The 60,948-nt window shown below is 41.9% G+C and overlaps 5 protein-coding genes across 7 annotated transcripts; 2 read left to right on the top strand and 3 right to left on the bottom strand.

Moving 5' to 3' along the window:
• The first annotated feature begins 6,960 nt into the window (after window positions 1-6,960).
• On the top strand, window positions 6,961-28,147 carry iffo1b (intermediate filament family orphan 1b). The gene is made up of 9 exons (XM_084053650.1): window positions 6,961-8,432; window positions 12,425-12,485; window positions 14,381-14,476; window positions 15,145-15,285; window positions 16,745-16,926; window positions 17,363-17,483; window positions 20,188-20,280; window positions 20,592-20,722; window positions 23,277-28,147. Exons 1-9 carry the CDS (start codon window positions 7,336-7,338, stop codon window positions 23,380-23,382), a joined length of 2,028 nt encoding a protein of 675 aa, XP_083909776.1. The 5' UTR covers window positions 6,961-7,335; the 3' UTR covers window positions 23,383-28,147.
• Window positions 28,148-29,524: 1,377 nt separating this feature from the next.
• Window positions 29,525-37,949, top strand: LOC311042772 (uncharacterized protein). Of its 2 annotated transcripts, XM_084053768.1 has the most exons (11): window positions 29,525-29,645; window positions 29,764-29,859; window positions 30,412-30,454; window positions 32,032-32,148; window positions 32,617-32,769; window positions 33,976-34,063; window positions 34,251-34,306; window positions 34,549-34,665; window positions 35,319-35,341; window positions 35,429-35,516; window positions 35,852-37,949. In XM_084053768.1, the coding sequence occupies exons 2-11, from the start codon at window positions 29,788-29,790 to the stop codon at window positions 36,121-36,123; spliced, it is 1,029 nt and encodes a 342-aa protein (XP_083909894.1). In that variant the 5' UTR covers window positions 29,525-29,645; window positions 29,764-29,787; the 3' UTR covers window positions 36,124-37,949. The 2 variants fall into 2 exon arrangements, with proteins under 2 accessions (XP_083909894.1, XP_083909895.1); XM_084053769.1 differs by lacking the exons at window positions 29,764-29,859; window positions 30,412-30,454 and having other exon boundaries at window positions 29,592-29,645.
• A 309-nt stretch (window positions 37,950-38,258) lies between these two features.
• LOC311040833 (uncharacterized protein) lies at window positions 38,259-42,348 on the bottom strand. Of its 2 annotated transcripts, none has more exons than XM_084051195.1 (7): window positions 42,220-42,348; window positions 41,804-41,883; window positions 41,372-41,506; window positions 39,747-39,884; window positions 39,175-39,300; window positions 38,845-38,952; window positions 38,259-38,658 (listed from the first exon to the last, which is right to left on the bottom strand). In XM_084051195.1, exons 3-7 carry the CDS (start codon window positions 41,376-41,378, stop codon window positions 38,525-38,527), a joined length of 513 nt encoding a protein of 170 aa, XP_083907321.1. In that variant the 5' UTR covers window positions 41,379-41,506; window positions 41,804-41,883; window positions 42,220-42,348; the 3' UTR covers window positions 38,259-38,524. The 2 variants fall into 2 exon arrangements, with proteins under 2 accessions (XP_083907321.1, XP_083907320.1); XM_084051194.1 differs by having other exon boundaries at window positions 41,804-41,948.
• A 5,079-nt stretch (window positions 42,349-47,427) lies between these two features.
• LOC311040504 (ubiquitin-like modifier-activating enzyme 1) lies at window positions 47,428-50,487 on the bottom strand (the record flags this gene model as incomplete). Its single annotated transcript, XM_084050830.1, has 1 exon — window positions 47,428-50,487. One exon carries the CDS (start codon window positions 50,485-50,487, stop codon window positions 47,428-47,430), a length of 3,060 nt encoding a protein of 1,019 aa, XP_083906956.1.
• Window positions 50,488-56,605: 6,118 nt separating this feature from the next.
• On the bottom strand, window positions 56,606-60,173 carry LOC311041732 (tumor necrosis factor receptor superfamily member 1A-like; the record flags this gene model as incomplete). The annotated part of the gene is made up of 6 exons (XM_084052216.1): window positions 60,102-60,173; window positions 59,777-59,891; window positions 59,164-59,289; window positions 58,915-59,040; window positions 57,404-57,596; window positions 56,606-56,633 (listed from the first exon to the last, which is right to left on the bottom strand). Exons 1-6 carry the CDS (start codon window positions 60,168-60,170, stop codon window positions 56,606-56,608), a joined length of 657 nt encoding a protein of 218 aa, XP_083908342.1. The 5' UTR covers window positions 60,171-60,173.
• Between the last annotated feature and the right edge of the window lie 775 nt (window positions 60,174-60,948).

The raw sequence follows: 60,948 nt of genomic DNA on the forward strand, positions 1-60,948 counted from the left end.
CAGAACGCGCACACGGTATGTCGTTGTTTATTTTGTTGGTCTGTTAAGTCATTGTTATTGTTGTGTGTGTTTATGCAACTAAAGATGGACATTTCATTGTTATTGTGGACATTTCATGGACATTTAAAACGAAGACAGCATGACTGTCAACAAGGACATTCATAATTCATGTTTAATTCATTGTGGTTAAAACATTGTATTTGTTTTATGTCATTTCATTTACAGTTTTTCACGTTGTCTACATTGGGTTAAAATAAAAAGCCCTCGTGAACATCAGTTGGAGCGTGGTTTACTCTGCCTCAGAGAAAGACAGTTTAGGAGCAGTTATATACATAGTGGTGTCAAACAAATCTATGAAGGCATCAAAGCTACAAATCACTTCAATGCTGCTTATCAGAATTGGAATCAAATTTATTGTCACATTACAGGTGAACAGTGGGTGAAAATCCTTTTTCTGCAAGCTCCATTGTTATTCCCATGAGAGGGCAGAAGGGGGGACAAACAAATTATCTACATATCAGCTAAAGATGGTGAGCTAGCTATTAAGCCTCTTAAGACGTTGCATGGTAGGCCTTCTTAAAAGAAGGGGGGGAAAGCACTAACATGCAACACACTTTCACTCAATATTCAGTAGTTGGGGTTCCTCCTTCGTCTCTCTGCTGGTGAAGACCTCTGCAGCATTGGTCCTACCAGTGGTGGAAAAAGTACTCCATTTTTTTTACTTGAGTAAAAGTATCAATACTGCAATGTAGAAATACCCTGTAACAAGTAAAAGTCCGGAAATAAATTTACTTGAGTAAAAGTACAAAAGTGTTGGCATCAAAATATACTTTAAGTACCAAAAGTTAAAGTACTATAATGTTTGAAAATAGAAGATCTAAAAGCTCACAATGCATAGCCATGCGTTGTGAGCTTGTAGAATGACTATTTTCAATTAGCCTATGTTTAAAATAGGGATAAAGTGGTTAATGTATGTTTTATAATATAATAATTTGTATCTGCAAAGTACACCAGTAACTAAAGTTTTCAAAAAATTGTAGTGGAGTAAAAGTGCAATATTTGCCTCTGAGATGTAGTGGAGTAGAAGTAAAAGTACTGAAAATTGGAAATACTCCAGTAAAGTAAAAAAATTGTACTGAAGTACACTACTTGAGTAAATGTACTGTTACTTTCCATCACTGCCTACTGGGCTTTCTTTGCCGCAGTGCCACGGTGTGTAGTTTCTGATTCGGATGGTCATAATTCACTGTTTGGCTGAATAAATGTTATTTTCTATTGTCTCCCCCTTCTTGTGTGATTTTATTGATTGGACATTTGGACAATAAATACATTTAAATGTAATAGCAATCTTTTTCAAAAGGATTTGGTGCCCTCATCCGGAGCCTGGATGTATTACTATTCTCTAATATATTTTGCTGCGATATATCATACAAATCATGCAGATTTGGACAATAGTTTAGTCCGTGAAAAAAGTAGCCCAAATGAACTGTCATCAATCGGAGATAATTGTGTCTGTGAAGGCTATTTTTTTTTAGGCTTACACGCTTTATATATTAAACAAGACTTTGGGAATTCGCTCACTCTCCTCGCGTCCTCCACTCGCGCCTAGTGAGTTCTCTCTATCACTCTGCCAGGCGCGCGGCTCTGCTCATAGACCGAAAATTCCACTGCCGTACGAGGTCTCCGTCTTAAAGGACAACTTTGGTTTTTTACAACCAAGGTTTATGTTTTAGATTGTAATTAAAGTAAATAAAAGATGAGTGTTAAAACATTTTTTTTTACTGCTTTCTATAGTTTTAGCAATTTTCACAATCTTTTTTACAGTGTTTTCACAGTGGGCGGGGGCATTCTGTCCGGTGGCTAAATATGTATTTTTTTAACACATTAACCCGGCGTTTTCTTTATTATTATTTACAGTAGCTCTTCTAGCCCCCAATAACTCACATTTGGCCATCTCAGACAGCCGGACCTTTTTTATTGTGTAAAAAAGGCATATTTAGCCACCGGACAGAATGCCCCCGCCCACTGTAAAAAATATCGCAAAAAATGCTAAAACTATAGAAAGCAGTAAATGAAAAAAAAATTACACTCATCATTTATTTACTTTAATTACAAGCTAAAATATAAACCTTGGTTGTAAAAAACCAAAGTTGTCCTTTAAGTAAAAAATAAACAAAACTCCTTCACTACTCACGGAAACAAAGTTTTGTGTTGTTGAAAAAACTGTCTATTCTCCAGGGTGGGAAGCCTCTCAGGACCCCACCTTCTCTGTATAATACACTTTTGGGGCAGAAAATAAAATGTATTTATTCCACTGCGCCCTCTACAGATCTGTTCAATGGTAATGTATATTGACCAGATCTATAGAGGGCGCAGTGGAGTAAATACAATAATTTCCATCTGGCGGACATATTTTATTTTCTGCCCAAAAAGTGTATTATACAGAGAAGGTGGGGTCCTGAGAGGCTTCCCACCCTGGAGAATAGACTTTCAACAACACAAAACAGCCTTTGTTTCGGTGAGTAGCAAAATAGTTTTGTTTATTATTTACTAAAGACGGAGACCTCGCACGGCAATGGAATTTTCCGTCTATGAGCAAAGCAGCGTGTTTAGCAGAGCGTTAGAGAGAAGTCACTAACGCTCTGGACCAGCGCTAAGCAGCCAATGAACACCAACCTGATTATACCACATTGCATTACCCATGATGCTCTCTGTCTCTGCTGTGCTGGCCAAAAATGTTTGCATTTCTGACGCGACACACATTAAACTAATTAAATCTTAATATGCCCTGTGTTTTATTTTTCTACACGTGTATATTGAAGAGGAACCGTTCAGCAGTTCTGTATTGTATATGACACGCTTTTGACAACCATGACTGAGATGTATGGTCACTATGGCCTTAGCAAGGAACTACCGATTGACCGTTAAAAAGGGCTTCTGCTTTGTTTGGCACAGAGAGGGTGGTGAATAACTATCCTTTTTGCGGAATCGACATCAAGAGATTTCGGAAGCAAAATTTTTATACACAGGGAATGCTAGTGATCGTTTATCCTGGCGTCCCAACTTAACAATGTTCAAAAATATATCACCATAAATCACCTCAGTTATCACATGGTTCGGAAAGCGTGCGTTAATCTAGCTTTAATTGAACAGCAGTGGGGGTTTCTAATTATTAGAAACCTGCTTGAAAAATACGTCAGAGGGAATTACTATCGAAACAACTAGTTCAATAACAATGTCAATTATCAAACTATAGATCATTTTAATGGTGTTGCATAACTCTGACCTATACAATGCGCGTTAGACACTAAAACTACGCACAAAAGTAAAACAATAACTATAGAAAAGCGATTACATAAAATATAAGATTGTATCTACTGGGAAGTGGGAATCAATTTTATAATAAGATAGACCGAAGTGCATGCTGGTATATAAACCAAAGTGCATGCTGGTTATGCTAAATAGTACTGCTTCTCCAATCGAAGTACACCGGTGGACGAGGAGGAGGGGACAATGTTGTCAATATGTCGGCACAGTGACTATATCTTATGTGACCAGCAGATGGCAATCCAGAGTAGAGTAGGAAACAATTAAGACAACCACAAAATCAAAGGTGAAATAAATAGCATTCATAGACCACTGAAAAAAATAAAGATCTATTTTTCATGCATTTTTTTATAGGCCTAAATATAGCCTACCAAATTGTTACAAACATCTTATTTTCTCTGGAGAGAACAATAGAGTTAAAAATAAGGAGAGAACATCTTATTTACTCTCCTTCTTCTGCTTCTTCTCCTGCTTTTTCTTTATTAAGATTTGCTCAAACAGGAAAAACACAAAAAATATGTGTTTATTTTTTGTTATGATTTGGCTGATTTCATAGCAAAACTGTAGTCACAAAATTCCATGACAGAGACAGAAGGGGAGCTTGTGGCATCCGGGCAATAAATAAAACAAAAAAACAGAGAACAAAAAACAGGTCAGAAACTTGAAGCAATAAGACAGGAATAGTGTTATTTAGACATATCTTCATAACTGGCAACAGGGTTCTTGAGCAATGACTCCAATCAGCACAGTTAACAGAGTTTGCTATTCCTTCTGATCTGCTTGAAATTGTGTAGGTCGACCAAATTAATCTCAAGGCACATTTATTGATTGCTTAGGTAATACGACCAGGTCAAATAAATCAACTGATTCTGCAAGGAAAGAAAAGGAAGTAGGGAATCTTTGTTAAAGGGCATGAGTAGAGCATGTGTTATGACCCTCGCGAGAACTGCAGGCTCAGCATGAATATTTGATGTAACACTTAAGTGGTTACATCATACATGTTGCTTTTGTTTTTTAAGGCCAATGGACTCAGATTGCTATTGCTCATGTGTCTCTGGACATACTGTAGGGCTAGTGTGGGCCTCCCTGCGCCTGCCTTCGACTTTGGGAGCTATGGACCATATGGCACTAGCTGCACTATCAAATGGATTGCCCTGGTCACATAGCACATTGTTAATACATTAAAACTGACCTGCCTTATGGGGTGTACCAGTTAGGGGACCGAATGATGCTTTGATCAAATACTATAATTGCAATGTCCCCTGTTCGATTCAGGACCTGTTAGGTATGTTTTCCCACCTCTCTAACCACAGCTCTCTTTCTCTGTATCCAAATAAAGTATAAAAATAAAGTAACTTTGGGGAAAAGGACCTGCCCCCCCATAACAAAATACAAAAGATAAAATTGGGTAATGGGTACCCAATAAATACAAAGAGTTGAGATATTCATATTAGTGTAAGGAAAAGGTATGCCCTTATAATGGGATAATGACCAAAATATAACAATATACATGTGTAAACATTGCTGATACAGCATATATTTGTGTTCAACCAGTCTGTTTCTGAGTCAGCGTTCAGTGCGTCTAATGTAACCACCACACTCACACTCATTGAAGCCAAGAGGACTCGTTGGAGGGAGTGGGGGGGTAGGTATCTAGGTAACAAAAAAAAGGCTGGGTTTCCGAGGCTAGTATCTAGGTAGGTAAGTACGTCCTCAGTCAGGAAAACCACATTCTTCCTTTTAATTAGCTGGTTATCGTAACCATCTCTCTCTCTTTCTCTCACACACACACACACACACACACACACACACACACACACACACACACACACACACACACAAACACGCAGCATATTTACACACATAAATAAATACAAATATTTCAGACGTACTTAGTATATTCCACACTCAATCTAAGATTGTCATTGGTTGAGTTGAAATCGAGAAGCTGATTGATTGATTGATGTACTTTATTTAGTAAGACATGAGAACAACAGTACATGGAAGTACAAAATCACAATACAAGGTCTACTAAACTGGCAGACTCATTAAGCACTGAGCTTGTTTAAGATGAGATCCCCATGCACACAAATCATGATGACATATACTGTAAGAGACAGACAGATATACACACTAGGGGGGGGGGGGGGGGTAAGTTAAGACTTAGACAGGGGCCATTTTCGAATTGCAGCCTCCTGAAGGTGTATCTTTAGGGCAATTTCGGCTTTGTTTGGCACAGAGAGGGTAATAATAACTGTCCTCTTTGCCGAATCGATATCAAGAGATTTCGGAAGCATGATTTTGTAATAACGGGAATGCAATTTGCGATCGTTGATCCTGGTGTCCCAACTTAAGATTGTATAAAAGTAGGCTATAATTTCAGATAAATATGATCATCACATAAAACAGTCAAGCCAAACATTTGTCATTGCTCTTGCTGTCAAATGTCCCTCATGCCAAGTATCAGGCCTGCATGCATGGTAGCCTACCGATTAGAGATGTAAGTTTCAACACCTGGCCCTGAGAGAAAATGTTAGTGAGGAAAGTGAATGAGAGATTTCTCCTACACTTGAGCAAGGCACTTACACAATTGCTTCAGCGGAGCTCATCCCAGTTGTGAGTCCGTGTTAAGTGTTGAATATGGAGCTGTTTTTCTTTTGCTGTATAAAAGAGAATACACAAAATGCCAGAGTGTAACAGGGCAATTTTTACACTCTCATAGTTGAAGTGACACTGAGTTAAAGTCTGCAGTGTATGTACTGCTCAGTCAACATCCAGTGGATTCTCTCTCTCTCTCTCTCTCTCTCTCTCTCTCTCTCTCTCTCTCTCTCTCTCTCTCTCATTTTTGCTAGGCACACAAAGGGAGCATCAGCCTCTCCCATAGTCAGAGCTGGAGGCTCCTCTGTGGTGAACTTTGGGAAGAAAAGGAAGAATAATGTAGGGAGGGAGAAGTAACGAAGGAAGGAGATGGTGCTCCTGCTGCCCAATGGAGAGAAGGGGAGGCTGAAAATGTCCACCGCAAGGAACAGAAGTCTAATCACTGTTTTAGGTGTGAGTGGGAGACAACAGACCAACAGAGGCATGATGGACTTGACCTGAGACATATGAAGATGCCACCCATGTGCCACCCACCACCACCTGGACACATCACAGATGGAGAGAGAGAATGACATATAGACAGAAACTGAGAGAAGGAAGAAATAACAATACGAACAATAGCCTACAATAATAGGTATTCAACATAATATCAAATGTTTCCTAAAATAAGTATATGGCCTATGCAACTGCAGAAAGAGACATACATCAAATAGGCTATTCTGTACTACTGTGTCAACTATAAGATTTAATTGAGTCTTTCTTGCTTTTTCCAAAATGCCAACATAACATAACAAACCAACTATCACCAATAAATATATATATATATATATATATATATATATATATATATATATATATATATATATATATATATATGTTATTGATTTAGTTTTTTCTTTGTTTTCTTTCAACCAATGGAAGGAGAAAAGTGAATGGAGCGCAGCTCCTCTAGTAGAGTATTTACGGTAACCCTCTCCTTATCCAAATCCCGCAGCACTTGCTGCGGTCACATCATCTTATTGCTGGAAAGGGAACTTGACTGATCCCACTTTTATTCATTAGAGCTCCGCACCCGCTTGTCTTTAAACTAATTACATTTATTTGACGAAACGTTTTTTTTCGCGCTAAGATATATCGGATTTGTCCTTTTGACGTATTTATTATTTAGTTTAGTACGTTTTCCTATGTTTTGTTGTCGCTGGAACCGCTAAGTCGAGGGCGAGAGGACTGATCCAGCCTATGTTTAGACCGGACAGCTTTAAGATTCTCAATTAGAAACGCTTACATCATCGGACAATCGCAGACCTTGCGCGCACAGTCTATCTCGGTAGGCTTTTTTGAGCTAAATATCATTCAACCCAGTCACTGTATATTCAACTGTAACAAGCCAGTTAATCCCCGTCCGTGTTCATGCCAGATCTGCAGCGCTTTAGTTTTCCATACCATAGCATGAATCCTTTGTTGGGAGGCAACGCGCTTCTCCATCATCAGCAGCATCAGCATCAAAACACAGCATCATCCAGCCACCCGGACTCTCCGTCCGGCCTCCTGCCAGACGTCGTCTTCGGTGGACCGGCGGACCACGCGTCCTTTCTGCTGGGCGACCACCAGCAGGGACAGGTGGGCCTTCTGGGCCACGATCTGCCTGCGCTCGAGTTCACCGCGCCCTCCTCACAACAACAAGCATCATCTCCTTACCTCCATCACAACATCTACGGCCACCACCTCCACCTGCACCGCGCGCTGCCACCACCCCCACCCCCTGCGGCGATGGCCCTCAGAAACGACCTGGGGTCCAACATCAGCGTCCTCAAGACGCTCAACCTGAGGTTCCGATGCTTCCTGGCCAAGGTGCACGAGCTGGAGCGGAGGAATAAGATCCTGGAGAAACAGCTGCAACAGGCGCTCGACGCCAATAAAGGCTGTGAAGGGAGATGTGGTGAAAGCAAGAACACGCAGGAAACAGGTGTGCAGACCGGGTTCGTGGGCACGATCCCGCTCAGGCCTGGTTCCCTGCCGTTCCACAACACAAACAACTCTGCCAGGAGGCCCACCACGCTCTTCACGCCTCCGCTCACATCAACACATGTACTCTCTCCCGGAATCAGGAATGAAAATCCTGCTTCGAACCCAACCGAACCGAACCCCAGAGCGAACCCAACAATCACCATCAGCCTGTCGACTCCTAATGTGGATTCCCCCAGTGGCTCCAAAACCTTCTCCAGCACCGGTTCTGGCCCAGGAACATCAAACAATCCTCCCCCACGGTTCCTTCCAGGCCCAGGAACATCAACCAATCCTCCCCCGCGGTTCCTTCCAGGTACCATTTGGTCCTACAACCACACCCGCAAGTTTGGTACCGGCGTGGAGCACGTGACCAGCCCCGGTGTGTCCTGGCAGCATCCGGACGGAGTTGGGGTCCAGATTGACACCATTACTCCAGAGATCAGAGCCTTGTACAACGTCCTGGCTAAAGTGAAGCGGGAAAGAGATGAGTATAAACGCAGGTAAATAACATGTATTATTATACAGCCATCTCTGCTGTAGAAATTACATTTCATGCCTTTATCTTGCAAAATATGTCCTTCATTAATACTGCAGACAACATGAACATTTAAAAGTTAATAATGCAACACAAAACTAACATCACACAACTCAGTGTCACAATAACTGTCTTGAGCTGACTTGCAGTGTTGCTAGAAAATGAAACTTATTGGCAACAATTTCTCTTGATGAATTGTTAAAGTGGAACTTTAACGGTACGTCGGTACTACTGTACATCTGCACACCAGCTACAGGCATGTCTGTGCATAAAGATGAACAAAGCCTGACCATACGTTCCATAAGTTATGGTCAAGGCAGCTGAATAGGCCTATACGTAAAACCCAAAGTGGTTGCATTATCCTCCACTTTGGAGGAGTGAGTGAGGCCATAAACCTGTGATGAGAGCAGCTGTCTCCTATAGAAGTAGAGTCAGCAGAAAGCTCCTTCATCCATCACCGCCAACTCTGACCCTGTCCGCTGCATTCACGTCAGGGTCGTCTGACCACAGCGACAGATGGCATTGCTGGACATGTATCAAACATGATCACTCCCTGTGTGCTAAATATAAAAGGAGAATAAAGGTCAACACATTAGGGATATTTTAAGACCAGCCCTCCTGGGTCAACCAAGAGAATGGAATAGAATGGAGTGTAAAACACAACTACTGTCGTACAGTATTTGTAAGTTCACTGTGGTAGAATTAAAAGCAGCCATGATGCTTGAAGAAAACAGTCAAGATGCAAGGACAGAGCATTCATGTTTACCAAAAGAAGCACAACATTAATCCTGGTGGAGACTGTAGTAGAGAATAATTCTGGTTTGGAATTCAGGTTGATACCATATGGGGCAAAGGACCTCATCACAGTTCATGATACGGCATACAGGGGGTTTCCTTACATGAAATCGCTAACAGCCTACAAACAGGTATTGTCTTGTAAAGTGTGTCAAGAATCTGATGGAATTAAAGTTCCTCCCACAAGTATTATTCATGGCCTGAAATAATCGCTGGCCCTTCTGCCCCACGGCACAGAGTGGCCATCATTGAATTCCTCTCTATTATGTGTAATTGAGCGAGCATGCATTGGTCAGAGCAGTGTTCCTGACAACAGGACAGTGGGCCCTTTATGAAGAAGGGAACAGGGTGAAAACGTGGAATAGCCTGCCTCTTCATGTAGACAGACTGAAATCTATTACATGCTATGGGGGTGGGGGGTCATCAGGTCATGATGTTTATTGATTGATTGATTGAATACTTTATTAGACAGAAATGTAAACAGCACGAGGTACAGTCAGACATTTGGGCTAAAAGGATAATACAAGAAAGTCCTGGGGACTTGTTGTTTCCATTGTGTTCCTAAATCAATCAATCAATAATCAATGCATAATCAATCGGTTGCTACTAGAGGATCCATTCTGTAAAAGACTTTGATACAATAATTTACAGAGACAGACTGTGAATGGCTGACCAATTAACTGTGATTAGGAATTTCAATTGTGTTTTTTAGAACAAGGGGCTCTATGAGTAAGTAAGCAGCTTATCAGTTATTTTAGAGCGATGAACTCTGTATGTATGTATGTATGTATGTATGTATGTATGTATGTGTATGTATGTATGTTTTATTACATACATACATTTTAATTATATATTTTATTACATACAACACATGTATATATAACATATGACAAACAATGAATTCAAACTGGGTAGGGAGGCAGTACAGCAACAATAATAGACAACAATAATAAACATCAGTACAACAACAGATATGCAAAATGCACATTTCATTTTAGTTAGGTGAGATAATGTTTCACAAAATCTGCTAATCTGTTTATGTCTTGCTCAACAGAATGCTTTAATTTATAGTTCATTTGATGGTGACGTGAGCATCTACAAACTCACAACGCCACATCGCGACACGTTGTGAGTTTGTAGATTGGGTATCTTTGGTGTGCACGACACCATTGTACAACAGAGTATAAATAAGGCCTGAATGAAGCTGCGCTTGCCATTGTTTCCAGGTTGTCCATCTTTACATAATGAGCCTGTCTCAGGACTGTGAGCAGGAACATTACGAAACAGGAAAACTGTCATTTCCCATTAGAAATGAATAGGGCTGGTGTCCTGTCAGAAAAACAATGGTGGAATTTGTGCAGGTCACACAAAACCTCAAGGAGCTTGTAAAACGTTTTGCCCCAAAAACTAAATCAAAAAGTTATCTCCTGAGTTAAGGCTATCCCACCTGAACTAGGTCAATGCTAAACTCCACTATACATCTGTATATCTGATGGTCTTCTCAGTCAAAAATGTCTCTCAATTGCCAGTTTAAACACATTCTTTATACTTATTTGACCCCAGGGGTCTATATTAGATCCCCTCCTTTTCTCCTCTACACTAAATCTCTTTGCCAAAAATAGCCGATCTACAAGCGACGCGTTGTGAGCTTGTATATCTGCTAATGTTCACCCCAGCATAGGGATGCTAGGGTTCATGTGATTAACAGAGGAATCTCTGTTATTGCTCCCAGGAGCCTTTTTCTTGAATAATGTCTTGAGAAATAAAATTACAGTAGTCCATGCACCTCAGGCCAAAGCCTTAGGGGCACAAAACACACGCAAGTATAATTTTCCTCAAAAGCTTGCAGTGATTCTTGGATTCACTTTTCTGTACCCTACCCTGCTGAAACCCCCTACCCCTCCTGCTTTTGACAAAGTGATTGTTCACACAAGGACCACTTAACCCCCACCCCTCTTCTCTCCTCCCTCTGCCCCCCCCCCCCCTCCTCCCCCTTCTTTTCCTGCGCAGTCATGTCTTTTCTCTGGCCAGGAGAATCTCTCCCCACCTTGCTCTGCCGTCAGCATCGGTCCCTCCCCTGACTCCTTGTCCTACACGCTACCCCACCCCCCTCCTACTCTTGCTCACATGCCCACACTCACGTATGCCCACATGAATACACGCCCACCCCCCCCTCCACATGCGCGCACACACCCCCCCCGAGCCCCTGTCATGCTGTGTATCTCACATGTACATGCGCACACAAACCTACACGTACTCTACCACCCCCCCCCCCCTCTCTCTCGCTCTCTCTCTCCTTGGTTCCACTGCGTAAGTCTCCTCTCTACGATCCACACAGTATCTGCAATGCAGCACCAGGCTGCAGGCTGTGATAGCTGCTACAGTAAAGCGTGGGTTGGCTTGCAGGAGGGGTTCTTCTCCTCTTTCCCCCTCTCACTTCTCTCACCTTACCCCATCACACCACCACCAAGCTTCTCCATGACAACACTCCTTTTTCTTTCTCTCTCTCTCTCTCTCTCTCTCTCTCTCTCTCTCTCTCTCTCTGCTCTGTACATCAGTTCCTTTTGGGTTCAGTTTTCCCCTGCTTTCCCATAGTCCCCGGGCTGTGCCGCAGCATTCTGCATTTTAAAACGGCAATCATATAAGAGGTTGTACTGTACTAGTTCTCCGCAGTGAGCACGGCTCCGCACGGGCCTGTGTGTTGTTGTTGGATAGAGTCACACCCAGTTTGCTGTCATGGATGGCTCTAACATGGCCATCTCATAGGCTTTTAAACAAAGTGCAATTCAGGAGCTGTTAGGCAGAAAACACAGTTTGTCACACGAGCAGTCAGTCACTCAATCAATCACATGTGCACGTGTACACACACACACACACACACACGCACGCACGCACGCACGCACGCACACGCACACGCACACGCACACGCACACGCACACACACACACACACACACACTACTACTACTCAGTACTCACTAATAGCTGCTCATATTGCCATGCAATGATCGATCACAAGGCTTGTTATGATCTTGGTAATAGTTAAATTATAATGTTAGAGAAAACGCTGACTCATTCCACTGATCCTTTATGTCTAACTTTACTCATGTTTAGATTGATTTAAAGTATCACTGCGTTTTCCTTGTCTGTCTCTGTTCTGCTAGATGGGAGGTGGAATACACCATGAGGGTGGATCTACAGCAGAAGATGACAGACCTACAGGAGGTGTGTATGCGTACAAGAAAAATTACAGTGTGTGTATGAGTGCACCCACAGGGCTGTCCGGGGTGGCAGATCAGCAGTGCAGAATGTGTAGGTTGACCCCTCTCATTAGTCTCCCGAGACAGGCTGTTGGCCCACACAATTTACAAATGCTTGAGGCCTGTTCATCTGAAGTGCTGAAAATCCACAGAAAATAAAGCAGAAGTCCCACTTCCTCCTATGAAGCCTATCTAGCTTGCTGTTTAGCGATATACAAGCTCACAGCTTGTACTGTAGATTGTCTATTTCCACAAAGTTTTAAATATTCAGAAAGTATGAAATTATTAAATACAGTCATTTCTTAATATATTTTAAGTTGTTTGTCATATCTGCCCTGTGCAATGTTTGTTTACAAAGCCTTAACGGCAAACAAATATACGTGATTGATCGTCGAGTGAAATGTCATGATTGTGACAGCCCTAGCTGTCTGACCTGAGAGCCTCTCATCCATAGGGCTGTCCAGGCTGGCAGGCCAGCAGTGCAATATGTGTAGCTAGGCTGCTGTGTCTGAGGACTCAATGGTTGACAGCTTGTACACTTTCTCACTGACTCAGTTCCTGGGTGTGAAGGGAGCCTAATTTAATTGCATATACTGCGCTTAACCTAAGACTGTTAGCTAACCTAATGATGGCATCGCACTTGTCTCTATGGCCTATCAATAGGCATAGCAGTGAAAGGTGCTCCGTATATGTTTGTTATGATATTGATTTTAAACAAAACAAATGAGACAGCCTACAAATACAGTAGGTTATATACATCAGTGTATTGCTAAATAGCTTTTTGGTTTAGATGGGACTCTGTATTGGCAAGCACTAAGTACTTGTCATAAGTCGTTTTCTTGGGGGGGGGGGTATGAGTTGTTTACTGCAATTATCCAATTCCTGCAATAGCTTAACTGCCTAACGTCACAACCGGACTGACCTTAAAGATAACATTTTGATAGGAGCATGCCACTTGCTGTCAGTAAATATGACTTCATCTCAAAAGGATTACCATTTTAGTATTTCCTGTTGTGATCACACTGTTTCAGATTTCTTAGAATTCCTATAGCTGTGTTTGTGTGTTTTTGTGTATGTATGTTTGTGCGTGTGTGCGTGCTTGCGTGCGTGCGTGCGTGCGTGCGTGCGTGAGTGTGGTGTATGTGGTGTATGTGTGTGTAGGCAAGAGTACCTGCATGGTGCATCTGTGTGTGTGTGTGTGCGTGTGTGTGTGACTAGACCAGACTGTAATGTGGGGCATCACAGTGTGCGTGTACTTGTAGACTTGCAGTGCCAGGAATTTGTGTGCATGCATGCTTGCGTGATTGCTCGCGCGCGTATGCATGTGTGTGTGTGTGCTATGTGTGTATGACTGCCAGTAATGTGCGGTGCGTGACCCACTTTTGCAGCAGGTTGGTATCAACAGGGGACCACATGCAGCAAACTGATGCCTGGTGGACTCCTGTGTAGTGCAGCAGAGAGCAAAATAAACAGTGATCTGTCAAATAGAGTAATCATGTGTAAAGATCCTCAGGAGAGGTTTGCCAGATCTATACTTAGTTGCATGCCAGTGTCTCACACAGAAAAGGTGTGGTGCGCCGCAACCAAGTATAAATCATGCATTATCTATTCAGGATGGTGTGTGTGTGTGTGTGTGTGTGTGTGTGTGTGTGTGTGTGTGTGTGTGTGTGTGTGTGTGTGTGTGTGTGTGTGTGTGTGTGTGTGTGTGTGTGTGTGTGTGTGTGTGTGTGTGTGTGTGCGCGCGCGTGCGCTTGTGAGTTAAAGAAAGTATGTGTGGGTGTTTGTGTTGTAGGTGTGATGTTTCCACAGTAACCACACCTCTGTTCCCCATTACATTGATGTGTTTGTGTGTGTTTACAGGACTTGCAGGAGAGCGAGGGTTGTCAGGATGAGCTGGCTGTCAGGGTGCAGCAGCTCAAAGGAGAGCTGGTTGTCTTCAAAGGCCTCATGAGCAACGTGAGTCCAACATACTGTAACCCTGTGGAGCCACCGTCCACCAGAGTGCAGCTGTGACCGTCATGAGACCAATTGCACATCTGTTTTATCAAATACTACTTGTCCATAAATCCTGAGACAGTCAACACTGCATGATGGAAGGAGAGGGGAGAAAGAAACTGCCATTTTGTCCCACCACCTTTATTGTTTTGGTGCACACTGCACAGACAAGCTATGGACACACAACAGAGGAGAGGAGAGGAGAGCAATTTGTGGAAAGCACAGAATCAGAATCAGTTTATTCTTTCATACTGTAAGTACAGTATGAACAGCTAAGGATCTGGTTAGCTAACACTCAAGGCATCACAATGTGCTCCATTGTGAGCTTGTAGATTGGCTATTTTTGTCGAAAATATTTGGTATAGAGGGGAATAAAAACAGGGCCTATTATAGACATATACTATATCTACCATGTATACTGTAGGAAGGGTTCAATGGTAAAGGAACATTAAATAGGAAGCATATACATAAACTTAAATAGGAAACATATGAGGCATACTGTGAAGCATTGTCTTGACTATTGCTCATTTTGTCAATTACATTTCTGTTGAACACCAGTAGTTGTGTAGTCCAAGTTCATGTGCCTCTTCTCTCTCCACTCTCCACTCTCTCCCCCCACCTCCTTCTAGAACCTGTCAGAGCTGGACAGTAAGATCCAGGAGAAGGCTATGAAAGTAGACATGGACATCTGCCGTCGCATCGACATCACGGCTCGTCTCTGTGACGTGGCCCAGCAGAGGAACTGTGAAGACGTCATCCAGATGTACCAGGTAGCTACAGTACCATGTTCACCTTCATACTGTATGCTTTTAAATAATTTGTTATGCCTTATGTAAAGAATTTTGAATCGCCTTTGTGCATTCACTATACAAATCATCATCCGCTTTTACGTCTGAAGACCCCCGTCCAGGACAGGCTCAGGAGACTTGGCTCAGATCTGAACCCATTTGATTTGGCGTTGCGACTGCATGCAACCCCAGGCAGAGTTCGAACCCACGACCATCCACACGAAAGGCGGGTGCTCTAAAACGCTACACTAGGGTGGCCCCGCATTCACTATACAAATAAACAATACAAATAAACTTGCCTTTCCTTGTAATTTCCTTTGACGTAATAATACAGAAATACATCACATGGATGCAACTGGGACGCATCATCAGTGTTGTAGCCTGGGGTCATAGTGTGTTTCGGGTCTCGCAACATACAACATACACCCTCGCCCAGGTGACCCAGCCAGGGTTGATCAAGCCCCGACTTACGTCCCAGTAGCACCCACGGTCAGTCCTATAGGGAAAGACAGGGCCAATCAGTCCGCTTCTCCAGAACTACTCTGCCGGAACTCAGGGGAGGCTCTGGCACGTGGAGGGACTAGGCTCTGTGGTTTGCCTCCTGGCCGGGCTCCTCCTTCGTCTCACCAGGTCCAGGACCTGAGCGCTGTACCAGATCCTATATAGTACCTTGCATGAGAAATTACAGCACAGAACACAACTGGGAATCCACCAGGGACCAGTTTATTACTTTGCAAAGTTGCAACCTTTGCACTGTAATTGTTTGGTGCATTAAAGGATGTCGCCATCTTGAACCTACGCGTAAATTGCTGCGCTGTGACAGGCTGTTGTGCAAAAACATGACTTGTGATTGGCCAAGCTGCATACAGGCGTGCTGCAGGGTTTCTGTCATTCCTGAGTGGTGAAGCCGACCACTGGCATTTGGGGCCTTGGATATATACATTCTATCAATGGTGCAAGAAGTATTTCCAGCAGCCCAAATGGAAATAATGCTGAAAATCAGCATCCAGCTGCATTGAAGAAGCCAACTGTAGACAGCAACTATAGTCTCTAGAGGGTGTTTCTATTCCTGGATGCATTCTACAACTAAGCAGCTGGACTCCCTATGGGTTTGTTGGTGGAAGAGTGTTTTGCTTGACTGGCTCTCAAGTAGAGCAATTCACAATTCTGTAATTGACAATGAATTAAAACAAATCATATTTGATCAGCTGTTTTGCACCGTGCCCTTGTCTACTCACCATTGCAAAAGGGCTGAATACCAGGACATTGTACAACCCAGTAACCCACTTTCATCAGCAATGGTGCAGCCCAGTTCTTGTGTTTCACTAGCTAGCAAGTGAAACGTCAGCCAGGCACATTGGAGTAATAGTTGCAGATCTGTGAACACACGCTTGTAATAGTGTCGTCTCTATGCTGAATCAGCCTCCTCCTCTATTCTCAGGTTCCCAACACACAGTCATCGCTCAACAGTCGCTCCCGGAAACAAAACCCTACGTCCTTTAATGGGAGCGAGGGGGAGGAGCAAGTCAGCACATCCGAGAGTGACGGAGGCGGAGCCAAAGAAGAGGGCAGCTCCTCTGCCAACCAGATCAATGAAGAGATGCAGAGGATGCTGAACCACCTGTGAGTGGCCTAAAGTTCATAATTATAGTGTTTCTCAGTGAGATATGTTTGTATTTTCCATGTGTGATCCTGATTTTCTGAGCTGTGTATTCAAGAATTTGGCGATACGATACATATCACAATACATGTGATTCAGTATATTGCAATATATTGTAATAATGTACACAAAGCTATGTATCTTGATTAAAAAACGGTCATATTATAAAGAACACACCATTATTCACAAAATCTGAGTATGAAAACTTTTAAAATCAGAACAGTTTTTAATTAATTAGAAATTGATACAGTGTTTTTGAGGATGGAGTATCACAAAATATAATATTGTGATACTCAAATGTATTGATATTCACACCCCTCGTTTGTTTGTGTGTGTGTGTGTGTGTGTGTGTGTGTGTGTGTGTGTGTGTGTGTGTGTGTGTGTGTGTATATCTCACAGGAGGGAGTGCGAGTTTGACGATGATTGTGACAGTCTGGCATGGGAGGAGACAGAGGAGACCCTGCTCCTGTGGGAGGACTTCCCAGGATGCACTCTACCCCCTGACCCCAAGCCAGGAGAGGTACGTTGCCACCTCGGTTGTGTTCAGCCACATTAGGCATCGTGAATGAAATGAAACATCTCAAACATATCTTTTTTGTAATTCTGGGAAATACTACAAACAGCAACCAAACATTCAAAACACTGAGTTTTAATGCAAACCATCGGTCATTTGACCTTCTAATTCTGTGAAATAAAACGGTGATACATACAGTTCACACAAGCAAGTGTGTTCAAGTCCTACTTCTCAGCGGTTCTCAGCTCTTCAGCTTTCTATTAAATGTTTTTATGTTTTTAGGTAGGATATCATAGAATATATCCTAAAATCCATAAAATCTTAGTGTTTTCACAATTAATTGGGGGCCCACTTGCAATATATTCACGGCCCACCAGTGGGCCCCAGCCCACAGGTTGAGAACCACTGAATTATAGCATTGTGTGGTCACCTTCCAGTGCTTTAGAAGTGTTGTTGTCATGGGTTGGTATGGTGAGCTAATGGCATCTAGTGGGGTTGTCTGTCCAGTATTTATCAGTACAGGTCTAATGACCTTCACTGCGCTTCTGTGCAGGGCTCTTAAAAAGCACGTTTAGCATGTATGTACGCACACACACACTCGCACACACGTACAGTACAGTTAAAAAGGCTTGCATACACACACATGTACACCTGCACTCAGATACAGTCTTCATCAGGCACTGATACTGATAAATTCATGCAGGTATTTGGTTTCAGTCAGCCACTGTGTGCCATTTGAGCCTCCACTGTCCCCTTGAGAGACACAGATGAAGACGCATTAGTCAGTGTAATTCGATTAGATTATCGAATAATGTCTGCTATGTTTTAAGAGTCATACATTTGTTATTTGGTGTCGTATCACTGGATGCTTTCCACACAAACACATGTTGTGTTTATGTGTCTATATGCTACTGCTTTATCATTCTCCATGTGGGAAGAAGCTCTAATATATTTAATATATTTTTATTTGGCAATAAAGTAATTTGTAAAGGTAATGGCATTTGTTGTTCAGTTCATGCTCAAAATAATATCACATGCCATAATTTAGACAGGTGAGACGTGCTCTGAAGAAGGCTCAAGTGGTCATTAACCACTTTCAACCTCACTTCCATATTTTGGGCATGTCATTATAGGCGATCATTTTCAAAAAATGACAAAATGTTTTAAAAAAAATCCAGAATTGAGCAAAAATAGCAGATCTACAAGGCAAGCCCACAACGCATCGGGATGCAGTGCGTTGTGAGCTTCTAGATTGGCTATTTTTGTTGTGTGACACCATTGTATGATGAAGTATAAAGTAAGTGGTGAAACATGCATAACTAATCTATTGATTTAGCCATATTCACGTGGTGTGTGGCCCCTTTACCATTTTCAACCTGGTGTATTATAAGAGAGAGGTCCTCTGTTACTTATATTTGCTATAACCCTTATTTATTGACTGATATTTGCACAGCACATTGGCACTTTCACTAATTTGCACAGTTCACCTTAGTGCAATATAGAGTGCAATATGTATGTTGTGAGGTTTTATTGTTGAGTTTGATTGAATGCTTAACAGTACCTGGTGTGTTTCAGTAGATTGGGCTGGACCATAGTCAGGAGGTCAATGGGGGGTTGTACTGTGCTTTTGCTATTGATATTTATGTTGTAGTATGATTGTTGTAGTTCTTAAGAGTTTGTAATATATTTGTATGTGGATTAACTGTATAGGTATTCATGTATTTATAATGTTTTAGATTTATAATACACCCCTTGGAATGGAGCAGTCCAGGCTCATTAGCTGCAGCTGGTATAAAAAGGCTGCCAGTTCGCAGATAAAAAAGAGGGGTGGAAAGCTAGACACCACCATGCCAATTGGTAACAAAGATTGAGCTATATTTGTTGGTTTGGTGAATAAATAGACCGTCTGGTTGAACTCTATATCATGCCTCTGTACTACTTCCAACCGCAAAGTCGGACATTCTCACATGTATATTTCGGGTAGGTTATTATAGGCCGAAATCTTCTAAACGTTTCTAAAAATAGCAGATCAACGAGAGCTTGTAGGTCTGCTATTTTGAAACTCCAAAGGTGGACAAGAAATAAAAAAGAATTGCTCCATTGATTAGAAATTGATCATTCAAAATATGCTCCTCATTGACTTACATTGTACGGTAACAGCTCTCAAAGTCACTCTTTTGGCAAGTAAACAAACACAAGCAAAGTTGATTCAGACAATATAGAACATCACCAAACCCAGTACTGTTTGTCTTTTTAATAAGAAATGTGAACTTCCTGCTGATTTTGCTATTTGAAGATCCGGTCTGGGTTTTCTTCTTAATAAAAATAGCAAAATCATCAGGAAGTCATCAACTTTGTTTGCGTTCGTTTATGTGCTATAAGATTGACTTTGAGAGCTGTTTTACCATACAATGTAAGTCAGTGAGGATCATACTACACAACTACACAACCCAAACCTCTTATCCTTTAAGTGGTTAACATTTGTTATCTTTTGATATTGTGGCTGTCGGGCAGAAACCTCATATCTCTACATTTCAACTTTTTATGTTTATTTTTTGTAAATATATGCCCTACTTTGTCATGCTGCAGTGTCACACAAAATTAGCAAAAATATCTGATCTACAAGCTCAACAGCGACGATATGTACTTCTCATTGAAACCCACTGTCTTCATTGTACCAAATTGTCCTTGCTGTGTCGTTTCTCTCCAGCAGGAGGACTGTCTGGAGCAAGTGATTAATGACACAGAATGTCTGTTCAAGTCCAGAGAGATGGAATACCAGGCCACCATTGACCAGATCGAGGTGAGGTTTTCATACATCTCTGTCTCTCTCATATCTATCTATCTATTGTATCTATTTATCTATGGATTGACCAATAGATAGATAGATCTGTGTGAGTGTGCGTGCGTGCGTGCGTGAGAGAGAGACGGACAGAGAGCATGATCGAGTGTGCATTTGTGTGTTGAGTGTCTATCCGTGATTGTTTGCCTTGATGTGAGTTTGTGTGTACGTACACTACCTGCATGTATTTCAGTACGTAGCCATGTGCTGGAAGAGACTATGAGGATTATGATTGTGATTACAATGTTGATGTGGCTGTGGTCTCCCCCCAGTTTGACTTGGCTACAGCCAAGAGTGACATGAACCGTCACCTGCATGAGTACATGGAGATGTGTTCCATGAAGAGAGGACTGGATGTTCAGATGGAGACCTGCAGGAGACTCATCACACAGAGTGGAGACAGGTACAGCACAAATATACCCAAAGGCAGCGCAGCAGCTTAAGATTCAGTTACAGGGCAGGAAAAAAGTACTGTAGATACAGCAGGGTAAAATACATCACACATCAAAAGAAACACCATCAATAATGAACAAAATATACAACAATATACACCCTCAACAGTGCATGCATAATGCAGGACAAAAATAAATAATACGAGCGCACACATTAACCATGTCAGATAGTGTCCTTACTGTAATTAACTGTTGTTACTTCCGAGCTAATAATTAGTTTATTGAACGAGCAGAGTGGCCATTGTGTGCATCATTATACAGCTTAGCGGCACAAAAGACTGAAAGCCTCCTACGTGCTCCAAAATTAATCCGAAGTCAGAACTTTCTTCCTATGACTCATCCGCCAAAGGTTCCTTATTGATAAGACACCTTTCATACCAATTTTACTGCCAACCAAACTGAGGCGATTCCCCTCCCCCACTCAGTAATCTGATGGAATTAATGTATGCTAGATGTACCTTGTATCTTGCGTGTATATTTTAATACCTGGATTTCAGACTTTTTTGTTTCGGATATTTTGTCACGGAGGTAGGATGTGTTGGTATTATTTGACAGTTTGTGTTTATGCATGGTCATTAGAGGGGGACAAATTATTTGTATAAACTCCTCAGCCCACGTCTGCTCCCAATGCTTTCACCGCTGGTCAGAAAGAATGAATCACAATTTGTCTTTAGAGACCAACAAACGTTGGAGAGTTGGCACGAGCTACCAGGAGACCGCTTATCACCGCTAGCCAGACACTCAGCCTGAATTTTCATTTTGTTTCACTCCATTATTCAGTCTGAGAGCCCTCTGAGTGCAGCCGTTTTCTGAGATGGGGGCGTGGCCAAAGTGGGACTCTTTGGCGATTGGTTGTCCCGATTCCCATTGGGCCGGTTAGATATCTGGTTAGATATCTGAATGCGAGGCTAAGCGATTCAGGGGTTGGAGCCAGGCTATATCACCGCTGCTCAGTGATGTAATTTTGTAGTTGTCATCTAACCATTTCGGTCATCACCGTGGATGGTAGCATGTGTGTACAAGAGCTACAGTATGTGCCTGCAGTGTCCAAACAAGTGCAAACTGTTTATTCTTTGTCGGAGTGAATGTGCATATGGTGCTGTTAATATGATAATAATGGTATACAAACGTACTGAAACATTTTGTTGTTAATATGCGGTTTGGCACTCAGGACCATTATTGATTTCCCCCAAAGAATATGATATTTCCAAGCAGAAATCAAGTCGGCATAAATACCTTCCCACGTGTTTCCAGTGGCTGTCGGTGTTAACTGGACGTGAATATTATTTATCATTTTTATTAATCGATTTATATATCTATATATATACACACAGTATATATTATTATTATCTTTTACTTTCCACTTCCTTTACCCCAAATCCTCCCACGGGGTAGTTTAACAGCCACAACCACTACGGAAGCCAAGGCTTAGTAAGGCTGGTACTAGTAGACTCACTTGACTTCCTACCACCTGCCTTCACTGCTTGCACCCTAAAAGCACCTTACTGTGACCTATAGTACTATAGACACGACCATGGAACCCTAAATGACTTCTCCATGCTGTGCTCTCTCTCATCCCACTCAGTTTTTTACCTCACCAAGTCAGCGTGGGTATTTTTCAGAGTCGCTGATTGCAGACCAGCATTCTGGCTATGCCTGTTATCTTTCAAGCTGTTTTATGAATGGGCCATCTTTTCCATTTGAGCTCAATATGCGTTTTATTGGCCCCATTAATGTAAACGTTCTTCCCATTACCGTATATCTTCACCACTCCAGCCAGGCTGTGGTGGCCGCATTTCTCCCTTAGACCCACTCGGCAGGGGAAAATGCTTACAGCTCCCACCGGAATGGTTTCCCCTCGTACACAGCAAGCTTGATATAGCTGTATCTTCTTCATAAAAGTGGACATACTGTCACGCCATTTCTCTTGTGTCCTGTTGAATCCAGCCGCCTAAATTACGTATGATGGTTCTCCCATCTTCCAGTCATGGAAGATGGGAGATGGGATCTTGCTTGTTTGGCGGTGGCTGCACAGGGGTTGATTCAGCCATTAGTGCTGTTACGAAGCACTGCTTCACTTTCTGCTGTCCTTCTTTCCTTTCAGGGCTTTTTGCCACCATAGAGCCCCCTTTGTGAACCCATGTGTTTTAGGGTTTTGACAATAACATTTGACTCTTTCGGTCACTTTTCAAGGTGGCTGGGCTGCCTACAGGCTTTCTGTGCTGCTACCACTTCCTTTTACCAGCATTCTTCTGGGACTCATGAAAAATGACACAAGCTGCACACAGCGCTCTATACTGTAATGACCACATCCTTGATTAGTATGCAGCCTGCAGCTGCTGTGCTGGCATTGCTCCTCACTCAACTCACACTGCCTGTGAGACGAGTGACTTAATGTAATATCTATTCCTTTTTGTCCTGCCTTGTTAATCTCTTGTTCTCTGTCCTCTCCTTGTTTCTCTCTCTCTCTCTCTCTCTCTCTCTCTCTCTCTCTCTCTCTCTCAGTAACTCTTCTGTCCCTGGCCCCGGTGAGGACAGCGAGAGAGAGAGGGAGAAGTCCTCCGCTTCTCCGTCTCCTCCTCCGTCCTCCTCTGGCTCCTCCAAATCCTGACACCACCCTCCCATCCCATAGGAGAGGGACCACCTCCTCCCATTTCATCCAGCTACAGTATCACATAGACGCTATACACCTTACTACAGCATCATAAGCACCATGTTTACATGTGTTTACATGTTTTTCGGCTTTCCACGGCTCTGGGTGTGATTGATTCTTTTTTTTTGAAGGACCTCACGCATACTGTTGAAATTGTGGTCACATCGTCATTAGTGTTATTATTATTGTTATTATTACTATCATTTCATGCAAATGTCACTGCCCAGTACCCATGCTTGAGACGAGGCCTTATTACAGCTGCATTTGCCAGCGTGTATGTCTAGGCCGAGGTTGTGTCCACCAATAGCAGCTAAGAGGGTGAGTTGCTGTTAGGAATCATGTTGATGTTGGCAAACTTTGGTAGTTGGATTATATCTTTGAGTGATGGGCCACTGTTTTTACGAGGCAGTGTGGTATAATAGATTGCTGTCGTGTTGACCCTTTGGGTTGTATAGCATGTGGACAAACGGTCCAATCAGCCGACACACGTGACAGACAGACACGTTACCTCGCAGCTCGCACTCGAGCTAGATGCTTCATCATACCACTGTGTTTGTCCTACTATCATACAGTGCTTATATATATCAGTGGTTTTCACCACTTCCACTCCAATTCTGTACTGGTGAGATTGATAGAAGGGGATTTCTTAGCACATCTGAGTCTATCACGTTGTTATGATTTAAATACCACATTACTGCCTTGTTCTGTTATATCACACCAAAAAATCTAAAAACAAGCTTTCTGTCTAGCCTTGTCACAGTCAGCCAGACACGGCAGATCCTGAGCAATAATTGTATCGAAACTTAGTGCTTCAGTCCAGTGCTTCATTATAGGAAACATAGAAAAAAAATAGTAGAAAAAAAGGGGAAAAAAAGAAATACACAACCAAAAATATGAAAGGCACACAGAATCACAAAAGCAGTTATATGCTAGCTCTGTTTGTGATTCAGAACTCTGGGGTTGCATCTCAGAAAGGCAACGCGCTCGCCTCCCTCTCAAAAACATCATCAACACAATCAGACATGATTGTGAGAAGAAAGCCCTTCTTTAGTCCAGTGTGACAACAACATTCGCTGGCCCCTAATTCATGATGTCAGTTCAACCTGAGCAGGTAAAACACCTGGTACCAAATACAACGTAACGGTGCTTGCCTGCCAAAGTCCCAGCCAGGTGATGATTGGGAATAAAACATTGGACGGCAGAGTGTGTGGGGCATCAAGAGGGAAGTGTGCTGGTGTTTTCAGCTTGGAATGCAGCCATAGTGTCTTTGTCTGCCCTCAAGCGCAGTGTGAATAGTGTAAATAACGTACCGGTACTCTCTTGAAGCTGATGGGTTCAGCTTTGGGGCCTTGCTCTGTTCTCTGTGTCTTGCTGCCACTGACACAGGGGCAGATAAACACACGATAAAGTGTCAGCCTTAAGGGCTGCGCACGGCCAAATCCTGAGTGTTCGTTTAACTAATGCCAGACCCCCCCCCCCCCCCCCCCTTTTCAGTTTAGAGTAGACAAATATTTGCCCCCTTTTCTCCCAATTCAGTCGTTATGTCCCCAATTCCCCATACATTTTTGTGTAGTCTTGACACTGCTGCTCCTGCTAGTTCACCTGCCATTGAGGGGGAGGACAGGACATAGCGCCTCCACCCTACTCCTCACTGTTTGCCCTCCCCGCCCGGCTTCCCTCCCGTGAACACGGTCAATTGTGCTCGTATGGATGCTCGGCCGTCTCAATCGTTTGGTGTAAGGTGGTCATAAAACTCAATCCAAGCCGTCTTAACCACTTAAACCCCATATACTTAGTTGACTGGGGTCTATACTGGGTCCCCTCCTTTCTTCCTTCGATACCAAATCTTGCGTTGTGAGCTTGTATATCTGCAAATTTCGCTGAATGTTCGCCCCAAAATAGAGGTGCTAGTGTTAATGTGGTTAAGTCAGACTTTCTCGTCTTGGCGTTACGATAAACATGTTTAATATTATCAGAAGTCTTTAGTCTTGTTGGCGCTTGCTCATGTGAAGCTCAATGATGTGAATGTTGTCAACAACCAATAGGTGCATTGCCTCTGTATTTTGCTGTGAACATACTGAAGGCCGCACTAGACACATAGATGTGAGAGGGTGTTAGACATTCGTTTTTTAAAAGTCTATTAGTAGGCGTAAGAGTTAATTCAACACTCAGGATTTTGCTGTGTATGAATTTAAGTTGTTTTATTCTCAGCCATATACACGTAGAAAGACAGCAGGCACCAGGCAACTGTCATTACCTGTCACCGCGGCTGAGCAGGGCAGAAGGTTTGGGCAAAGATGAATTTAGAGCATACCATGGATAAATGAAACAATCAAACTGAAAGAGAAGATGAAACAGGGCTATGAAAAGACAATGTTAGCAGCCGAGTGCCAAAATGAATGAACACAAGCAGTCTGAATTAACCAATTGCTGTAAAAACGTAAAAATCAGTGACAAATAGTGCTGCCGAAAGCTATCTCACCAACGGTGCTTGATGTATATACTGTAACTACACCTATTTTTGAGCTTCTGAACGATTGCACATATAAAGGGAGGGCAAAGCTAAAACATATACTAAACAATCAGCACTGATACATGTATAAAATGTAACAATGAAACCGTTAGAAATGGTCTAAATGTTTATCAATATTTGAATTTATTACAATATTTGAATGTCCTCATCTCTTTCATGTCACAGGGAGAGAATGATACATATACCTCATTTTTACGTACTACATTAACATTCTTATAGATGCTTTACATCAATTAACCATCAAACTTGTCTCATTACTAGGCTACCGCTAGTATGATATTATTTTAACTAAGAGAGAAATACCCTTATCAGAACTACTTGATCATTATTATTTAACAATGTCTCAGTGTAGGCTGGTCCATATTTAGTTTTTGTCTTTGTGGTTGGCTCAGGTGAACTGTAGTACTGTTGCTTCAGCTGCTGTTACCACTTCAGTGCTTTGTCTAATTAGTGTAGAAAACAAAGGACCTGATTGCTGAAAACTTGGTGTATCCTAAATGGGAAATATGAGGTTGCAAATCAGGGCACAAATCACAGTCCACACTCACAACAGATGAAATACTCAAAACAACATGTGAGACAGGGCAAATAAACACGTTAAAGTAGTAGTTCACCCAAAAAATGACTTATTTTCTATCAATTACACACCTGATGAAGCCTTGAATTCATGGAGATTTATTTTTTGTCGCATTCTGAGCCGATAATTTGATGACCGGCGGAAAGATGTTAATGTCCAACTGGAGACTCCGCCAGTCATCAAATTATTGGCTCAGGAATGCGACAAAAACTAATAAATTCCCATGAATTGAATGCTTCATGGGATGTGTAATTGATAGAACATATGTCATTTTTTGGTGAACTACTCACATATCAAATGAACTGCGTTAGGTGCAGAAACGAGGGCAGCGGTTTTGAAGCTTACTTAAAATGGCGTGCATGTCAGGTGCCAGGAATTGCTGATGCTGCTCTTTTGCTTGTGACTGAACTGGAGGAGGGTGTAGGAAGAGGGTGAGAAATGCAGTGCACCCTGTTTCCCTTTCAGTTTTATTTTCACGCACTGAGAGAGTGAGTCTCTGTGTATGCATGTGCCAGTGTGTATGTTTTTGGGTGTTCTATAAAGTGAGTGCTTTTTGAAAAGATTTTTTGCTTTGCAAGCCCGTCCAACATGAAGTGAGGAATACAAAAGTATGATTGTTATAGTCTGGGACTCGTGTCCGTTATGTAATGTGTTTGAGCTCCAATTATTGCCTTAAAAACGGGATCCATTTAAATCATAGTAACTCTTTTTCAATGAGTCATTTCTTCATGGGTACTGTAATACTGTGGCTGCAAAGTAAAGTCTTTTTAAAAACAGCTCTAAAATGTAAAAAGAAAATTGACATGCAAATGCTTAGCAAAATTACTATGATGGCTTTTGACATTGTGCGTAAATAATGTGGTTGTGGGTATATAGACTGCAATAAGACTGCAATACAAGTACTTCCACAGTCGCACACTAAAGTTGGTGTGTACATGATCTTACACAAATGAAATTATGGATGTTTTTTGTTTGTTTTTTGTTTTGTTTCTTTTTACTTTCCACACAACTGAAAAAAGACAACACCTTCTTTCAAAATGTTTGAAGTGTATATTGTTTTTAGTTTAGTACAACATTCAAGGCATTTGACCTGGCTTAGAATGTGGAATATTGCTTTGTTGTGTGTGACTGGTATAGGGTTGGGTAGGATTACTTTTAAAAGTTAACCTGTCACAGGTTACTGCTTATCTGCTGAGAATTGTAATTAGTAATGTAATTCACTAGAATGTTCAAGCTCATTAAAGTGATTGGATTACTTTCAGTTACTGTTGGATTATTTTGCAACAAATCAGTATATCAAGGAGAATGTGAAATGTAATGTAATTTAGACTATGATGTGACTTGTATTATTATCATCACTTACAGCCATGACAAACATTGTAAAAATGATCTATAATACAATAACAATGCATAATTCAACAATAAGTAATCCAACAAGAAATTATATTTAAAAGAAAGTATCCGTAATTTGAGTCCTATCTTATTCACAGTAGCTGTAACTGATGACAGTTAGCAACTTAATGTAATCAGGTTACTGTACAGTACATCCATGTGTTTAGTGACTACCCAACCCCATGGTGACTGGACAGCATCCCTGAACATGTCAAAATGAAAGCGGGTTTGGCTAAAGCTTCACTGCAGAGATGTGTGTCGTGTCGAAGAGACGGGACGAATAAAACATGCAGCTGAGCAATACCGTCATCTGTGTAACTGCTTATTTGACATACTAGTTTGTATAGTATCGCACTACCCCCACATGCGCAGGACACAAATGAACATAGCCCCCCCCCCCCCACACACACACACGACAGTTCAACCATAGCAAAGGGGCGAAAAGGAAGTCTGCGGCTCGCATGTTTATTAACTAAAATGTACTTCTTTTTTTGCGACCAACTTTTTACTTTATTTTTAAAAGCTTTTCAGAGGGGAGAGACATTACATCACATCACATCACTGTGTATGGGAAAACAGTTCACACAAAATTCCACAGTAGCATACAGAAGTGTATCTTTTCAGTACATAAATTGTTCGTCAGTGGTCATAATGTACTTGTGTACTGTATAGTTTGCCTGCTAGCAAACTGTAGTAGCAGTCTCTTCCTCTGATCTGGCGGTCCTGTGGTTGCAAAACAACCCAGGCCGCTTCTTAACCCCTTCACCTGAACAAATATTTGTATGAATTTACTGAGTTCTACTACCGGCTGAAATACAGGCTCTGTTTATCTCTTTTTCCATGACAGGAAAAGAACATCATTTAAAAGGAAAATGGAGGCCTGGATCACTGGCCTAGCGGTCCCGGCACCTAGGCTATAATACGGGGGTACGCGGGTTCGTCCATTCCCGACAACCTTTGCTGCGTGTCTCTCCCGGTCTCTCTCTCTTTCCTGTCAGTCTTCGCTTGAACTATCAATGAAGGCAGAAAAAGCCACAAAAAAATCTAAAAAAAGCAAAGAAAAAAAAGCTAAATGGAGCCACAAACCCATTTTAGTCATAAGAAGACGATTGATGGTGACAATATGATAAGTAGTGGATTTTGGAGATTCGTGTTTTTGTTCTGTGTGAAAGTCAAACAAATATAACTGTCACCTGGTCTCTCATCCCACTGCTTTCAAAAGAGCAAAACAGCTATGAGATGTGATAATTTGACACAATATTTCTGTTTAGACAGACTGTGAAGTCCCATGTCATGTCTGACTCAGATTTTACAGTATGTAGGCTACTACGGGAAGTGCACTGCAAAATCCTGAGTGTTAATTAAAGTTGTGAGGGTCCATTTTTGCACTCTTGTTAAGTGAACACTCAATCTACTGCATGCATTTGCAGTGGATTGAGACTCGTGTCAGAGTTTTGACGGAGTGGCGTGTGAGACGCTGTGGTAGGTTCTTAACAACACCAGAGCGATGGTATAGCGTGGGCGGATGGGACATGACTAGAGGAAGTGATTACTCTGGTTAGTTACCTGAACAGCTGAAGGAAGAGTGACACAGAGGAGGGGTTGAGAAAAGAGAGAGAGAGATACAGAGATAACACACCTTGAACACAGTTCAGTTGAACTTAATACAGTTGAACAATAAGAGCAGAATAACTAGTTGCATGTTTTCAGGAGCTCAAGGTAAAACAAGTCTTTATTATTTATGTTTCTTCACACAAAATTGCATACTAGACGGTCGGAAATAATGTCTCTTATGTTCATGCGTGCAGCCTTTCTTTGCCACTTACTTTTTTCACAGGAGGATATTTCAGTATTTTCTATAATGGGTGCTGCAGTGCAATGCTTTGTGCTTATCCTGACTTTATCTGCACAGCTGGGGCTCACCTCTCCTCTGGTAATGGTTTCCCCTCATTGTGTGTTTTGACAAAAATTGCTTTACCACTGGTTGATAGCATTTTTTGTCATTTGCTTTCAAAAAGAATGAGGAAGAAATAACATTTACAGACAATAACATATGCAATTGTTTAGAAAGTTACTGAATATATGCAGCATATATATATACTCTCACACACGCACGCACGCACGCACGCACGCACGCACGCACACACACACACACACACACACACACACACACACACACACACACACACACACACACACACACACACACACACACACACACACACACACACACACACACACACACACACACACACACACACACACACCCTTATACTTGTATTTGACATTGACTTTGACTGTATACAATATATAGCATATATGAGAAGGGGGGTGAATGGATGGATGGATAGATGGATGGTGTAGATTTTGGCAAGCATATACGCTGCATATTGTAGTTCACCAGTTAATTGGAAGTCTTTTTTTTATATAAAAGGGTGACCTGTGTATCATTACATTATACAGAACCGTTTAAATGTGTTTACAGGTTAAGAGGAACTCCAGGGCGGAGTGTACACTGTGCCCACCAGGTAAGAAATAACGCCATCACCCATCTACTGGCTAGCTTGTTTTTCTGACTATTTTTCTTCTTTGTCTGACTCACTTCCTTGACGTTGTTATTTTCTGAATCAACAGTTGGTGAATAATGCTGATTTTCAGGAAAGAAGTATGACTAAAAGATACAAAGAAATAGCTCACTCTTGCTATTTCAGTGTTTACCAGGGTTTCTGTTGCTTAACTATAGTTGTTTCAAGGATGTCATCTTAGCAACCTCAGGAACCTCTACAGTATGTTCTTTGCTCTGAGTTTCTCTCTCTCTCTCACTCACACACGCGCGCACACACACACACACACACACACACACACACACACACACACACACACACACACACACACACACGCGCACGCGCACACACACAGTCTCTGTCTTGATGAAAAATGACGTAAGCTGCACACAGCGCTCCATACTGTAATGACCACATCCTCTGATTAGTTTGCAGCCTGCAGCTCCTAGCATTGCTCTGCACTCTACTCACTGCCTGTGACTGAATGGATCTGTCATAATGATGCATTTGAAATGCAATGCAATTGCTATTGATAGCAGATCACAAAGTGCCACAAAAAAAGATGTTTGAACACTACTAAAGTGTAAGGAAGAGTAAATAAAAAGAGAAAATACAAAGCAATAGGTTGAGAGCTGTGTTAAATTATTTTAAGTCACACTGATGTGTGCATGCCCACACTAATGCATGCACACTTGAACTGTTGGCACTGAGGATTGTACTGTGCAGGTGGGAGGAAGGCCAGGTAGCTATACTGACAGAGAACCTTGTTTAACGAAAAAGTCACAGTTTCCTCCTGCCAAATTAAGTGATGCGTGACATTGAACCCTTCACCCGCTTCCGTTATGAGTCGGCCAGACAAGTAGAACAGTACAAGGTATCTCTATTAGGCCCCCTCCTTTTTTCCCCTCTACACCAAATATCTTTGCCAAACACAGCGGATTTACAAGCTCACAATGCATCACATTGCGATGTGTTGTGTTCGCCCCAAACTTCGGATGCTTCATGCTTCATGTGGTTAAAGGACCACTTCACCCATTTTCAACCTATCTTCTTGGTCCTCACTAATGCTCATTATAATATGGTACAATGTTTGTCTACTCTGTCTGTGTCTCAGAGGAGGGCTGTGGACAGTTCAGAAACCCACCATATACCAATGATCATTGGTAGGCAGGTTTGGTAATTTCAAAAAATATTTCAATTATTTTTTATTTATGCAAGAACAATGGCTTCTATTATAGCATACTAACTTTCCAGTAATAGAAATATTGCAGTTTCTATCAGCTTGGATTCCCCATCGATGATGTCACTGTTGGGTGAGTTTCTGAACTGTCCACAGCCCTCCTCTGAGACAGACCAAAATGGTACCATATTATAATACTCCTTAGTGAGGACCTATTATATGAAAATGGTTGTAGTGGTCCTTTAAGTGTCTTTAAGGGTCAAAGAGTCACAAAGATCAATCGCTGTGCTGCTGTTGTACAAGTGAATGTGAATAAAGTTTTACATATTCATATTCATAGAATGTATTTGTTTTCCTTCAGGTGAGTACCAGACATCTTGTGGGGTGTGTGCACCCTGTGCTCCTGGTACCTTCACTGCATCACGGAATCGTGAAACCAGCTGTCACTACTGCTCAGCCTCCAGAGACTGTGAACCCGGTAAAAACAACTTTATTCTCATTACTTCCACTGTCTACCACTACTTATGACTAGTAGCCTACTCACAATTTATGATTCAAATATTTATGCCGAATGTTATCATAACATAAAACTAATCTATTTTTTTTATTATTGCCATGACAGTGGTAAATAGAATGAAAAACCATGAACAGAACAGTTATAAAAAGGACAAAAACACAACAAAAAGTGTGAATGACTTATTAGTGCAGCCTAGGGGGAAAAAATCCTAAAAGGCCCACCCTATGCTACAGTGCTAGTATTTAAATATATATTAATTATTAACCACCCACAAAAATGTTGCTGCCTCTATTGCATCATAATTGGAGTAAAAGATGAATCTTTAGATTTGCATAATGAGGACATTTGATGTGTGATGTGTGAACTGGTTTGTTTGATTATCTGTTGTACCCATATAGACTGAATACTTTTTTGTTCTGTCTGTCTCAGATTACCATTTGATGGTGGTGCAGGAATGCAACAGAACATCCAACCTCAGGTGTGTCTGTGAGGCAGGTTTCAGTTGTATCGACAACGACTCGCACACAGGAAACTGTCGAGAATGCGAGAGAGCGAGAAAGATCCCTGAGATAATCACATCCGGTAAGGATTCAAGAGAATAAGGAAATGAGATATCAACACATATTCTTAAAGGCCCAACCTGGATTGTTTTTTACTGTATCAATTATGGTCATATATTCACATACATTCTTACAGTACAAGAGTTTGATTTGTAAATGGAAAACATGCTATAAAAAGATTCAAATGTAGGACTGTTTTACTTCATTGTTTACCAGTGTAAACAAACCTACTACTGTATTACAGACCCAAAATAAAAAAATGTGTTATCTCCAGATTCTACACCAGGCCGGACAACCATAGGGTCAGGGATTATGTTTTCATCTGTTAGAACGCTAATCATGGGCACCACTGCATCAAATGGCGTGACACTTTGCACACATACTCAGTAGGCCCAGGAAGAAACTCTACCCCTAATTTTTCAAATCATAATGGTACTTCACCAGGCGGCTTCACATTTTGGCATATCATTCTTGAACTGTAGGTGGTACAGTCAAAAGGTTTTTCCGCCTGGATTCCTTGGATCATGATGTTTCCATTTTCCACTTTTCTCTCACTTTCTTTGTAGTACCTCTGCGTAGGTAGTAACTCACCTTGGGGTAACCACACCTCCATTTGAGAAACACTGCTGTAGTTATTGAACGGGGACATGTTGTGATGTGTCTGTGATGTTTCAAATGTATTGGAACACAACCAGCAGGGGGCCTCATCATCATAACTAAAACTAAAAGCATAAACCCAAGAGATCACTCACTGTCCTGATAGAGAATCAGGCCAGTCAGAATCCAAAATATTTTTATTGCCAGGTATGTTTGACAGATGATACATGTGTCTTGGTGACGTTGGTGCATTACACTGAAGCAACTGTAAAAATGTTTTTTATTTACAACAAAATATAAAGAAGCTCCAAAAATATATACAATATGCAATATATACTATAGTCTACTAGAGGCTGGTATAGCAGAGCTGGTAGAGACATTTTAATATAATGATAATTAATCATTATATTATCATTATTATAATTAATGTGTTGTACTCACACAGAGTGTAGCATTATGCAGCTAGAGTGTTTGTTCATTAACAAACGTCTCCCCATCTCTCCAGCTCTGTAGTAAACAGAGCTGGAGAAACAGTGTCGATGTTCTAGTTTTATGAGGAAATGTTTAATGTTCTTTTGTTCTAACGGACACGGTGAGTCTGTGACTGACTGTTGGTTTTCCTGTTTTCTAGTAGCACCGGATGGGATCACAATCCAGACTAGAGTTTCACTTTCCACAGGACATACCAGCACTTCCACCAAACCCTGCCAACCTCCGCAGTGAGTCCTGTACTTTGCCACTTAAACACTGAAGCCCTATATACGTTGACCGGAGTCCCCCAGGGGTCTATACAAGGCCCCCTATTTTTATCCCTATACACAAAAATATGTCTTTGCAGAAAATAGTTCTGTTAAGGTCTTCTTAATGTGTATTTAAGTAGAAGTTTAATATCAATATCTCACACAGATGTAGAGCTCAACCAGTGACAGAGAAGGAGATAAATAATACCCAACACAACACAGGTGAGTGTGTGTGTGTGTGTGTGTGTGTGTGTGTGTGTGTGTGTGTGTGTGTGTGTGTGTGTGTGTGTGTGTGTGTGTGTGTGTGTGTGTGTGTGTGTGTGTGTGTGTGTGTGTGTGTGTGTGTGTGTGTGCGCGCGCGTGTTGTGTGTGAGAAGATGTATAGAGAGATTATACATCTTCCCCCTCTACCCCTCCCCCTCTGTCTCTCACTCTATCTTTCTCTCTCTCTCTCTGTCCCCCAGATAACACTAGTGGCCAACTGGCAGTCATTTTGTGTCCCGTTGTGGCTTTGGGATTCATAGCCCTTTTTATCCTGTACTGTGTCTGTCACCCAGGAGACGAAATGTGCTTCAAGCAAGGTAAATGACTGTTTTCAAGGCCATCCTGGTGGCTAAGAGCCAGTTAGAGTGCAAAGGCCTGGTCCAAATGGCTCCGATGTAGTATATAGCATAGCCTGTGTTACATGTCATTTCTCAAGCGAACACGTAAGGCACCACCGAGCGAGCTAAAGCGAGCGAGTTGCCTGGCCGAACGTTGCGACGTTCGCTTGAGCCTACTCAGTGCCGTCCGGGTTATGTACCGATAGGCACAGAATCATAAATCATGTTGTGGGGACTGCTCTGCCTCCGGGTTGCAACCCATGTTATTTCAACGTGGGATTCGCGGCTCCTATGCACAGCTTTTCGGGTTTTCTAGTCGTATATTTACGGAATTGTCAATCCGTGCTATTTCACCGTGTTGTGTGAGATCAGGCTGGTTATGCCACCATGAGACCCAGTTGAAAAATCTGGGGTGGAGGTTCTTCTTTGGCCTACTAGGAGTCGATGTGCATAGTTTCACGCCAATAGATCCAGTGGTGCCTCAGATTAGCTGTTCACAGACCGACGGACTGACTTACGGACAGACAGACGGACTCACGGAAGAGAAAACATAATCCCCTCGGCTCCGGCCATTCCGGCCTGGCCATAAATTGAATTTCCTAATGACAATGAATCATTTTTCTCTTTTTCAGCTATTGTGAAGCTAGGTAATAAGGTAAGTGAATGAATCTGTGTATTTCCAGCTCATTACATGTTTATTTGTTATTACCTGCCCCAAACTGATTCATCAACCTTTCCTTAGGGAGAGAGAGATGGCTCCACTCAGAAAACACACCTCAGGGATACCTCCAGTGTAAAGCACCAGCCATTCCCTTTTGCAACAAATATGGGTACTGATGACTAAAATAAATAAACTATTTCTATGTGAAATGTATTACTCTCTCTTTATTTTTGGTTAAGTAATGTCTTGAGAATTTCAGCTCCTTTTTTATGCACATACTGTAAACTGTCTTTCACTCATTTGACCTGAACTATGTAATCCCTATTTTATTCAGTACTTAATAGATGATTTACAAGCTCACAATGTATTGTGATGCAATTATATAGATATTGCTTTTTTAGTGTATTTTCTGTACTATCCCCCTTTCTCTCTCTCTCTCTTTTTCTCTCTCTCATTCTTTCTCTCTCTCTATCATTCTCTCTCTCCATTCTTTCTGTCTCTCAGGTTCCATCCATGTCCATAATGCAGAGACGGTCGTCTTCAGCTTGCTCAGTCAGTTTACCGGCAAGGGCGAAGGGACGAGAGAGAGCCAGAAGAGAGGGCAGGGGGAACAGATGAAACAGGAGGAGGAGGAGGGAGGGGGAAGAAGAGCACCCACCTCCCCCAGCGTCCATCTCTCCCAGGAAGAGGCCGGGAGTGGAGAGACGGACAGTGCATTCTTCCCCTCACAGGAGCACGGGAAGGACTGCCACATGTCCAAAGAGGAGGTGCTGTGAGGAACACAGAGGATCCCAGGAGACTGGTGTTATATTCCTATAGGAGCTGATCAAGGCTCAGATAGCCAGAGTTGTCCTAAAAAAGGATCCCAGGTAGGAAGGCAACATGGAAGGACTGTGGTAGGATGGCCAGGAGAGACTCTGTAACAGGAAGTTCACGGGTCCAATTCCTGCATCATCAGCCCATTGTCCCGTTCAAGTGTCACTTTGTACAGATACTGAACCCCCTGCCCAGTCATTTTAAGTCGCTTCAGATGAGAGTGTCACCTGAGTGCCTGAAACGCAAACATATGCACAAGGACAGAGTGAAAGCGATATAGAAACGTTACTAGTTGAGTAGCAAAGTGATTGTGAAACTATTGTAATAAGAATGTATGTGGTATGTATGCACTCTGTCTTGCAATGACTCAATACAGCGTATCATAATCAAATCACAATACAACAACATTTAACTTACATCAGATCTCTAACTCACTATGATAGTATGCACAGCTCTATGCTTCCCTCGTTGTAATTAAAGGAGCACCATTTACAACCTTATCTTCATATAATATGTCATCTCTAATATACTCATTATACCGTATTATGGCACCATTTCTGTCTCAGGTGGGTTGTGCACAGTTCAAGCTTTTTTTTTTAATTGAAGAACTTTCCAGGAATAGAAAAGTTTCAATTAGCTAAGAATCCCCACCAATGATGTAATTGGAAGACAGGCTTCTGAACTGTGCACAGCCCACCCCTGAGACAGAGAGAGAGTAGACTAAAATAGTAAATGGTTCATTAATATTGCACCTTTGGCTTTAACCAAAGCGCTTTACAATGTGCATTACATTCACCCATAGGAAACCATGCAGGGCCAACCTGCTCATTGGGTCCAGTTATTGTTTAAGTGTCTCGTTAAAGGACACTTCTGCACTAACCCAGGAGGAGCCGGGGATTGAACCGGTACGTTTCAGATTCTCAAGCGGCCACTCTACCTCCTGAGCCACTGCTTCCCCTTAGATTAGACTGAAATGGTGCCTTGCTATAATGAGCATTAGTCAGTACTCCATTACAAGTAAAAGGCCTGTGTTCAAAATATTACTAGAGTAAAAGTACAAAAGTATTGGCATCAAAATATACTTAAAGTACTAAAAGTAAAAGTACTAAAATGTTTGAAAATAGCAGATCTACAAGCTCACAACGCATCGCGACGTGTTGTGAGCTTGTAGATCGGCTATTTTCAAATAGCCTATGTATAAAATAGGGCTTAAGTGGTTAATGTAGGTTTTATAATGTAATAATTTGTATCTGCAAAGTGACTAGTAACTAAAGTTTTCAAATAATTGTAATGGAGTAAAAGTACAATATTTGCCTCTGATATGTAGTGGAGTAGAATTAAATGTACTGAAAATTGGAAATACTCCAGTAAAGTAAAAGTACCTCATAATTGTAATTAAGTACAGTACTTGAGTAAATGTACGTAGTTACTTTACACCACTGGCATTAGTGAGGACTAATTATATGAAGATACAGTACTGTTAAAAATGGGTGAAGAGCTTCTTTATGTCATCCGTTTGGGGAACAGAGGGCCCCGGGTACATCAGATGTCCGGCGAGGGAGAAAATATCTCTGCATGGTAGATGCTATTATTTATTAGTCTCAGTCTTACCCAAAGACGCTCCCTATTGTAAATTCTAACTTATGAATGTTTCCTTGAACCATGCATGTACAGAATGTAATGAGTTTGCTTTGTCAATAGTAGCCAGTTATTTTAACTTGAAGGTTTCAATGTTTTGCACAAGGAGGAGAATGTTGATGGTAGTAAATTCTTGTCAAAATAAACTTCAAAGTAGTTTAAAAAAGTTTATTGTATTTCCACGATTTTATTATATATATAGTACACACAAAATACAAAATAGTGCCATTTACAAAGATTACATGTACATAAAAATCCTGTCTATTTACACATGTGTTTGCACACACATAAACTTTAAGAGGTATAATTCAATTCAATTCAATTACATTTTATTAATGTGTCAAATCACAAGTTGCCTCAAGACACTTTACAGGTAGAAACCCGACATTGTCCCACCCTTTAGCAAGCAATTTTGCGAAAGTGGCAACCAAAAACCCCCCCTTAACTGGAAGAAACGTCAGGCAGACCCGGGCTCTACGGTGGGCGGCCAGACAGAGGGAGAGACAGAGAGGGAGATACAAACAAAAATATAATACATATAATGTATAACATTTTCAACACTATGTCCACAGGACATGTATCAGATGATGACCAGATGTACCAGATAATGTATCAGATACCAAAGTACTCTTTAACGTCTCTCACTTTCTCAGACCGATACCAACAGCCGCTAAACTGCTCACTACTTCCTGTGCTCTATTTCACACTCAAAGTCACAGATGTTCAATATGTGTCATCAACGTCAACCTCAATGGCAATTAGTTGGTCACATTTCCCGCACATTTCCTGAACAGGCATGGGCACTTCTTCATCATCTGTGACTGGAGTGACATATGTCTTCTGGGGAGAACAGAAGCCTGTTGGGGTTGTTCGCAGGGGGGAAGAAGGTGTTTGGCGGTATTAGATCAAATTGATTGATATAGTGATATGTGATATAGTGATGATTTAAAATGCAAATGTGATTCGAGCACAGTAGGTATAACAGATTTAACAACAGATAGACAGTTGGGTGGATAGAGAGATAGACAAACAGTGGGACTGACCATTTGACCTGATCCAACGTAGAAAGGACTTGCACGTTGTGGTGACAATAAGTAGGCCTACTATGGTCATAGTAAGGACTCCACCAGACACCACTATCCATGTAATGTCTACAGGAGTCAGAAAATGAGTAATATGTAAGAAGGTGAGATTATCATTTGTGTTTGAAATGATATGTTTAACTTGCAGATCTTTAAAAAAAAATGTGTAGCCTACATAAAATGATAAGAAGTTATAAGAGAGTGCATCATTGAGTAAGGAAGACTGGGTACAATTGTTTCCCATTTGGAAAGATAGGGGTTAACAATTAACCTGTTACTTTTATATCATACCTATGGGTGCAGCAGGTGTGGTGACTTGTTCAGGTGTGGTGACTTGTTCAGGTGTGGTGACTTTTCCAAGTGTTGTGACTTTTCTGGGTGTGTCGGCTTCTCTGTGTGTGGTTTTAGACTTGGTGACTGGAGGGAAGATGGAGGCTTGTTAGTGGAGCAAATAAATGGTCAGCCAATCCTTTCATGTTTAGATAAGAGAAGATATAACTTGTTGTAGCAGCAACAGCATTAAATGTGAAACACAGGATAGGTACAGGTAAGAGCAGAGAGATGAGAATAAGAAATAAATACATTAAATACACTATTCATTGGTGTTAAAGGGAGCACAAAGGTTCCCATGGTAATCAATTTGGAAATGTATCCAAAGGTATATTCAAAGGCTTTGCAATGCTATAGTTTTAGCTAAATGTCAAATTACACAAAAAAATAATTCGAGATAACAGGGATGTCGCTTTCAGTTGTTTATTGTTTACTTTTGTGGGCGATTATGAATTATCTGTGAAAGTGTCACTGACTTACTTTGGGTAAGATCATGAGCCGAATCTGTAAGAAATATAAGCCATTAACTGTACCTGTAGTGGTGCCAGTGGGTCTGGGTGTGGCGGGCATTGGCTCACAATCCAGACAAGGTTCTCCTGTGCACCTATAGCCAGTCTTACACTGACACTTTGAGTTACGATTGATATCACACTGTGTCTTATATTCCATATCTGCAAGAACAAAAACACACAACAGTCATTTTAAAATGTATGACCTTATTAGTAATGTTGATTGTTGAAGATGAAGATGCACACAAATGTACGCACATTCTAAATGAGATAAGTGATCTGGCAGCTGAGTCACACAATAGGACATGACACATGTGGAGAGCCTGGTTTTATCTCACAAAGACGTTTACCATCTGTATTTCAGTTTGATAGAACATTTCAGGATTTAACTCTAAAACAGAAACTCTAGAACAGTCAGATATCAGCTGTACCAGGGAACTTTAACAAATCACAAATACTCAGAAGTTTCATTCTGTCTCCATCCAATTTGCATAGCTCATTTCAAAGATGCTGCCATGCCATTTTTAGAAAAGAAAACACTTAATTAGTTATCTAAAAAAAAAAAAAAAGCGGATCCACGCTGTAAATACAGGTATGTGGAGTAATTTTGGCCACCAAGTACCTAGATTTCATCCAATACTGTTTGAGGACTGCCACTGACTGAAAATGAGGGACAACTTGGGGATGCCAGGGGGAGTCATGCAATGTGAGAAACAACAGCATGAGTGAAATCTTCTGTGTTACTTTATCTGAGTGCAATTATTTTTTAAACAATTGTTCTACCACTACAAGAGTAGCCAAACTAACAGCCTGCATGGAGCTCATTTTTTTTACAGATCAGATAAATGGATTTATTGATCAAAGACACCATATGAAGATGTAAATGTCTTATTCACCTGTGTAGTAACAGGAGTAAAACAGTGTAATAAAATAGTCTTCCATTTTGCATTGTGATTACCTTAATTTGATAATTAAACACCTCATTCAGCTACATACTGCAGCAAGACACCTGATATTTAGCTGATGTGTTACAGATGATTAGTGTCATATATGAGGTCATGACTTTGGCTAATCAAAGAAGACCAAAACCTTTTCGTCTGTCATAGTGTGTTTCCCCAGTTCCTTCCTAACCTTTAAATGTATTTGTATTGCTCCCCTGTAGCAAAAGCCCTGAGCATAGTGAGCAATAACATCAAGCAATAACATCTTCAACCCCCTCATGTCCCCTCTGTCTGTCAGTGATAGGACATGACACTGACGATATCACCATGAAAGTACAAACTTCAGCATCTCTGCTGCCAAAACCCACCCCATGATAGGCAACCTAAACCCATGGGTGCAGTAATCACGCCTGTCTGTCTGATTGTATCCCACCATGTCACAGGGGGAGTTCCCTTGCTGCTGTGGGTTTCCACACTTAAGATACATAAGCATTTGGGTTTAAGATGTGTTTTGTACACAGGAATTTGTGTTGATTTTAGATTGTGAAGCGATGAATCACACACACACACACACACACGCACACACGCACACACGCACACACGCACACACGCACACGCGCACGCGCGCGCGCGCACACACACACACACACACACACACACGCACACGCACACTTACACACACACACACACACAGATTCCCACACTTACTGGCCATGTTGCAGTTATCACAGATTTCACAGTTGGCCTCTACATTGTAGGTCTCTGTGTACGTTCCGCTTTCACATCTTTTACACTGGGTATCCTCAGTGGTTTGGGTTGAGCAGCGCTTAACCCGGTATTCACCTGGAATACACACAATAGTCACTGTACATTAACGATGGTGTGTCATAAATGACTAGCAGTCTGGTATTGTGCCACAGACTGGTGAAGTTGTGTAATAACCCCATAGTTATTGTACTGTCATCGTGAAGTGGCAGCCAAGCCAAGTGTAGTCAGCTTTATTTTGTCGTCTAACATCTAAGAATATTTCAATGGCTGCTCTGTATAAATAGAACAATAGACAGTTACACACATACTAAGACATTGGTAAAATGTTATCCTATGCCGATACACCCTAACTTATACTTTTCAAGCTGTTACCTGGTTTGCACTTCTTACAGCAGCGTGTGGGTTTTTGTATTGGCCAGCCATACTCATAGTCACTATTGCATGGAGGAGAACTGTCAGAGAGAACGATGGAGAGATGGAGAAAAAGGAAAGTGATATAATATAGAAGCTGCATTTCCTGGGCAGCAGAGAGAAGGAGGTGGAAGGAGAAGAGGAAAACGAAGATAAGATTATGATTCAATGGACTAGAATACACAGCCACACAATGACAGTACCGGCTATAGCAGTGCTGAGGTGCTGTAATACTGAAAATGTTAATCTACCCAAAATGACACCAAACCAAATATCCATACCTTTTAACTTCTAACCACAAATTAACATGTCAAACTTGTTTGACATGTTTAAGAAATGTTAAATTGACCATTGTAGTACAATGTATCATGACTTACCATGGTTTAGAGAAGATGTGAGTTTGGATGTGAAGATGTGAGTTCCTGAGGCAACGTGAGACCCTCTGAGTGTGTCGAAACAGAAGTGTCGGTTTTAATCAATCAGTGACTCATCTCACGCTCATGTTTTGACCTCCCTACATTTATCTCACACTCTCTCTCTCTCTCACTGTCTCTCACTGTCTCTGTCTCTCTCTCACTGCTCTGTATCAACGACCCCCTTGATGCTCATAACTGTGTGGGATCCAAACCTCCTCCACCACACCAGCTATCTTTCTTTCCACTGCTTGCTGCCGTTAACCCAAAACCCAAACTTTTTTCTTTGTTCCAAAATAAACTTTAATATGCTATTTTTGTCTCAGTCTCTATTTCCCTTGCTGTGTCTGTCTCTCTCTACTTTTTCATAGCGTTGTATGACACAGATTTCAGGTGAAGTGAGTGAGTCAAATGCAAAATAACAGTCAACTCATGTTGTTACAGATTCTGATGAGATCCAGATTATGTAAGATTAGATTTGTAACATTTCTCAATAACCTTATTTGGGTGTCACATACCATACAGTAATAATACTTTGTTGAAATCTGATGGCACCATACAATAATATTGTATAATAATGATAATATTATTCATGATAATAACATTAATAACAATATTCATAATAACAATAATAACAGCAACAACAAAAAACAGGTCAATGACCTTTTTAACATGAATTACGGCAGCTTTATTCAGTTGCATTCAGGTAATTGAGTCATTCCAGTACTTGAGTCATTCAAGTATACACCTGGTAAAATATTACTTGGTGGCCATATACAGTAGCGTCCCATATCACATAATTCAAAATAAAACAAACACAAGATAATGTAGTCCAAGTCAAATATAGTACCGGTACCTGAATAGAAAGGGTTGGTTGGATCAGGGCTTATTTTATCTTATCTACAACCACTTGGTAAATATCTTTGCAGAATTTCCGTTTTCTTTCCGTCAGTATCTTGCAGCCATGAGGTGCTTATAGTCATCATATCATGTGACATCAATCATATGACATGACTTCAGTCATCTATGCCATAGTTTCTATGGCATACAGACAGTATCTATGATGATGTTTCAGCCTGAGCAGAGCCTCATTGACTTCTATTATGAAGTTAAGTGTTTAAAAAAGTTTCACTAGTACAGACCACGCTTTCAAACCAAATATTGTTTAACGTTCTTTATTTAGAAAAGAAGGAGATGGACCGGTCAGGAAAAGGGATTGGTTATGCATGGATTAGATGGAGGGATGGAGGGGAGGCATAACCATGTGGCTCCAAAGGGGGTGGAGACCCTGAGTATTTGGCTTGGGGTCTGAGATAGGCATACATCAAGGCGTCATCTGTGGACATCTCTGGACACGCTACCGCTCTGAGACCCCCATCTGGAAGCTGGAAACTAGGACAGATCAGAGAGTACTGAAGGAAAGGGAAGGGAGGGAGGGGAACCACTGATCTATTCCTATCCCACATTTACCCTTATTCCATTCTCTAACTTTATCCAACCTTCCATTAAACTCATGTTAACTGATATACTAATTTGTATCTTATATGTACTCGATCACGGCCCTCACATCTAGGCCCGATCCGAGTTTAGATGTTCTCCTGCACGACGGAAACACTTGGGCTTGGCGTTTCGGGTCCGACGGCCCAGAGATAGTCTTCTTTTCCGTGGCATGGCTCTGTAAGAGATATTTCTGAACCACGACGGCGACCTGGCCTAATTATAGCTCTGCACACATGTCATGCCGAAGTCCGGCCTCTCTGGCCCCTCCTCTCCTCTCGGCTCCTCTCCTCCCCGCTTTGCTTTGCGGCCCTAACCTCTAGTCACATCCTCCAAACCTCCCAACCTCGTCATGTGATAAAGAGGTCAGACTTCCTGTATCTGGTTGCTATGGCAACCTGCCAGATTAGGCTGAGGGTCTGATAGGCGAATCAGAGAATCAATCAGACCGAGAGTCCGATCACTGATCGAGGTGGGGTAAGATGCCTAAAACATAGCCATAGCTCTGATCAACAGTCTGTGACGGGTCTTGGAGGCATGTGGAGTGATCCACGTGCTTGCGAATCGCTGCCGAACATTGGAGCTTTTGTCAATTATATAGTAGTAAGATGAGTGACCAGAAACATGCAATTATATGGGCACATTTCCTAATAATGATGACTCAGTCAGGCAATCCGGTACACTTCCCCTTCTTGAGAAGGGTAGGGAGGAAGGGAGGTAGGGGTGAGGATGTGGGAGTGATGAAGGGGCCGATGATGTGTGGACAGGGAGGTGATGATGAAAGGGGTGAGGATGAAAGGGGTGATGACGAGGGGCACAAATTATTAAGTGAGGAGGGTAAGTGAAGGATGTAAGGTGTGAGGATGCTGTATGGATGACTAGGATGAGGTGAGCTGAAGGGAGTGGGGAGGAGGAGGAGTGAGGATGATGGTTGCGCAGGGTAGATATACTAATTTGTATCTTACTAGACGGATAGGGCGGCCGGGCCGCTAGCCGCGCACGGGGTACCAAAATCGTGCGATAACAATTTCCACCCCCTGGACCCCCTGGGAGTGTTGGGACCCCCGCGGACCCCTGTGGAACATGGCGGACCCCTTCGGCTGTTTTTTTTTTCCATGAAGGTGTTTGCTTGTTTCTGGCGCAAATGTGGCAACACTGATATTCAATATGGGGGACCCCCGGGTCTCCTGGGAGTGTCGGGACCCCCGCCAAACATCGTGGACCCTTTTGGACCCCGCGAAACATCGCATGCAAGAGGTTGCACATGAACTCTGCAGCCGCACTGAGGCGCTCCAACACAAACACTCTGATGCTCCCCTAAATCCATTCCAGGGTTTGAAAATACCCACTTGACAAAGGGGTGACGTGCATCACCGTTCCAATGACCAATAAACTCCACTTCGGGATTTCGCAAAGACCCACAAAAGCGTGCAGTAGTCCACACACACACACACACACACACACACACACACACACACACACACACACACACACACACACACACACACACACACACACACACAGCGTGCTGACAGCTAAATGGAACTAACCTCGTGTCACCAGTCTTTCCACCTCGGAGGAAATAAAAGGTAACAAAAGTGGTGTACACGAAATGTTGTCCGCCTCGCGGTGTTTGGGTCTCGCTGGGCGGTGGTCAGCGATGACGCTAAGGAACAACATGGCCGACCGTAATGTTGTGAGTTTGTGTTGGCCGCAATTAATTATGCTTCGAGGGGGCAGATGTGTTCTGAGCAGTGAGAAGTGGCCTACGGACTGCGTGAAGTAATTGTGCGCGTTGTGGCTTGTGTTGTTAGTGACATTGATATGTTGTTTTTGTGTTTATTCCGACACAGTGACACGGGGAAATTATGGGTTTTGGTTTGTGCAATGTATTATAGGATATGTATGAGTGAGCGGAAACATGCAATTATATGGGCACATTTCCTAATAATGATGACTCAGTCAGGCAATCCAGTACACTTCTTGAGATTCTCCCTTTTCTGTGGAATTTATTGACCTCCGACACCCCAGACACTTAAAATTAACTGACAACATTGACGCGTCATCATAGGTCACCAGGTAGGCACTGTTCCGTGGAAGAAAATAAATAAAAAATCTTCACTTTCCTGCATTACTAAATGTATGGTCAGGGACCACATGCAATACCTTCACAGACCACCAGTGGACCACAACCACTTTTTTCACTACTTCTTAAACTTTTTCTTTTTTTCCTTTATGGAAATATTATGATTTTTAAATTGTATTCATGAAATACTTTTGAATTGTTTTTAATTGATGAAAAGTTGTGATTTTTTATTTCTTTTTGTAATCTTTTGAAATAATCAAATGTTTTTTTTAAATGTAGGAAATTGAAAAAAAATAACATTTACTCGCGACCCATACAAATTGGTCTGCGACCCCCTGTATGGGAAACAGTGGTCTAGAGCCCACCTACTTTGTCCGGTATGCATGCACTCACATAAATGCATGCACTGTGGTCATAGTCAAAACATCAAATCAAATGGATCTCAGGAATCATACAGTATGGATCTCGGGATCCACATGGGAACGGTGTGGTTCCCATGCAGATTTCTCTCTCAGACTTCATGTGACCAGGCTGTGACATCAGTCTATATACTGTATGACATATGACTCCACATCTGAGCAAGGTTTCAGCTCGATCAGAGCCCCATTGACTTACATTATAAAATTAGAATTACATTTTTCAAAAAATATAGCATTTATGAGATGGCTAGTCTCCTGTAGAGTCACACGGTAACATCTAAGCACAACAGCCACTTCTAAGGTCATTATATTTATATTTTATATATGTATATAAAAAAAGGGTAGACATTTCAAGTTACACTCTCATGTCATGTAGCCATCTCAAAAATGGCATGGGTTTGGATCCTCTGTCATGGTGTACCTCGCTGTGGCATCCAGTCACTCATCATCCTGTCTGCCTCCAGACTTTATTGGAGACACCTGCATGGAAACTTTCAGATGATGTCTTCAGGCGCCTCCATGAGTCTGGTGATCTCCCGACACTGTGGTCTGACAGTAGCCTCGGAAACCCATGCTTTTTTTTTGTTAGTCTGACAGTAACTCAGTGGTATGGATATGCAGCCTATCTCCTGACTACATGTCTGTGGGAAGGTGTACCGGCGAGTCTTGTTGATGACTTCAGTATAGGGTCCTCCTCCTCTGTGTCGTGTTTGTTTTTTTGGGGGCTTGGAATTTTTATAATTATTTCTCAACCATTTTTCTTTTCTTTTCAAGATCTTTTTATTGAGATTGTCAATTAACAGAATACAATGGGTTGGTAATTTGGGCATATACAAATTGCCCACCCGTGTGGGCATATGCAGTAGCGTCCCATATCACACCATTCAAAATAAAAAACATAAATGAATAAAGAAGCCATATGAGTTCTAAAGTCCCACCCAAAGGGAAAAAAGAAAATAATCATAATCCCCAATTTAGTAGTTAATAATAAGTTAATAATTCCTAAATCCCGACTGCATATTTGTTCAAGGTTTCAGCCCAATCCGACCACCATGGGTTGGTTGTCTGTGCTAGAAAATGATTGATCCAAAACAACTGGCCTGGATGTACCCCCATTCGCCAACGGCCTCCCCTCTCTGCAGCTCTCCTGTCACTGGTTCAGTGTGGGGCTCAGCGAATCGTGTATCTGACGTAGGGCACATCAACATCTTCAGCCTCAAGGTTGTTGCAGAACAGGTCAAACACCAGGGTTCTCACATGGTTACCCAACGTCCTTCTGGACACTTGAGACACAATCTCGGTCATCGGCTGCCCCAGTCTCTCTGTAAGTTGGGCAGTTGGCATAGGAGGAAAGTCAGTGTAGAGCCTGGACACTCCCTGACAAAGCATGGTGATCTCCAACTTATGCTCATTCCTGAAGTAGTCTAGGAACTGGTTGAGTGTCATCTCTTCACCGGTGGGCTGCATTCCGTTGACCTCAAATCGATCCCATAACGTCCAGTCGATCTCATAGTACTTCTGGCTGGGAGCAGCGATGGGATCGGAGAAGGTGAAGAAAGGGAGTGCCAGGTTCATGAAGCTGTTCTTGAAGGACTCCAACCTTTTGTGTCCCTGCACAATCTTAATGAGCTCCAGACACACCAGGCCTACCACAGAGGCTGTGGTGGTGGCGATGGCAGGGATGATCTTGCCAGCGATCAGTTTGCTCTTATGCCTGTCTGCAGCGGGAATGTCATAGTTCCCTGCCCTCAGGTTGGACGCCGCCACAATGAAGTCCATGTGGAAGTTAGTGTCGTCATCCTTCTCAAAGTAGACGGGTTTGAGCTTGAACTGGGAGGAAGACTTGGAGAATGGGAGAAGAAGAGTCTTCAGCTCCTCCAGTCGGGAGTCGTCAACAGAGGCAATAGCACTCTGCGACTCTTGATCAGAAACCTGGAATTTAACTCCAGAGCAAGGAGTGAAGGTCGGAATGCTGACCTCCTGCAGGATCTTGGCCACTTCTGCACGGTCAGTGCTGCCAGGAAAACCATATGTCTGGGCAAACAGGTTGGCTGCTGCCATTACATAGTCCATGTGCAGGTCATTGCTAGTGCTGAAGTCTAGGGGATGAGGACATCTCTTGGGGCCAGACCAGAAGGGGGCACCAGAGCTGTTGAGCTGATCTGGGGGGAAGCTGTGTAGTAGTTGACGGATGTTGTTACTGTATTCAAACTGCCAGCGGTTGCGTGCCCAGGCTACACAGTCAGCCCAGTTGCGGGGACAATCCGAAACAAGGCTCTTGTACACAGATTCCAGCAACTCCAAAGCCTGAGCTCCAGATAGTTTAGTGTCTCTGAAATTAGGATCTGTTAGGTATTGGATGGCATTTTCTGGTGGCTGCTTGAATAGTTCATCAATCTGATCACGGGCCCATTGCAGTGTGTGTTCAATGGCATTGGGGAAATTCTTGAGGGTGCACATGGGGATGGACTTCTCTGGGGGGTCATGGCTGGAGCTGTAGCACTCAGTGAGGAAGGGGATGACCACCTGCACGTTGCCCTTGGTGCCCAAAGTACCAGACTCCAGCAGGGGCTTCTGGTAGTACACACATCGTTGGTCCATATACCGACGGCCCTCAACATTGTCCAGTGCATTGGCCACGCCATCAAGGCCCTCAAAGAAGCCATCATCATATATACTCTCAGTGTCTGATCCCACCCTGTTCTGGTGACTTGTGATTTCCATGGACGGGTTCATCTGCTTTACGGCTGCTGCCGCCGTCTCACTCTTCATTTTGGTGACATCACGGGGTCTGAAGAGGAACTGTCTGTTGAGGTTAGACTTCTCTATGGCATCCATGTCTGTTACAATGACTTCACCGTCCCCGCAAGCTAATCCCATCATGGCAAAATTCTTCATCAGCTCACAGCCAATGGCACCGGCCCCAACCAAGAAGTAGCGCTGTTTGGCAAGTGCATCCTGGAGCTTGGTGCCAAAAACTGCAATCTGGCCATCATAACGACAATTCCTAGGAGTGCATTCCTCCTCTGGGAGCACTAGGCCTTCCTCTTCAGGCAGGCACTCCAAGGCATCAAAGTACAGCCACTGCATAATGGGCATAAACTTTCCTGTGCACGCCTTCATCACTTCCTGTGCGGCCAGTCCACCAATGAAAGCGTTGACGGGTGCCAGGTCACCAGCAGAGACAAAGGCCATTTTCCTGATGAGAGCTTCATCCAGTTGCTCCACTTTAGCTGACCCCGTCTGGGAAGAGTTCACATCTTTAGCCAATATCACTAGCTCATCACCGTCAGCCTGGTTCCAGGGCTTGGGGAGGCGGCTGTTTCTCTTCTGGAATGTGTGGAGAGCCTGGAAGGCCACGTGCAGCTGTCCTGGACGATCAAACTTAGCAAAGTCTGTTATTGTAAACTCTGGCTCAGCCATGGAGGATGAGAGAGATTTGAAAGAAATATTTTTGGGTATCTTGACCTGGGAGACAATCCCCCCTCTCTCGTAATCAGGAAAGTCAGTTGTGTCACAGATACTGAAGGTGTAGGGACCTAGACAATTTATTTCAATGGGTTGGCAGCTGTTGAGTTCCGTCATACCCTGAATCTCGGTGAAGGTGACATAGTCTCCACTCTCAAACCCATGACGAGCTTCATCCAGACATGTCACAACACCAGCAGTATCCTTTGTGATCATGGCAATCATGGCACTCAGAGGCTGCTCTCCGTTGGTGTCATACACCACCATGTCCTCACCAAAGTCGCAGAACAACTGGCCAAACAGTCCCCGTGTGTCTGCAATGACCAGCTTGATTCCTTTGCTGTGGCAGAGTTCACCTACATGCTGCTGCTCCTCCAGAGTGGAGTTAGTCAGCACTACCACCTGGAATTGAGTCAGGTAGTCCTCTGTGAGCGCCCCGGTGTAAGCTGCCACTGGGACATAGCTGTTGAGCTCAGCCAGACGAGACTGACTCACCTCTGCCCTGTTCTTACCCAGGTCCTCTTTTCGCAGGTAGAACTGTGAGGAGAGGTCTCTCCACTCTGCAACACCCTGGTCGTGCACAATGACAGATTTGACTCCTCCCAGGATGACATTCTTGGCGATCTCCACTCCAAGCCCTCTCATGCCAGAGATAAGGACATTGGACTTCTGCATGCGCTTCATAGCATCCAGGCCCAGCACGTAGAGCTGTCTGGAGTACAGGCCTTCATCGATCTCAGCATCACTGCCGTTCTTAGCCATGCTGTCGGCAGGTGTGTGGGACAGTTCAGTTATGACAGAGTTAGAGGAGGAGCAGTGGGAACCCATTTCCATCCCTGTTCCTGACAAGTTAAGCTTCTTGGACGATGAGGTTGATGATGCCTGAAGAGGTCTGTGGCAGGATCCTATTGGTCTCGGTGACTTTCCGTGAAGAGCTGGCCAGCTGTTATCTGCAGCACGTTTCATGACAGTCCGTTCAAAGCAAAGCAGTCCCAAGATCCCGTCTCGTTATTATATTGAGAGGCCTGTGATGTGATGTAATGTGACGTCACCAGCCATGCCCATAATCAGTGGTGATAAGCCTGCGAGAATAGGTGTCTTTTCAAGGCAGCCTTAAAAGAGTCCAGTGTTGGAGCATGGCAAATCTCCATTGGTAGAGAATTCCAGTGTGGGTGGGGGCTGCCACATTGAAGCCTCTGTCCCCCAAGGTTCGCTTGCTTGTTTGGGGGATAGCGAGGAGGTCCAAGTCTGTGGACCGCAAGTTCCGGGGTGCTCCTTCCATTCCGACATCTCGCCACTCCGACTAGTGGCTTCCGCGTGCGGTTAGGGTTAGGGTTAGGGTTAGGTATAGGGTTCGTTAACGTCGGAAAGGCGACATGTCGGAAAGGCGAAATGCACCCGCAAGTTCCGTGACAGAGGACGTTTATGGAGTTTATGTACTCTGTTCAAATTAAAAGGCCTGTATTCAAAATTGTACTTTAACAAAAGTCAAAAATATAGTATCTATTTAATGTGTACAAACGAGCAGCATTTTGTCTAGGTTCCATATTAGTAGATTTACTATAGTCTAGTAGTGTGAAACTTTCAAAGTGGTCAACCCGGTTTGTGGTACAAACCAGGATCCCATAAGCTGCATTAACCATTCAATACATAGGACCGCAATGGAAACAAGTCCTCAGGACTTTTTTGTGTTATCCTTGTAGCCCAAGTGTATGACTGTGCCCGTACAGTTTGCATTTTTGTCTAATAAAGTATTCAATCAATCAATCAATCAAAAACTAAAGTGCCAGGCCGTCCAGTGGGCACCTAAACTGTTCTGGTTATCCGTATATGTATGCGTATTTAACATTGTTTGCAAATGGGCCTTTAGTGTGTCCTCTGTGAAAAGTACTTCACAAATCATACCAAGCAGCCAGCAAGTCAATACATATAAAGCTTAAATCCTATCGGTATTTTGTTTGGCTCAATAGCATGTGGGCACATAGTTACAGCTGGCATCATGAGTTTTGTTCATGACTTTGCAGCCCCACCCCTACAGTCACATTAACACAAATTGTGTTGGGAATGTTGGGAATGTTCTAATTCTTATGTTCTAATTCTTACAAAAAATAGAACATGTTACTGTGTCATAGTAACATGACACAAGTGTCCTATCCGTCTGTATAACTGTCCTATCCGTCCTGTCTGTATAAGTGTCCTATCCGTCCTGTCTGTATAAGTGTCCTATCCGTCCTGTCTATGTAAGTGTCCTATCCGTCCTGTCTGTGTAAGTGTCCTATCTGTCCTGTCTGTGTAAGTGTCCTATCCAATTGTTACAGTATCCGCCATTTCTCAGCCATTTCGTGATTATTCCTGTCTTACCTCACTTTGAAAGAGGCTAAGACTCTTTCAAAGTGACACGTGTATTTATAGGCCGCTATACGTCACTAGCCAATCAGATCACACTATTTCACCGTATTGTCACGTGTCACGTGAGGCTTGACCAATGTTAGCTTGGCCGAGGGGGGGGGACGGAAAGTGAAAACAATGTCTCCTGGCGGAGACAACAACAGAGGAAGAAAAACAATGCTTCATTTGTGATTGATAATCATGCTTGAAAATAATTTACTGTGCATTTTGTACATCTTCTACAGTTGGAGGAGTATGAATGCATTGTATGTTCTGTCTTCACAGGGCACACATTTGCTCTTATAGCCCTCTGCTGGACACTCTTCCTTCAGTTTAAAAAGAACCTGTAAAGCAGCAGTTGAAGACATTAATCTCTCCAATAGTCCTATTTCAAATGGTTTTAGAACTAATGTGATAAAGCAGGGTTTTACTTTTGTGCAGAATAGCAGAATAGAGGTGAAAGGTAACCCTGTATTCACAGGGTCTCACAGCGATGCCATAGTTTATAAAGAAATGTTTTATGTCCAGTGTGATATAGTTAGGATGGGTTAAATGTAGATGAAAATCTCCAGTTTGTGCAAATGTGCTCATTGGAGGAGTGTTTCAGTATTGCCAAGTTAAGTGATTAAATGTGCAACACAACTTTATACTTGCACGATTTTACACATTTCATTATGCACTCAAAATGTGTGATTTTCGTTCTATTTGTAAAAGGCAGAAATCATTGTTGTTAATGTGCATACAAAGTGATACAATGTCCTGTCTGTCTTACAAGCAGTAGCAAAAGTACTTCTGATGTTTTAAAAGTCAGCCATGACATGTGCTTACATTTCATAACCATAGAAATTACACAATTACATGGCAATATACAGTAGGCTACTAACAACAATAATATGGAGTGGGCAGGAAGGTAAATAATGTGTCCTCCTTGGTTTTGTTGAACAGATGTGTACAGCAAAGTGCAGTAGAATACATCACAGTACCTGGATGGCACTTGTTGCAACAGATCCCATTGTCAGTGAGATAATCCCCATGACTGCAGGTCTTCTCTAAAATCTCTCTAAATACCAGCATTGAGTAGCCCATTTACAATCATCCAGTGTCCTACTTGAATGTTAACCTCAGGTTAGTGCGGGTAATAATTCTGCAAAGGAAAATAAGAACAGTCAGGTTTGAGAGGCCTTTTGTGCCTTCAGCACGCACACGTGTGCGTGCGTGCGCGCGCGTGTGTGCGTACAGTATGTGTGTGTATACTGTACTTGGTAGTCAAAAGGACTATAAATAATACACTGTATGAAGGTTTATTGACACATAATGTTATCAACCAAAATATGTATGCACCAAGTAACCATGTTGTTGTCGTTTTACCTCTTTTCTAAAAGCTGGCTCTGTCTCACTTTTGCTGCCATAGTCTGTTGGGTGCATGTGAAGAGGAGAGATGACTTGCTTTGACACAACAGGGTAATTTGTCTTGTTTGTTGAGGCTGCATAATGTACATTTAATGATCGTAATGGCTAATATGAGACAGATACAGCAAATCAAATTACACAAAGACTAAAGACAAGCCAAGCCAAGTTTATTTTGTATAGCATATTTCAACAACAAGACAATTCAAAGTGCTTTACATAAACAAATGAAGAGCATTAATACACAGTGTGGAAATCTGACAGAGTCTACACAAGAATGCTGCGAATGGCTCTAGGTGTCACATGGACAGACCACATCAGAAATGTGGTCCTCTATGGAGACCTTCCACGGGTCATAGACAAGGTCAGAGAGAGAAGGATGAGGCACTGCGTCAGGCACCCGGAACTATATGGCAAGTAAACTGACACTGAGGGGACCCAGGGCACAGCGGATAGGCAAGAAGCGCACCACCTACGTAGATGCACTGTGGCTCAACAGTGGAGCTAACAACTGCAGAACTCAAGACCTCTCAAGACAAGATGGTGTGGAGGGCAGCGATTCAGGAGTCCCCAGGTGGCATTGGCTAGACCGCACTCTCGCATCGCATTGAATACAATTATAATAGTTATTATTAAATAGTTAGAAGAATACAAAATTAGAATAAGTAAAACAATAAGATAATAAAAATACAGTGCAGCAAATTGAAAACATCAATAGACGGCAGCATCAAACAGAAAAGTATTCAGCTTTGATTTAAAAAAGTACGTGGCAGACGTACCCCTGAGTAGCTGTAGATCAGTGAAGGCTCTCTGAATATCATTCATAAAGCCTGTATCTGCCAAAGCTTGATAAAAAATAAAAAAGATAAAAAAGATACTTGTATGTGTTGCATAAAAACTGAATGCTGCTTCTCCATATTTAGTTTAGACTTGGAGGACACAAAGCTGACCTCTCCCAGATGACCTAGAGATATGGATGGTTTATGATACTTATGTAACTCATAACTCAGTAATGTATTTTGGCCCTAAACCATTCAGTGCTTTATAGGACAACAGTAGGATATTGAAATCAGTTCATTGACAGACAGGGAACCGGTGTAAAGCTATAAGACAAATAAAACTAACTTTAAAGATTTTTTAAGCATTTCTGCTGTATTTGCATAGAGACAGTGAACAGAGAGGCAGAAAAGGCAGGAGAAAGAGGGAAGTCAATGTTGACCTTCAATACAAAGCATAATTATCCCCTTGGAGCCTAGGCTTGTGTATAAATTGACTGGAAGATCTTACAATGTTAAATTGCATACTTTTACATATATGGGGCTCATGAATAGACTATGTGGGCACTTGAGGGGGCATGTATGGGGTTTATTGGCAAATGCTTTCAGGGGAGGGGGTGCCAGGGGGGCCTACTGAATTTATGCCCAGGGGCCCAGTGGCATGCTCTCTCAAAGGTGGGTCTCGTCTTCTCCAACTCCTCTTTTTGGCTGCAATGCAGAATTGATTTGAGCAAGTGAGTCAACCTTTGCCGGGCCCTTTTTTTGCACAGAAAAATCTTAAATAAAAATTATTTCTATTTTTGAAGCATAATAATGAACTACTAGAAATAGAAAATAGAAATAATTGGAAACGTCAAAGGTACAGAATATGAAGTGCAATTACATTTTCCTGCAGGGACAATATCATCAACTAACAACAAACAAACAAACAAAATACCTGCCGATCTACACACATGACCATAGTCTGATCCTGGTCTATGGAGTTCTTCTCTCTGCATCTGAGTAGACATTTTGAGAAACATAACCATAATTAGGTTAATTATGCTTTGTTAATTATAACTTTGTTTTTTTACAACCAAGGTTTATATTATAGCTTGTAATTAAAGTAAATAAAAGATGAGTGTTGTTTTTTTTTTTTCATTTACTGCTTTCTATCCACCTGTTTCCTAGGCTTGTGTTTTCCACTTCCTGTCGGATTTCATTGGATATCATTAGTCATCTGACCGGTTTCATTGGATTTCATTGGATCAAAAGACAGGAAGTGGAACACAGTGAAAAGCCTAGGAAACAGGTGGATAGTTTTAGCAATTTTCGCATTTTTTTTTTACAGTGGGCGGGGGCATTCTGTCCGGTGGATAAATATGCCATTTTTTACACAATAAAAAAGGTCCTGTGGTCTTTGATGGCCAGATGTGAGTTATTGGGGTCTAGAAGAGCTACTGTAAATAATAATAAAGAAAACGCTGGGTTATTGTGTTAAAAAAAAGACATATTTAGCCACCGGACAGAATGCCCCCGCCCACTGAAAAAAAAAATATCGCGAAAATTGCTAAAACTATAGAAAGCAGTAAATAAAAATGTTTTAACACTCATCTTTTATTTACTTTAATTACAATCTAAAACATAAACCTTGGTTGTAAAAAAACAAAGTTGTCCTTTAAGGTGAATTATTAATGAAGGCAATTTAATATTTATCAGTTAAAATAAAATAAAAAAGCATGCAATTCTTGCAAACATGACAAAAGAACACACTTACAGCTGTTGAAAAGAAAATCTATCACTGCACCTGGGAAATATCCTTGCCAAAACATAAATGCAAAGGGTAATACCAGTCAGAACCACAATGATGGCTTTCAATACTTCAAAAATCCTGAAGAATCCTTCGGTTTGAACTAGAGGGACCAGAGACAGAGGGTGATTATTGTCCTCTATCATATTCTATTTGCTGGAGTCAGGGGTCACAGTTTTTTAATAAAGACATAAAGACAAAATTAGATGTTTAGAGTCTATACAAATGTTCCAAAATAGGATATGTGTTTTAAATGTACATGTGTTTACCTTCTTCATCTTTTTTGATGATGATAAGTGTCTTATTTATTGTTGTCACATAATTTTTGCTGAAACACTCAACAGAAGTGTTGTAGTGCTCTTCAACAGTCAGGGAGAAGGTACTGTTGACGGTGTTGTTCAACACTGTGGTCGTGATAGAATACACTCCTCTGTTCATAATTAATGGCCATGTGATTGTAGGTAACGGAACCCCCTCACTGATACACACACAGATCAGGGTTCTCAAATGGAGAACACATTCAGATCCATTGAGGATCGTTGGAAAGGCTGAGGACAAACAAACAAAATTGTAATCACATGAAAGAAAAATATCTATGTAATGTAAATGGTAAATGGTTAAAGGACCACTTCAACCATTTTCAACCTATCTTGATATAATTGGTCACGATAAAATGGTATCATTTTTTTCTGCTCGGCCTGTGTCTCATGGAGGGCAGTGGACACTTCAGAAACCCGGCTACCAGTGACATCATCGTTAGGCTGTGTATTTTTTAACAAGATTTTCAAATGTTTTATTTTGATTTTTCCAGGCTAATTAGCATTTAGCATGCTAATTTTCCAGGAATAGAAAGCCCGCAGTTTCTATTATCTTGGATTCCCCATCAATGATGTCACTGGTAGGCAGGTTTCAAAACTGTCCAAAGGCCTCCTCTGAGACACAGACCAAGTAGACAGAAATGGTGCCAAATTATAATGAGCATTAGTGAGAACCTATTTAATGTAACTTTTCGCACACAGAGCTGGAATCGAACTCCGGTCTCCAGCTCGGCAGACCAGCAGGTAACAAGCAACGCCAAGAGAGCTAGCTCCCTTGGAGGAGCAAGTTACGGCCGGGTCTTTTGCGGGGTCGCTACAATATGAAGATAGGTTGAAAAGTCGTTCTTTAAGCTCTTTTATCCAAAGCCCTTTACAGTATGCGTTGATGATTAATGTGAAGGGAAATGTTCTCTCAAAGCAGTGCAGCGTACTTACTTATGAAAGTTATATTAGTAAATGTAGTCAGAGTGTTGTTCAGATGTTGTGCTGTACAGCTGTACCTCCCAGAGTGTTCTACTGACACCATAGGAATGACTAGCGTGGCCGTCTTAGTACCATTCATAAGTTTGGTGTTAGAGTCCAGTTCAGTCCATATGATAGTGGATTGGGGGCAGCTTTTAGCATCACAGGTCAGACTCAGAGTATCAGCTTCTTCCACTGTGGTATCCCCACGGATTCTGGGAATCTGCAGGTCTTTGACACAAATTGACAACAAATTTGACACAAACTAACACATTGGGAACCATGCCTGTTGGGAACGATGCATGTTGGGAAGAATGGGAACGATGCATGTTGGGAACGATGCATGTTGGGAACGATGTCTGTTGGGAACGATGCATGCCCCTCCAGTTAGTTTTTAATCACTTTTAAAGTGGATTTGAGTGTTTAGTTTTACAAAAGGCTTAGTTTTAGTAATATGGATTAGTCAGGGGCAAGATTCAACAAGATCAGGAAAAAATGGCAAAATAGCAACATGTCATGATGTGACGCATTGTAAGCTTGCAGGTTATTTTTGTAATCTTGGACGATTTTCAACAAATGCTAAAACTAAGGAGATTTTCTTTATGATTTTAGTTAGCTTTAGTTAGCAAAACAGTTACCAGTTTCTTTTGTAAAGCCTGTGACGTAACTCTCCTTGAATGACTCTGGTGTCAGTTAACTAACCATGGTCATTATGACGTCATATTGATGACATCAGGGATCAATATATGGGGAGTTACGTATTCATAAATACTTTTGAGAATCGCAGATCTGAATTTCTCAAATAGAAGTTGATAGTTTAATAAAGCCGTCAAATACGAACAGAAAATAAATGGTGAAGGAAATATGGTTTATGAGTGACAGTGAACTGGCTCTAACCGTCCTTCACACACGCACGCACGCACACACGCACACGCACGCGCACACACACACACACACACACACACACACACACACACACACACACACACACACACACACACACACACACACACACACACACACACACACAATTTCACACCAATAAACTGTGGGAAATCTGGTTATACATTCTCTTAACTATTTCCTGGTTCTCGAGATACAAAAAAAAAAAAAGTATTCAAATACGCGATTTAGCGCAAGGACCATAGGTGCAAAATTCCCCTTTAACACATCATTTCCACTTAGATGAAAGAAGAACATCTATTCCTGTTGTATTTAAACTGCACATATTCCAGCTGACTGGTGTAATATTACTGGCTATCCCTTGGCAGGTGACAGTACAGTAGCTAGCTACTGTACAATTACATCAGATGGCAGATATGTTTTCAGATAGTCCAGGCTCCCAAAAAAACTAAACACTGACATATGCAAATGCAAAAATGCACTACACTTTAGTGTAATTATTTCAACTAAAAATAAATAAATAAAATACAATAAATATACAGTATACACACACACATATTGACTCACTGTCATGCTCCACCATGCTGTGACAAATACATAAAACATAAAACTAATTTGGTTTGGAGGGATTTTTTCTATCACTCACCACACATATTTATGAGACACTGAAATATCTCAGAGCTTATGACTTTTTTGTAAAACCTGTCTTTGCAGCGACAGACAGCATCTTTGATCCTGGTACATTTCAATTCCTCCTCCTCGTTATTTCTCTCTGTAGGGGAGGAGAATGAAAGAAGATATTATCATCATTAATACAAATTACAATTACAACAAATGACGAAAAACAATAATATTTCAATAGTGATAGACAATTATCTGCTTGATAATAATTTACCGTTGCATTTTGTACAGCTTCTACAGTTGGAGGAGTAGTTTATGAATTCATTGAATGTTCCGTCATCACAGGGCACACATTTGCTTGTCTGGCCCTCATCTTGACACTCTTCCTTTAGTTTAAATCCTGTAATGCAGCAGTTGAATACGTTTAGACCTCACAGAATCTCTCCAATAGTTACTTTGGTGCATAATAGAGATGAAAGGTAACCCTGGGTCCACAGGGTCTCTTGGCGATGCCATTGTTTATACATTTTATTGCTGATAGTATTGTGTAGTATACCAACAATAGTATTGAGTGGGCAGGAAAGTATAAGTAATCTGTGCCCCTTGGTTTTGTTGAACAGATACGTGCAGTAGAATAGATCACACAGTACCTGGATGGCACTTGCAACAGATCCCATTGTCAGTGACATAATAAATCAAAATCAAATGTTGATTTGCATGATTTTACAAATTTCAATGTGCAACAAAAATCACAAAATCATTCTGTTTGTAAAAGACAGATATCAGTGTTGATAACATGCACGCATACTAATGAACATTTAATAACTTGTGCTGCTTGTTTTTGTTGAGATGTGTACAGCAACTTGCAGTAGAATACATCACAGTACCTGGATGGCACTTGTTGCAACAGATCAGCTGGTCAGTGAGATAACCCCCTTCTTCCTGGCATTTCTTCTCTAAAGATTGTGATGACGATAGGCCAGAGGTGAGGATTAACATGTACTGCAGGACAGACAGACAGAAATAACAGCAGTGAGTAGCCCTAGCCCATTTACAATCACTACTTGAATGTTAACCTCAGCTAAAATAATAATAATAACAGAATTGCATTAAAATAATCATGTATTATAATTATAATTTTTTTTTTTCAAAGATACATAATAGAAATTATTTTACAAAATAGATCTGTGGATTAAGCAAATTGTCTCTCACCAAGAAGACTAATGTGTCAATAATAGAGGCTTTTTTCTTCCATTTTCCTCTGTTACCAATTCCATCCATCTTCTCTTGCTGTCTCTCAACTCATTGAGCCCCTTTGCTAGTTTAACTACACATAGGCAAACTAGTTCACACACCCTGTTTCCCTAAAGTAATGGTTTCTTCCAAAAGTTGTGCAACAGCAGGTACACATGCGCACAGCACTATGTTGTGCATCAATGCTAGAGGGGATTTGGCTACAGCTTAAACTCCCCTGGCCGGGTCATACCAAAGACTAATTAAAGGGTTGGATTGGGGTAAATTCCGTCCTGCAAGCGTTATGTCCAGAGGCATGATGGCTGAAGGATGTATACATCAAGCCGCCGCTACAGAAACAGGAGATAGGCTCCTATTTGGAGTCATCAACATGATGTCATAGTACGAACATCAAAGACTGGCCTGGACTCCATATTTGGGCATGGCACACAGAACTCCATATGAGCATAACAGGGACACAGACAGACAAATGGGTACAATGGTTCTCTGATAACGGGTAATGCATAACCGGATGAGGCATGCAGTCCCAACTTGCATTGTTGTCGACTTGCATCATTCCCGAGTAGGCACCGGTCTAGTATACGAACATTTTTCAAGTAATTTCAAGTAATTACTACTTTGATTTGGGACCAAGGGCCCAGCATCCGCCTTTGAAATTGAGTCTATAGGAAGTGACAGTTCATATGAATGGCCTGTAGTTTCCCTGTTTTACCCCTGCTGGTGTCAGAAGAAAGTGATACGGTATGCTCTAGGGGCGGGATGATTTGATTGACAAGCTACACAACCAATAGCATTCATTCCCCGC

This window comes from Gymnoscopelus microlampas (assembly GCF_963454915.1).
Source record: "Gymnoscopelus microlampas genome assembly, chromosome: 3".
NCBI classification, from domain to species: domain Eukaryota; kingdom Metazoa; phylum Chordata; class Actinopteri; order Myctophiformes; family Myctophidae; genus Gymnoscopelus; species Gymnoscopelus microlampas.

Excerpts from the sequence above, each read along its gene's own strand:
- iffo1b (XM_084053650.1), top strand. The coding sequence starts at position 7,336 with ATGCCAGATCTGCAGCGCTTTAGTTTTCCATACCATAGCATGAATCCT. Across the intron at positions 12,486-14,380 it reads AGATGACAGACCTACAGGAG|GACTTGCAGGAGAGCGAGGG; the intron begins GTGTGTATGCGT and ends GTGTGTTTACAG. Across the intron at positions 16,927-17,362 it reads CAGAGGATGCTGAACCACCT|GAGGGAGTGCGAGTTTGACG; the intron begins GTGAGTGGCCTA and ends TATATCTCACAG.
- LOC311042772 (XM_084053768.1), top strand. The coding sequence starts at position 29,788 with ATGGGTGCTGCAGTGCAATGCTTTGTGCTTATCCTGACTTTATCTGCA. Across the intron at positions 29,860-30,411 it reads TGGGGCTCACCTCTCCTCTG|GTTAAGAGGAACTCCAGGGC; the intron begins GTAATGGTTTCC and ends ATGTGTTTACAG. Across the intron at positions 34,307-34,548 it reads TAATACCCAACACAACACAG|ATAACACTAGTGGCCAACTG; the intron begins GTGAGTGTGTGT and ends TCTGTCCCCCAG.
- LOC311040833 (XM_084051194.1), bottom strand. Across the intron at positions 39,885-41,371 it reads TGATAACTGCAACATGGCCA|ATATGGAATATAAGACACAG; the intron begins GTAAGTGTGGGA and ends TTGTTCTTGCAG. Across the intron at positions 38,659-38,844 it reads ACGTTGGATCAGGTCAAATG|GCTTCTGTTCTCCCCAGAAG; the intron begins GTCAGTCCCACT and ends CAACCCCAACAG.